Source organism: Camellia sinensis, chromosome 10 (genome assembly GCF_055761805.1).
Source record: "Camellia sinensis isolate YWXY chromosome 10, ASM5576180v1, whole genome shotgun sequence".
NCBI lineage: Eukaryota > Viridiplantae > Streptophyta > Magnoliopsida > Ericales > Theaceae > Camellia > Camellia sinensis.
Window position 1 is genome coordinate 27,518,321 of NC_138970.1, and position 72,089 is coordinate 27,590,409.

At 35.0% G+C, this 72,089-nt stretch overlaps 2 protein-coding genes across 2 annotated transcripts; both read right to left on the minus strand.

Moving 5' to 3' along the window:
- Window positions 1–18,867: 18,867 nt before the first annotated feature.
- LOC114310808 (transcription repressor OFP1) lies at window positions 18,868–20,387 on the minus strand. The gene has a single exon (XM_082891175.1). It carries the CDS (start codon window positions 20,127–20,129, stop codon window positions 19,101–19,103), a length of 1,029 nt encoding a protein of 342 aa, XP_082747301.1. The 5' UTR covers window positions 20,130–20,387; the 3' UTR covers window positions 18,868–19,100.
- Window positions 20,388–36,832: 16,445 nt separating this feature from the next.
- On the minus strand, window positions 36,833–39,464 carry LOC114310956 (U-box domain-containing protein 16). Its single transcript, XM_028257056.2, has one exon. It carries the CDS (start codon window positions 39,061–39,063, stop codon window positions 37,051–37,053), a length of 2,013 nt encoding a protein of 670 aa, XP_028112857.1. The 5' UTR covers window positions 39,064–39,464; the 3' UTR covers window positions 36,833–37,050.
- Between the last annotated feature and the right edge of the window lie 32,625 nt (window positions 39,465–72,089).

The window sequence follows — 72,089 nt, forward strand, 5'->3', positions numbered from 1 at the left end:
ATTCCCTACCAGAGGCATCTTGGCTGTATTCGTAATGAGTTCCTAGGAGACCAACTACGACGGTGGAAACTAGAGTTCGAATGGCTGTTGCCTAGAACACAAAGGTTCGGGATTTCCGAGACTAAAGTCTGGTTTAAATACCCAGGGGTGTATCTCCGACTTGAAATCTGTATGGAAGCCCCATAGGTTGAGATAGCGTGTATGCACCTCAATTCTGGATACTGAACCAACCTAGTCTGTCACCCCGTTGGAGAATAGGGAAAGTTGTGAATATGATCAGGAAGAAAGGCAGCGTCCAAAGTGTTCTACATGAAGAACCCTTATCAGTATTTCAGAGCCTTTGTACTGTAAGTTGAAGGTAAGTGTTCGAAGAGCACAGGGGAAGATCCCCATCGAAGCAAAGCGGTTCACCGCCACTCACGTCATGAGGTTCTTTCTAAAGCGCTGTTTTGTCCATTTATTGTTTTCCTTAAGCATCATGCCTTGTATTGCATTATACCTATCAAGTTTCTTTCTCATTCATGCACGATATTGTATGTACGGTTCATTCAAAGAAGTTCCGTTTGAAATCCTTTATTTAGTGTATCAATCACACTTCATTCAGTTAATGTATCAATCACACTTCATTTCTTTAGTGTATCAATCACACCTCATTCACCCTTAGTGTATCTATCACAATTTCTTCGGTCGCTTAGTGTATCAATCACACTTCATTTATTTAGTGTATCAATCACACTCTCTTCATTTAGTGTATCAATCACATTTCTTTCATTTTGTGTATCTATCACATACATTCTCGTTTTGTGTATCAATCACACTTCACTTCATTCACTTAGTGTATCAATCACACTTCATTCACTTTTGTGTACCTATCACACACATTCTCATTTTGTGTATCTACCATGCACATATTCACTTTAGTGTATCTATCACATACATTCTCGTTTAGTGTATCAATCACACTTCATTCATTCAGTGTATCAATCACACTTCATTCATTTAGTATATCAATCATACTCTGTTCACATAGTGCATCTATCACACTTTTTGTTCATTTTCAGTATATCTATCATACTCTGTTCACTAAGTGCATCTATCACACTTTGTGTTCACCTTTTAGTGTATCAATCACACTCTGTTCACTTAGTGCATCTATCACACTTTGTGTTCGCTTTTAGTGTATCCATCACACCCGTTCACATAGTGCATCTATCACACTTTGTGTTCGCTTTTGGTGTATCTATCATACTTTGTTCACTTAGTGCATCTATCACACTTTGTGTTCAATTTTAGTGTATCAATCATACTCTGTTCACTTAGTGCATCTATCACACTTTGTGTTCACTTTTAGTGTATCAATCACACTCTGTTCACTTAGTGCATCTATCACACTTTGTGTTCACTTTTAGTGTATCAATCGCACTCTGTTCACTTAGTGCATCTATCACACTTTGTGTTCGCTTTTAGTGTATCAATCGCACTCTGTTCACTTAGTGCATCTATCACACTTTGTGTTCGTTTTTAGTGTATCCATCACACCCGTTCACATAGTGCATCTATCACACTTTGTGTTCGCTTTTAGTGTATCTATCATACTCTGTTCACATAGTGCATCTATCACACTTTATGTTCACTTTTAGTGTATCTATCATACTCTGTTCACTTAGTGCATCTATCACACTTTGTGTTCACTTTTAGTGTATCAATCACACTCTGATCACTTAGTGCATCTATCACACTTTGTGTCCACTTTTAGTGTATCAATCACACTTTGTTCACATAGTGCATCTATCACACTTTGTGTTCACCTTCAGTGTATCAATCACACTCTGTTCACTTAGTGCATCTATCACACTTTGCGTTCACTTTTTGTATATCCATCATACTTTGCTTCACATAGTGCATCTATCACACTTTATATTCACTTTTAGTGTCTATCACACTTTGCTTCATATAGTGTATCCATCACACTTACTTCACATTATGCTCATTTTGTGTATCTATCACGCGTTCACTTTGTGTATCCATCACACACGTTCACTTAGTGTATCTATCACGTGTTTGCTTAGTGTATCCATCACACTCGTTTCGCTTTGTGTATCTATCACACTTCGCTTCATTTAGTGTATCAATCACACTTTATTCATATAGTGTATCCATCACACTCTCTTCACTTTTGTGTATCTATCACACATGCTTGCTAAGATTGCATCATAACTGCATGAAATGTAGTTTGATTTTCCTTCCCGCTTAAAACTGTCGCATTTATTGTGAATATGTGCTTCATTACAGCTTACTGCATTTGCATGATCATTGAGATACCTTCGGCTTCTTGCAATGTCGGTTGTATTTTGCCCCTGCCTGCGGGCACGCCTGCGGGCGCATCTCTGTTTATCTCACCTGTTTGTCTAAGTCTTCGGCCTTGTCAAAAATGGGTCGTCTCTGGGCTTTGACATTCACTCCCGTCACTTATGACTTCCGAGTTCTGTCAAAGAGGGGCAACTGTAGACACCCCATTTTTGGCCAACCTTAAGACTCAGACGTCACCAGTTGAGCGCTCGGTGATATTGCATATTGTGCTCGTTCAGAAGTTTCAGAGTCTCGGCTACGAGCCTTGCCTCCGGATTTTCGGACTCTTTCGTGCCTTGCCTCGGTTTACGAATCAGGCTCTGTTTTCTCTACTTTCTCTTTCCGAAGGGAGGGAGAGGTCTCGTAGATCATCTCTCAGTGGCCGTAGGCTACGTTTCGTGGTCGTAGGCCATTTTTCCCATTTGGAGCCCGGTTTCCGATTTTTCGGAGCCGACGGCCTTGTGCCGCGGTTCGGGACCGCCTAACCACCTCCGTTTGCTCCGGTTTTTGGCACACACCTTGTTTCCTCCCTTTTGAGGAACACTGTGGCCCGGGAGACCAACTTCGTGGTCGAATGCCACCTCCGGTGCTTAACAGCCTGTTTTCGGGGCCCCGAGCCGCGCGTTTCAGTCCCCGAACCTCCGTTTTGCATCCGTTTTGGTTCATTTTTGGTGGAGACCTTATTTTCATTGTCAGGAAGGTTGTAGAAGGGTAGGAGGCCAGCAATTGTTCTAAAAGCCAGTTTTATTTCTTCATCGCTCTCCGTCGCCCGTTTTCCTCACTAGAAAGCTAATGTTGACCACTCCTGGCCACTTTCTTTAGCCCTAAACCCCATATTTGTGTTGTACACACCTGGGAGGCCACCAATATGAATAGGTCGGCCAGTAATTGTCCTTGACCCTTTTGAACCCCTCTAAAAAGTTGGCTTTTCTCTCTCCTAGTTCACATTTTCTGGGTTTTGACCACATATTTGTGTTGTGCACACATGGGAAGCCACCTTTTTGGGGTGGCCGGCCAGCAATTTGCATTGACCCTTTTGACCCCTGGCCGGCCGGCCATGGGGGTGGCCGGCCAGCCACCTGAACCTTTTGAACCTGGCCGGCCAGAATCCTCTCTCCAAATGCCTTCCAACTGTACCCTTTGTTTCCCCCCAGATCCTGTATCCAAGGGGCTGCCTTTTAGGGGGGAAATTTGAATTTGTTTTTCCCCCCCTTTCCTTGGCCTCTCTCCCTCTTTATAACCAACACCCTACCTCATTTCTAAGGGTTAGAAAAACCAGCTGGAGCATACACCCTTCCCTCCTCCATTGCTCTCCATTTTCAAGCTCCAAACACTCATTGTTCTTGGCCATTTACACACCAACCCATAGCACAAGGCCTCCATCCTCCATTCCAGAATTTTGGGACTGTTTTGAAGAGGTTGAGAGCTCAGAAATTTGGACCAAAAGCTGCTGGAAAGCTTCTCTTCAATGGTGAGTCCCTATTTCCCCTTTTCTTGCCTTATTTTGCATGCAATCTTAGCCTTTGTTGCTTACATTTTTGGGCTCCGACCTGAACTGTAAATAGTCATATTTTGATCTCCTTTTCATGTTTGATCAAGGGCCTTTATCTGGTTGAGGTTTCCTCCTCCCCCTTTGTGTTTAAACTCTCTTTTAGGCCTATTTTTACATGGTATTTTAGGCTTATTTTTAAGCTGTTTTGGACTTGGTCATAAACCATAAAATATCTTTTTTTGAGCCCCTCTTCAACTTTGTTGAAGGGCTCTCCTCTGTTTGAGGTCAGCTGCTACCACTTGCCTCTTTATCCCTCTTTTAGGCCTTTTTCTTGCATGCTGATTTAGCCTCACTTTTGTTCATTTTTGAGACTTAATGTAAACTGTAAAGTACTTCATTTTGATCCCCTCTTCAACTTTGTTGAAGGGCTCTTCACTGTTTGGGGCCATCTGCTGTCCCTTGTCTCTATTCTCTCTTTTAGGGCCATTTTTGCATGATAAATTAGTCCTATTTACGTTCATTTTTTAGACTTGTTATAAACTGGAAAAAGGCTTTTTTTGACATCATCTTCATTTTTTATTAAGGGTATTATTTTATTTGAGGTCACATGCTTCCTTTTATGCTTGATTGTCCCTTGTTTTGAGCCTTACACCTAAGCTCTTGTTGCATGCTTTGTTTGGCCTTCTAGCCACTGAAATCCAGTGGATTTTTAGTGGCTAGTACACTATTTTGAGCCTCCAAATCAGAGGGGGGTGACCCCCTCTCTCCTTGACTTGTTTGGTGGTCATTTTGGCCTTCCAAAGAGACCCTATCTTGCATGCTTTGAAGTCACTTTCCAAGGTCAATTTGGTGAGTTTTAGGACTACTATATTTGATTTTCATAGTTTTTTATGCCATGCTAAATGTCTACCTTGCATGTGCTTAATAACTCCTTGCATGGCCCTCCAAAGTAACTCATTATTTTTGCACACCATGGTTGCATATCAGTAGTTATTTGGGCCTATTTTCATGTGATTTATTCACTGATTTTTTCTGGTTTGGTGAAATTACATTTTCTTCATATACTTGCCATGTAAACCATGATTGCTAGTCAAGATCGCATGCTATTTTGTCCACCATGCTAGCATCTTTTGGCCATGCTTTGAACTGGAAATGTTCATGTTTTGGGACTGCCTTGGCTCTGTCTTCATGCTTCATGATCAAATAATGCATGCTTTGTGTAGCTATAAGTCATTCCATGTGCCTAGTTTCGAGTTTCGGGTTTCATCTCATGCATCGGCTGCCATTTTTCCATGTTTCGGGGCTGTTTAGCATCATATTTCAGTGCTGGAATTTGTAAGTTTGCATGCCATCTTGCATCCCTTGCCATGCCTTGTTAGAGTTACATGTTATGCCTTAGGTTCGGTCCTCGGTTTGCATGCATGCGTGCACGTATTTCGAGAGTCTCATTTTCACCTAATGGCTACTGATGTGAGTGTGGCTGAGGTCCACTCATGTTAGTGTAAGTCCATTATGCATTGTGTATGCCATTTCATTTCATAGCATTGTGTATGCTAGGTTGTATGTTAGAGCATTGTGTATGCCTCGTTACATTGTGCATTGTGTATGCTAAGTTGCATGTTAGGGTTGCATTCATGCATATCATGCATATTGCATTGCGCTTGGGATAGGAGTTAGCCCAAGCACGGGAAACGAGGGACGTTTCGTACTCCGAGTGACAGAACGTGTCTCGATTCCCGGTCGCCGACACTCCGGATTATCCATGATGGAGTCTAGGCCTTGTTATGTCCATATGTGCATTCATTTCATATTGAGTCATGCAATTCGACTTCTCGATCATCATGCATCGAGATGCATGATTGGTGGCACGAGGATCGAGGACTACATTTCTCCAAGAGTAGTCATGCATACATATGTAAAAATACTTTGCCATACCCCTTTGTTTCTCTCTGTTGCAACAAATCAGAAATCAGTAGCCTTCCGGAGCTTGGCACGCATTCCAAGAAAAATTACAAACAGAGATAAACCGGGGCATCGCAAGGGATTTCCGCGCAAGGCAAATTCAAACTTGCATCATTCATCATCCGGAACAGAGCTGAGGCGGTCCACGAATTTGCGTGCAATTTATTGCTTTCCTGGATTAATGTGTTAATTAATTAAGATTTTATATTTATTCGGGACTGAATTATTTATTCATTTGGGACTGTATTATTCTTTCGGGCCCTCTGCGCGAGGGCACAACTGTAATAAGTGTGCGTATGTGTGATGTATGTCTTCCAACCCCACGTCTTTCTCCCTTTTATTTACCAGCTTATGATGGTTAGATTAGGGCATGTTTCAATTAGCATACAGTATGATAGCATGTTTGCATTCATTCATCTGACTTGCATGCACCGGGCTCGGCGCATCATACTAACTGCATTTGTATTTCAATTTCGAGTTGAATACTTGTTAGTTGTAGCATTTCACATGCCATCTTTAGAATAGCCGAGCCTATCTTAGTTGCATTTTGCGTGTGTTGCATTAGGCATTTCTGTATAGTTAGGATCATGCATGGATTTTTAATTAGCTTCTGTTTTGGCTTGGAGTACTCGGTAAGTTTTATGCTTTAGCATCCTTGCATGCGTGTGAGTGACTGCCATGATAGCATGCTTACTATGAGGCTATATGCTTATGTGATATAACTATCTGAATGCCTGTGGGTGAAGGTTGGATTATTTGAATTGGAATAAATGCATTGACTGTGAGTTTTAAGCCCACTAGATAGTGGCAAAATCATGTTTTTCTAAGCCCACCCGAGGGTGGCAAATCCACGTCTTAGCCTACTTGCAGGTAGCACCATCAAACCACTTTCAAAAATAAACATGAAATATTTTATTCCAATTCAGACAATCCAGTCTATACTTGTATGCTGTGCGCATCACATAGTAAATCTAGGCTAATAACCGGAATAAGAACGCATAAAGTTTTCAAAACTAGATATCATGGTTAGTAGAGGCCGTTCTTTGATCGGGCGAGCGGGGGTGCTCACGAAGTGACCTTCCCCAATTGTACCCAAGTTCCCGAGCCGAGGCAACTTTGGTGATGACGGACGCATGGCCTTAGGCAAACGAGTCAGGGTTTCCTAAATTTCCCCAAAATAAAACATTTAGGTGGCGACTCTGTATCTGGCAAAGCAGTCCATGTTTGGCACTTCTTTCAAAAAATCTGTTTTCTCAAAATGATTTGCCAGATTTGGACTCTTTGGTTCAGATTAAGAAACGTGACAATTTGAGAGTCCGAACTTGTAGTGGGCCCAAATGAACCAAACGGGACTCATTCCTCCCGGGGCGTTCGGGGACGTCTACACCATCTTTTTCCACCATTTCAAGGCTGGTTTTGGCATGTAAAAAGTTCTATTTTTCAGTCCTAAAAGTGGTGGTTTGAGCCTTTGTGAGTTAGGGGGTTGTCCCCCCCTTTTTGCTCTTTATCTTGTTAAGCCTTTTGCACCATTTCTCATCACCTTCAAATCAAAATTTTTGGGCCTTTTTACCACTTAAACTCAGAGGTTTTTCAGTGACAAAAACCATGTTTTAAGGTCCAAAATAGGAGGGGTTGGCCTCCCCTCCTTGTGTCTTGTTTGCATGAGTAGATAACCTAACATGTACGCATGTTTTTCTACCATTTTGTGACTTGATCTCAGCATGTTTTTACTGCTTTTTTGACTTGTCTAAGCTCTATTTTGAGCTGGTTTGGCCACTTGAGGCTTGCTTTGTATGCTTGTAGTGCAATGGTGCTTAATAGTCTAGTTTGTGCTATGTGTTAGCCTTTCATTCTAGCCTTTTTTAGCTTACTTCAAGCATGTTTTAGGACTCCTTTTAAACTGTTTTAGGACTATTTTAAAGTGTTTGTCCCTTGTGAGCCTTGTGTTGTATCGCTATAATGTAATACCCTCACTAGCTTAGTGTTTTAAAGTCTCTAACATGTTGTGCATGTGTTGCTTACATGTTGTAGCATCATTTAGCATGTGATTTCAGTGCATATAGTCTCACATATTTCACTCTTTCATTGCTTTTGAGAGTTGTGCCTTGAGCCTTGTTGGTAGCCTAACATGCGAGCATGTTTTTCTTACCTTTTGTTCTACCATCTCAGCATGTTTTAGCCACTGTTTTGGCATGTTTTAGCTCTGTCTAGAGCTGGTTTGGTCATTTGAGTTTGATATTACATGCCTCTAATGTAGTGCTCTTCACTAGTTTTAATGCTTTTGACTCTTAACATGTTGTGCATGAGTTGTTTGCATGTTTTAGCATTATTTTTCATGTCATTTCAGCACTAAAAAGTCTGCAACCTCCCTCATTCTTCATTTTTTCATTTTTTCATTTGTTCATTTGTTTTGGGGGTTGGTTAATCCTATGATTGTGTCTAAGCTTGATACAGCTTATGCTCAATGGCTTTAACCCTCTTATGAGGGTTCCTCCTAGCCAAAGGCATGATGTCTCTTATGTCTTAAACCATTCTTTGGTTGACCCCTCTCTCATTAGAGGACACTCACCTTAGAAAAATTAACTAAAGAATGGCTTGGTAATACTAAAATGTGTAAACAAGAATTGGATAAGTAAAACATGACTAAAATAAGCATGTTGTGTTTGCATTGCATAGTGTTCAATCGGATGTTATACTGAACACAAGGAAAATTGGTTCATTTCATACTTGAAGTGATGAAATGAGCCAATCTTCCTTTGTCTCCATTGCCTTTGATCATCCATGATAAGGTAGTGGTCAAGAGTCTTGTTTTGTACATTTATTGAAAGTGTACAACTTGGATCTTTGGCCATCATGCATTGAAAATGCTTGATTGGTGGTTTTGGATCCAAGAATGCCACTCCTTTGATGTTTTGAGATGATAAGGAGGGGCATAGTACAAACATATCCTTGGAAAACCCTCTATTTTCCTCTGCCTGTGCTCTATTGCAGTGTGGCAATTCAGTACACCAGTGGCCGGCACTGGCACACTGATGGCCGGCAGTGCCTCATCATTGGCTGACAATGCCTCTCTTTGGCCGACAGATGGCTGGCAGCAATCTCTCATGGCCGGCAGGCCACTGGTGTATTCCTCAACATTGTTTTGGTAAGGTGGAGCATAAAGTTCTTGCAGCAACCCTGCAAACAGAGCCTCTCAAGAGCAAATCGGTGGACTTTCGGGGCGAGAACCGAGTGCATGCAACTTCTACATCCCGGAGCAGAATAGTAGCAGCATAGTTTAATATGTTAATTACTTTGTTAATTTACATTGATTATGTAATAATTAAGTAGCTTTAGCTTAGCTATTTCGTTATGTTGTGTTGTAATAATTAGTAAGTAGTTTACTAGTTATTCAATTTGTTGTGTAATAATCAGTCTAATTAGTTTAATTAGATTAGTTTGATTAGCTTAGCTATTATTCATTCGGACCCTCCTTCGATAGGGCACAATGTTGTAATAAAGGTGCGTGTGCGTGTGTGTGTGCATGTCTTCCAACCTCACTTCTTTCTCCTTTTTACTTAACTGCTTTCGATAGTTAGTTTAGGGTCATGTTTCGATTAGCATACCTTATGCTTGCATGTTTGCATCATTCATTTGTATTGCATGCACCAGGTTCGGCGCATCATTCAAACTACATTGTATTTCAATACTTATTTGAATACGTGTATCAAAATTGTTACATTCATATGCCATCTTAGACAGCCGAGCCTATTTAGTTGCATTATTCCATGTGTTGCATTAGGCATCTTAACATAGCTAGGATCATGCATTGTTTCTAACTAGCTTTTGTTTTGGCTTGGAGTACACTGTAAGTGTTACGCTTTAGCATACTTGCATGAGTGTGAGTGTTGCCATGATGCATGCTTGCCATGAGGCTATTTGCTTAAATGCTAAACTGCATGAATGCCTGTGGGTGAAGGTTTGGTTGCTTGAATTGGGACAATTCGATGATTGTGAGTTTTAAGCCCACTTGAGGGTGGCAAATCCGCGCTTTAGTCCACTTGCGAGTGGCACTTTCAAACCATTTTTGAAAACAAACATGAGTCGATTTGTTCCAAGTCTTGCGACTTAGTCTATACTTGTTTGTGTGCGTCACATAGTAAAGTTAGCTAATAATCAGAACAAGAACACATAAGGTTTATAAAACAACATATCATGGTAGTAGAGGCTGATCCTTTGATCGGGCGAGCAAAGATGCTCATTTCAGGACCATCTCCTCTCGTACCCAAGTTCCCGAGCCAAGGCAACTTCGGTGATGACAGACACGTGGCCTTTGGCACGAGTCAGGGTTTCCTAAATTTTTCAAAAATAAAATATTTAGGTGGCAACTCTATAATCTAGCAAAGTAGTCCAATTTTGGCATTATTTGATTAAAAATCTGATTTTCCAAAATGATTTTTCGGATTAGACTCTTTGGTGTTTATCAGTCTCACATTGCACTTTGTGAGATTAGATTTAGAACCGTGACAGGAGTCTGAACTGTAGGAGACCAATTCGCTCCTCTCCGAAATGGGGGCGCGCAAAGAAGGTTGAGTCTATAGTTTCTAGCTTGAACCAATTCAAACATATGACTATGATTTTTAAGTGCTACAAAACAATGCATAACATGTCATTTTTGCGTGAATCCAACTCGAACGTATTGCATGCATTTAGTTTAATGTAGTTATGTTTTTATCAAAGGTACTACATATTCTGTTGTCCACCTAACCAAATTTTAAACTCTGCCTGTCTAACATTTATATCATTACTATACATAAATATATGTGACGAGTTATAAATATATATACTGGGAATGGCTTCCAATAAGATGATAACCGCAATGTTACATTACACGTGCACATTGTATGCTTAAAATATAGCCAAACCTCGAAAGAATCTGGTGCTGTCAAGTCCAGGCCTTTCATCTTAGCTATGAGTGCCCTAACGTTCCACTTATAAAATCTGGGAATTGCAGTTGTCATTCTGGGTCCAAGGGCCTCATGTGCTTGCAAATCAGAAACTGCCAAAACAAAACAAGGGCCACATATTGTTCATTAAAAAACTAAACCATGTAATCATTCACGTTGACTGTGTGTGAGGTTGTTAGGTGTTTTGTGTGGTTGGAATTCACGTACCAGCAACGCTACAACACATCCGGTCACCTTCTCCGGCTTGTGGTGAAACTTATTTAGTGAATTAATTACATTGTTCCGAATGGTCACTGTCCAATCATATTGGTGTAAAGTATCCAATTTGTCAATCACACGTACGAAAGACCAACCAATTGACTCTCCGATAGTTGCAAAGAACAACTTCGCATAAATGTACAAACACATGAGCTTCGTGACATCCTCCTCATCAGGTTCTGCATTACCTTGCAGCACTTCAACCAATAAATCTTTAATGCGTTTGGATGATATTCGTCCCATATTTGGGCACCTCTGTTGCACAAAATCAGATGGTGCTTTAGGCGCGTACAACACATCCAACTTCTCCATCCCAGATTGAACTCTAAATATAAGCCAGATGTTACTGTTTCATAGTGCCAATCCATGTCCACCAATGTAAAATTTTTCATCCGCTACATTGTATGTCATTACAATTCGGCAAACTGTTTCGTCACACTTCTTAAATGTGTTTGGCTCCAATTTGTGATTGCGTATAGCTTCGATCATTAGCCAAAACAGAGTTTTTTTTAGCTGTTAGATGTGACCACCATTCAAGCTCGCCTCCAATACGATTTTGACAACACCGGCAATATTCGAACGGTACATCAGCTTGGATGTGTCGACTTGGGCCATTTTCTTCATTACAGCTGCTGGTTTATTGCACTTAAATGGTAACTTTGATTGTCTCTTCACTACTAACCGGGTCAATGTCCATTCTTTCGTACCCAACCCTCGCTTTCGTACTACTTGCACTTTGTCAGGGGTCTGCCCCCTTCCATTACCTGCCATAGAAAAACCAATTTGTACATTACAGCTTTTCCATCAAACTTGACCGGCAAATTGGGAAGACATGCAATAACGATCCAATTTATGAACATGTGGTTTTCAAATGTACGCAATAACACCTAATAGTTAAACATTGACATGGGCACAAATTTGTCATTCCAAAAAACTATCATGATGGCAATGTTTTTTCAATGAAAAATTGATAAAACATAATATTGAACCCAGTTTATGTTACTAACTACTAATTAATTACCAACCACCATATGGTACATTTTTCTCCTTAGACCATCCAACTTTTCCAACACACCTCATTTTTTTTGTGAGTACAGGAGTGACGTAAAATTTATCCACTCAACGCTCCTATGTTTATACCACTTCGTAAGCATGGTATTACCTATATGCAATGTTAACGACGCTGCCCTACACCCACAACACCATACCAAACCAATAAACCACACTCACAAACACTTTACCACCAACCAATTGAAACCATTTCAGCAAACCCAGAAAATGGCACACGCCACACCCTTCAATCACATTACATATCTATGTCACATTATGCAATAAGGATGTTCAAATTACACTTTACATTTTGGGTGCAGGTATACAGGAGTAGTAAATACTTTCAAATACACAATCTGATATACAAACATATCCATCGCATTCAAATCAAACCTAACAACATCCATTGTCCTACCATAAAACTACCATTACATTGATTCTAATTTAGAACACAAACAATGCACCACTTGAATTGATTGGGTCACTTTCGACAAACACTTTCCAAGCGTTAAACCACGCTACAAATGTGAACCAACAAACATAACACGCACGCACTAAAACATGCCAAACACTCACGTTACAATTACATTTAGTGACACAACGAAGCACATCATGACGACATCCAACCAACTAGCAGCTGTTATAATTAATCCATTAACATCAACAACACCACAACTGCATTCCAATGTCAAAGGACCACCGACATGTACATTAACAATTGCAACACACACACAAGAACTTCACCATAACTTAATGTTGTGAATTAAATTGGGTGAATGTGTCAATAAAACAACCACTCACAAACCTAACACCCAAAATTGAAAAACACACATCGTATTCCCAAAATACAATAACAATTTTAGTTTGCAGAGATACACACCTTTAGGTTTCATAGTAATCTGCAGTAACTCAGACAACGGCTAAATTGACAGCTATGTTGTAGTGATCGATCACGTCCCTCAATGTTAATGTAATCACCAAAGAATACACAAAATAACCCTTCGCCGTCGCAGTCCACAATGCTCCTAATTAATGTTCGTAATGCAGAACTTCGGCCGTTTAGGGTTCATCAATCACTATGAATGTGGAATTTTAATTCTCTCCCCTCTTAAATGCACAACCCACGTTTAGGGTTTCATTCCACCAACATGGTAATGTTTCAATGTGGAAATGTCGACCACCAATGTTGCTTTACACAAATTCAAAGATTGGATCAAAAAAGAGGAAAAACTATAAAATCCTATAGTGCGCTTTATGTCCAGAAGAGTAATTTCAACAATAGCCAAACCCATATTGCCCTCTAATTAAAACATAAAACACGCACATGGTAGAGGATAGCTATGCCATTTTCATATGTTAGGACTTTTCAGTTTATAAGAAAAGATCCAGGATTAAGTAGTGCACAAGTCCATAATTTGGGTTTTATTGGTACTTCACCCTAAAGTAATAGATAAAAAAAAAATTAGTTAAATCTAGTGTTATAGTTTAAAAAAAAAATTCCTTCACATGTCAAAAATTCCTTCACATGTCAAATTTAACATTAGTAGTCAATACCAAATGTTATGTAAATAAATGAGAACTTAATTGAAGTGTTTAGAGATACCACTTGACAATATGAGCATGCAAAAATTAGTCCTTTACTATTATTTACCTCAATTTCAATTTATATTTAAAATTTTGTGGCAAAACTCAATTAATGTGGTTCTATATAACTATAAAAGAAAAATAGAAAACCAAACGTTCCTTTCTTCACATGTCAAGTTCAATATTGGTAGGGCAAACCCAATTATTACCTAAGAAAATTAGTTGAATTAGAGTTGTCAAATATTGTTATTTAGGCTGCCACTTAAAAAATGACATCTTATATTCTTAGACTTTTTCAGATTATTTTGCTTTTCAATTCAACAAAACAAAACAAAACAAAACAAAAATTCTTTTCCCCTCATCTTAATAAAAAATAAGATAATAAAATTCGTTCATTTTATTTAATTTTCTTTCATAATATAATTTATCTCTTCTGATTGTCTCAATAATTCTATCATATATTTAATCATATATTTTATCTATTTTTGTAAGAGAAATATCTTTTAATTTTTGAAATTTAAATATAGCATAATAGTAACCTATTCTTTGCACGGATTTTTTCAACTAGCAAAGTATATATATCAAAGCTAAGATAACATATTATCTCAATTACTAAAATCCGAAATTCCTATTTCACTTAGCAGCTAGCAAAGTATATATTTCATTGAAACAACTGTCTCATAAAGAGAGGACACTCACCCACTATCAATGCTTGTTTTTCGCAAATTTATTAGGAGGAAATTAGGGTGCCCTATAAGCAGAGGTTTACTATTTTCCCACAGTAAAGTTCTTGTTTTCTACTCAATTTTTTTTTTTTTTAACCCTCTTTTGAGGCTTTCCTAAAAAGATCATATATGCATTATTAGTCCAAATGCTATTCTACCAAATAGCACAGTACTTTAAAGGTTTGAAAATGTAAGCAACTTTTTGCTTTTAGAATCAAGCAAACAACTTTAGACAATCTATGAACATTTTGAAAGCTTCTTTTGGCCCATGACTAACTTTTGCTATAATTTGCGACAGTATGCATAATTGTTACAAAAAGGGAATGATTTCTCTCCGGATCACACTGGATTGGATAGGAATTTATTAGTCTCATTTTAACGATTTAAACTATTATTTTTTTTATATAATAATTTTGTGTAATTATTTATATAAAAAAATTGATTGATTTGATATTTATATGCATACAATTTTATTATATTTTGTCATTCATTTTTTAAAAGACAAATATAATGAAATTATATAGTTACGAATATTTGAAGAATCCAAATTTTTTTGATGCATAATTTACATATAAAAATCTACAAAATGAAATGAGCATTCAGATCATCGGAGTTGGATCTGTGGTAGATCCCAATAGCAACCCTTTTGCTCACTTTTGGATTCAAGATAACCTAAACTCTTGTGAGAAAACACTAATATCCTACTTATATATGTTTTGGTTTATACATTTTGAAACCTGGTACATTTCAGTTTTAAAATAGTGAATTTAGCAATTTCAAAAATATTTTTTAATATAAATCTTAATAATTATCTTACAAACTATAACAAATCAAATATAATTATTTAAAATTTAAATGGGTAGAGTTTCGGTATGACGAAACATAAAATAAAAAATGGGGTTGTCATGATACTTACAAAAATGTGTTGTACTATGATTAATTTGAAGAGAAAAAAAAAACATTTTATTAGATATCTAATTATTGAAAGAAAATTGTTCTAAAAATTCTTTAAATTCTAATTGTGTAATCTTAAAAAAACCTACTCTTATCATACAGAATTTTATAAAATGTGACATTCCATTTTCTCCATCCCGTTGCACGCCATGTTTCAATTACCATAAATGCTCACATTACATTAAAATTTTGAAGGATGACTTAGCCCACAAAGTTTCTAATAAAGCAAGATTTGGGTCGGAAAAGGCAAGATATATATAACTTTAATGTTTTTTTTTTTTTTTTTTTTTTTTTACTTGAACTCATGCCACCAAGAATGATAATAAAAAAAAGTCTTATTGTTGGACTACACTGTCGGTGGACAACACATAAAAAAAAATTTGAAACCATATTTCCTAAAATTTTCACATGTAGGGTTTTTTTTATTTATTTTTATTTTTTAACCATGTACAACTTTTCCTTTGATCTCCTTCTCAAGTATTGCTTTCAATGCTTTTCTTATAGTCCTCAGTTCTGGTTTCATCAGTATGACAGTTGGGAGTGAGTACTTAAAGTTGAAAGTAGTGTTGTGGGATAGAGACCCCCAAATTTGAAACTTGTCCGTAGAGTTTCTTCTTATTTGTGGTCGAAACTGAGTTGTCTCAGTAGGACTAGGTCACAGCTTTTCACTTTTAAATAATGGGTTATGAACTCAAATTTTAAGTATTGAATTAATGGTTAATTGCTTTATCTTCCACTCTTTCTTGAAACTATTATCGAGGCTTTGATTGGATAATTATCAAATATACGTGGATTTAGAGACTAAATATATTTGGCTAATTAGTTAGGGCAAAGTCTTGAACATAGTATTAATCACAAAAAGATAAAAACTGAAAACTGGTCTAGCAAAATAATAATCAAAATGCTGAGCACAAATATTATGATAAAACAAACAGAAAATAAATTATTGAAATAAACATAATCTAATGTGCAAATTAAAAATTAGAGCAATTGTTTGTGAGGAGAGTTGTATTGTTACTATTCTAAAATTATTTTTCCTTCTCTCATAAATGTGTTAATAGAGTAAAGCAGTTTCAAGATAAAATTCAATTTTCTCATAACATTCAAAACAATATATAATAGAATAGCAAAATAATAGTGAAAAGGGGAATAGTTGGACAAAAATGAAATACTATTGTGATATTTTCTAGTGGATTAAAACCTAGATGAATGGATTGTATGTAGTGTAATATGTAAAAGCATTATTAATATCTCCTTTTTAATTAAATAACGGGTAACAATTATATGTTTCGTACACAAGACTTGTTTCATACTTGACTTATGAGCTCGAGTAGTACTCATTCCTCACCAATTTATCCCAAGGGCATAGTATTATTTTGTTCTTGACATTACGTAATAGATGAGTGTCACTTTTTTCCGTTTGAGAATCTTTATCTGTTTTACGTACACAAGGAAAAATTCTTATAATTTTTATTTTTATTAACATATTCTAATTAATTACGACACAATACATTTCACAATTACCTTAATAATGATTAATTATGATGAAAACTCAATCATAATTAATTATAACTAAATTTAAATATGATTAATAGTATTGAACATCCATTTGCACCACATTGACAATATATTTGACAATAGTAGTTGTGTTTTGTGATTTGTGAGTACACAAAATTTTCAGAGAAAAAAAGGGAGAAATTTCAAAAAAGCAAAAAGTTAAAAACATAATTACAAATTCCAAGTAATTTATATGAATAAAATTGTTTGAGGGCTCGAAATCGTTTAGCTCGTAATTGGCTCGAAACTTAAAGCGACGTCGTTTTGGGTTCTCTTACCGGTAACGTGTAATAAAATTCTCTTACCAGTAAGATATATTAAAATTCTTTTACCGGTAAGATAATCCAAAACGACATCATTTTAGATTCGGAACATATTCGAGCTTGGAAATTTTAGGCTCTATAACAGCTCTGTTTACATGAATTTATAAGTATTTTTTTACCTTGCATTCTTATGTCATTTTCCAAAAAAAAAAAGCGGTGTCCTTTTTTGTTTGTGTTTAGGTGAAAGAAGACAGAAGGAGAGAGGTAGATCTTTTGTTTTTGTAAGCAACATGAAGCATCCATTTTCCAAAGCACAAACTACTATTATTTTACTTTTTTATTTTGTGCTTTTCAAAAAAAAAAAAAAAAAAAACAAATATGAGTAATGCAGTTAAAAACTTTTTTTTAAAACGGACAAATATTAAGGGGTACCGGAACACATTTTATATGGTGTTGAGCAGAGGATGGAGGGACGGACAACCCATACATTTTTTAACTTATCAAAATATCATTCAATAAATAAGAAATATAGTATACTTGAAGAACATTAAGTCATATTCATAAATATTAAAATAAAATAATATAACTTTTTCTAAAAACAATGAAATTTTGTTAGAGAAAAAAATTGTAACTTCTTATAGGAGCCATTATAATTTTTAAATTGACCAATTATAAAATTTTATAGACTTAAAAGAGCACTTTGAGTAATATTCAAATAATTGTATGTAAGATTATAACAAGTGAATGACATGCCTAAATTAAGACATCTCCAATAACTTTTATTGGGTTAATTTGCCTAAAATAAGCAATATTTTAATAATTATTCATTGCTCAAATTTTGGATCCGTTTCGTAGTGTTGCCCTCATAAATGAGATTAGTTGAATTGAATTTCTTTTGTCTCCCACTAATGCTACCGGCACAAGAATTGCAACAAAATTACATCAATTTAATATTAAATTCTCAATCATTTTGCCACGCATTTATATATAGAATAAGGTGATGTTTATTAAAATAATATTTAATTATAATTATATCACCACCTATTAGTCGGCTATAAAATTTTGTAAAATAGTAAAATATTTTTCAAAAATTCTTCATTGTTTTGTTATATTTGATTATGGGTATGGACCTGCATTAGACCTTTCCAATCCAAACTTAAATTTTTCATCAAATTTAATTTGATGAAAATTTAATGAAAATAATGTTTTAACTGTTTTATCAAATTAGTATCAAATGAACCAAGTCTTACTTTTTTCATTAAATCAAAAGAGCGTTTAACCTTTCATTAAATATCGTAAGTGACCATTAGTAGATAACCGGATGAATGACCGGCTAGTCAATCGAGTGGGCGACCGCTCAGGCACCCAGATTAAAAAAAAAAATTGAAGAAAACTTATACTAGGCCAGACGACCACTTAAACATCCTCCCGGTTATCTTCCAGATTATTCCATGAAAATTGGAAATTTAATGTTGAAACGTTTCATATTATATGAAACTTTTAATCCAAATATTTACTCAAAATTGATTGTAAAAAAAAAAAATATATATATATATATATATATATAAGGAGATTAAAGGCTTGTTTGGTGTAACTTATTGCACATTAAAAATTGATAATCAAAAATCAAAACCTAAAAGAACCTCTCTCCACCTTTTAAATAATCAATTTTTTTTTAACTTATTTAAATTATTTTACCTAATAAACTATAATCCGAAACAGTTGTATAGCACAAACTTTCAGATTAAAATAAATTATAATCAATTCCTTTAAACTGCAACAAACAGCCTCTAAAAACAAAATTATACCTAAAATCACATGTTGAACAATTTTATACAAAGAGAAACTTGAAGCTTTCATTAGGAAGACACTAGGAACAAAAGTATGCTCAAAAAACCCACCCAAAAAAAAAAAAAAAAAAAAGGTGATATATATAGAGAGAGTTCAATTCTTGAATTGATTATTTCAATCTGATATCAGCAAGATCAAACCAGATTTGCTTGAACACCTTGATAATCACCTCATGATACTCATCAGAATTCAATTGAAGATAACACGCAAGAAGATCTTCCAAGTCCTTGGACCCCCTGATATTGTTTTCCTTAATCATCTCCACCATTGATTCCCTAAAATCTCTCTGTGGATCCGCCGACTTTTTCACCACCGCGAAGCTCTCCGACAAGCTCTTCCGACCACCGCCCTGAATCTTCCTGCTCGCAATTCTTGGAGTATTCGTTCGGAGTCTCAGTCCCGGCGAGCTCGCACTGACTCTCCGACTCTGTTTCATGGCGATTGATGTTTTGGTTTTGATTGGTGTTTTGGTTTCTGGGTTTTTTGTTTTGATTGGAGGGAGTTGGAGATTTGGAATCGAATCGAATTGATTGAATTTTGTGTTCAATGAATCGATATCGTTTTCGAATTTGCATCGGCAAGAGCTCGACAATGAGACCATGGCGTCGAATGAATCAGCGACCAATTCGGGTAACAAAGAATCCGGGTCGGAAGAGCTATCGGGTGGTGAATTCGGGTATTCCTCAGATGTCGAATCGGGTTTGGTGCCGGACTCGACTGTGGCGCGACAGCTGCAACTGGCGGAGACAGAGCCGGTGACGAGGTTGAGCTTGGGTGAGGATGCTCTGTTTCTGTTTCTAGTTCTGGTTCGACTCTGTTTGGATGATTTTCTGGGAAAGTCTGAGAAATGAGTGTTGTTGGGATGGTGAGGAGTGAGGTCTCTGGTGAAGTAATGAGACTTTCTTTGAAGAGAAAGGAGGTGAGATTGGCTTGATTTGGATTGGTGTAATGATGGAATTACAGGAGTTGTTGATAATGGTGATGAAGATGAAGAGGAGGAGGATATGGATGGTGGTTTTTTGTTTTTGGAGAGATGGAGGTTTTTTGAGTTTCTGGTTCTGCTGCTACCAATGTCTTTGAACTTGTAAAACCAGCCATTTGGTATCATGTGTGATAATCTGAACTTGTGATTCCCCATCTCAAACACCCCCTGCCTCTCTCTCTCTCTCTCTCTCTCTCTCTCTCTCTCTGTTTTGTACGAGGGACACAGAACACTCTGCTTGGTTTTTGCTTTAAGGCTTGAGGAGTAGTGATTCTGGAAGATAAATATACAGGGCTCCTGTACTTGTAATTTGAGAGCAAGTGATTTGGGTGCGTTTGTTTTCGTGGCTCAGGGCGTGGGATTGTAATATTAGTCTCAGTCTCATCAATCTAATAGTTTATTATTTGTTTTAAAATTTTTATTCCGGATTATGTTTCATATTTGGGAACTATCTTATGCCATGGGGTTGGGATAGAAATTATGGGATAACTCATCTCATGTGATTAGATAATGAAATTATATTTTTGCGTTCTAGTATTTAATTATGTATTATATATAGTAAAATTCAAAAAAAAAATTAAATGTCTCAATTTAAAAATAAAATAATTTTATTTATTTTTTTTTGTTTTATTTATTTAATTTTTTAAAAAATAACATATATTTTTATTTGGGAAAATCGGTCTAAGGTCCCTATCCAACTTTTAGTAATAGATTAGGTCCACAATCTGTTCTTTTGTAGTCTAAGGTCCCTCACCCCATTCCCACTCCTAAACTCACCCATCTCACACCACTCTCACCACCACCACCACCACCACCGTCGGAATCTCGCTACTCTCTTCTACCCCTCCCGAAACTCAACCTTCTTTCTTTCTCCCCCATTATTATAAACACTCTGCTTCTAAAATTTTCCAAAACCTGCTTCATCTCTCTCTCTCTGTGGTGGCCATCGAGTCTCCCCTGCTTTTTCATAATCTCAAGTTCATTTTGAGGTTGTTGTTGGACAATGTGATGGCTACACTGAGGACCCAACAATTTCAGACAACTCAAATACTGCCACTTTTGCAACTATGATTCTGCGAATTCACAATGAAATATGGGAATGTGTGATATAAGATATCTACACAAAGTGAAGCATTCTATCACAGATCTGGCGCACTCTCGAGTTCGTTTCTGGGTTCTATTGCTGGGGTTAGGAGTTCCTCACTGCTCTCTTGTTCTTTAGTGGTTCCTTCTAAACAATAAATAGTTGAACATCCCCAAAAACAAAACTAGGAAAATTCGAGTTTTTCCCGGATTTCTTCTTGTTTCACTAGATTATTATGTTGTTTTTTCAGATTTGTTCTGATTTCATAGATTATTTTTTGTGGGTTTGGTGAGAGATTGATCGATTGATTGATTTGATAAAATGTTTCTTAGAAAAATAATCATAGAGAAAAACAATTAAAATTTTCTCTAGTTTGTTCAAAACACAGAGAAAATTATGAGTGTTTTTTTGTTTCTAGGTAGCCCAAATTTCTCTGGTTTGGTTTGATTTTGAATGACTAATAATAAAGAAGTTTAGATAACCAAGAAATATTTCCTAGTAGGTAACTAGAGAAATTCTTTGATTTTGAATGACCAATAATGGCTATGAGAAATTTGGAGAATCAGAAGCTTCTTCTGCAACCATATATCCAAAGAAAAAATATTAGAGAGTGAGAGAGAGTTTAGGCTAAGATGAGACTTGAACTTACTTTGTCCAAAGAAATTAGAGTGGGAAATCCAGAGAAATTTGGCGAGAATTTCTCTGGACAGTGGGAAGTCCAGAGAAATTTGGAGAGAAGTCCAGAGAAATTTGGCGAGAATTTCTCTGGACAGTGGGAAGTCCAGATAAATTTGAAAAGAAGTCCAGAGAAATTTGGAATTAGGCAAGGATAGATATACCCTGAAAAATTTGTAGATAAGTACAACAAAAATTTATTGAATTCATTCAAAGAAAATGATAGGAATTTCCCAAACAATTGTAGAAATTCTGAATCAATATCAACAATATAGCATATTCAAACAAGATGAAGCACATTACAATTTCTCTGGAGAGAAGAGAAATTTCTCTGGAGAGAATAGAAGGCCAGAGAAATTTACAGTGGGAATTCTAGGGAATGTTAGAGAAATTAGAAAGTCCAGAGAAATTCTTCCCAGAATTTCTTTGGACTAATTTTTATCTTTGAAGTTGAATTTTCTCTGGAAGTCTAGGGAATGACTTCTTCTCTTTCTTGTCTATGCTAAGGTATGGCAAGATCTTACTGACAACCACATCATCTTGTTGGACTTGATATACAAAGAGCACTAGGATTAGCAAACAGAATTTTGATAGCAACCCTTCAAAATTCTAATGTTGCTTACATATTCCATAATGTCTAGGGTAGAGAAATGGACAATGGAATATGGGATTCAAAATTCTAATGTTGCTTACATATTACAATGTGGAATTTTTCCAGTTGAATTCAGTTGAACAATGTTGCTTACCCAATGAATCACAATGATTTGGATGTGAATGAGAAGAAAAGTAGAGAAACTCATCCAGAGAAATTTGGTCCAGAGAAATTTCTCTGGGCCAGAATTTCTCTGACCAATTTTCTCTGCACTGAAATTTCTCTGGACCAAATTTCTCTGGACCAATTTTCTCTGGACTGAAATTTCTCTGGATCAAGGTTGAGGGACCTTAGACATTATGAAAATATTGTTGAGGGACCTTAGACATTATAAAAATATTTGATGTCCTTTATGCTATAAAATCATAATACCAGGGACCTTAAAAAAAAAACCCCTTTTTATTTATATTTAATTTATTTAATTTTTTAAAAATAAATTTATTTAATTGTGCAAAAAATAAAATAAAATAAATTTTTATTTAATCTAACTAAAAATAATTAAAATAGTAAAGCTATATTTAATATTGCTATTACTTAGTAAATAATTGAAAAGAATAAAATAGTCATTTGAACATTTATCTTTTTCCATAATATCATAAACAAACATTGGTTTCACTAAAAATAGTCCAATTTAGACATCTAATCCCATGACTAAACAAACATAAGATACAAATCCAATCCAACCAAATAGTTCGGGGACAATATATCACAGGACTAATAGTCCGATGGATTACAATCACCCCTTATCCAAACAAACACACCGTTTATGGATTCATTTGGAAAGGATTTTTTAGTTTTTTTTTTTTTTGTTTTTTGTTAATTTAGTCTGGTTAGTTTTGTTTAGAAAATTTTTTTGACCTTTTAAAACTTTTTTTTTTGAGAGAAAAAGTAAAATGAATATGATTTTAACGTGACATTTTATCTTATTAATTTATTTAATTTCTTTTGTCTTGTTTTTACTTTTTTAATCATAACTCAAACCCAATTCACTTGCCAAACAGTAACTATATATACATATATTTTTAAAATATTCGATACACTTTCAACTCCTCAATGTGTTTGCCTATTGTTAATCACCACTTATATTAAATTCTAATTTTAGCATAAAAATGTAGCATATATATTATTTTCCTTGAGAAAATATAGAAGTGCAAGTGAAGTTTATAGTCCAAAGTATGCCACAATTTTCACTTTTATTATTAAACAATACCAATTGCATCTCTATATTTAAAAAATTATTTTTACTTTTTTTTTCCATATTTTTTATGTCGTAATTCAACTGTTTAAATTTGAAATAAAAATAAAATGACATCATTTTTAGTGTATAATTTAAAATAAAAAAGGTAAATTATGTTGATCTCCTTGAGATTTGGAGAAAATAAAATAAATTACATTGAATTTCCTTAAGATTTTAATTTACCAACACTTAGTCCTATTTTTATCAAAATTTAATAATTATATAGATTGAAAAATATTATTATTTTAACATGACATCATATATATTTTATCTTGTTTATCTTTCTATTTTTACACCATCTGCATTAATTCTTATCAATTTTAATTTTATCATAAAGGAAATTAGTGTAATTATGTCAAAATTGTAACTCTTACTGTATTTTCTCCAAATATTAGGAATGGTCAATATAATTTACACAAAAAATAATATTTTGTTTTAATTTTATGAAATATTCTTTATTGGCGTAACTTGATAAAAAAAATAACAAAAATAACAAAATAAAAAAACTATAACAAGATTGTTATTCATCCGGTTTGATTTTGAGTTTTCAAAAATAGTTTTTTGAATTTTCAATTCATATTTTTGTATTTGTAATCATTTGTACAAATTTTTTTTAAAAATTCATTGAATATAGCAAAACACAAAAATTTATTGAATTTTTTATTATTTTTATATTTTTTTGTATTTGGTGAATTGTTTTTAAAAAAATATTTAAAAATATTATATTTTTAAGTGTATTTAAATTAAATTTATCTAAAAAATATCTAAAAAAAATCACTAAAAACAAAATATATATATGAAAAACAAACAAAAAAAATCTGAAATAAAAAATGGTGATTATTATTATTATTTAGGATAAATTATGCAAATAGTCCATGTAGTTTACACGATGTGTCAATTTGGTCCTTGTAGTTTCAATTTGCTCGATTTTGCTCCTTAATTTAACGGATTGTGTCAATATAATCCAATAAATAACGGTTGTTAAGTTAATTTAACGGAATGTCAAATAATGTGTCAATTTGGTCCCTGTACTTTACACGATGTGTCAATTTGGTCCCTGTAATTTCAATTTTCTCTATTTTAATAGGGACTAAATTGACACATTGTGAAAAATACAGAAACACACATTGTTTGACTTTCCATTAAATTCATTTAACAACTGTTATTTATTAGACTAAAATAACACAATTCGTTAAATTATGAGACAAAATCGAAAAAATTAAAATTATAATGACCAAATTAAAACATCATATAAATTACATGGACTACTTACATAATTTTCCCTATTATTTAAATGCAAAGAATCCAAGTCCTAATTTGCAATTCCCTCTAAATAGAACGGGTCCACAGAGGAAGAAATTTAGCACAAAAGGAAATGGAAACCGGGCCCGCGGGGGGGTGGCTTTTCCAGGTTATGGTACCTAATCACCCCGTAATTAAGGGTTCAAACAAAAAAAAGTTGTTTCCATGTAATCATCATATCTGTGTTTAGTTCCAAAAAAACACTTCTAAAACAATAGGGTGGTTTGGTTTTTGGATTGGGTTAAAAAATCACAAAAGAACAAAAAAAAAATTATAAAATTATAAAAAGACAAAAATCATAAAAAGATCAAAAAAATTTGCCATTCTAAAATTCAAAAAGTCAAAAAAGTCAAACAAGAATTCCAAACGACCAAAAAAATCACAGGTTAAAAAAGTTTAAAAAATCAAAAAGTCAACTAAAAAAAGTCATTGTCAAACGAGCACTCAGTGTATTTGATTTTAATTTTTTAAATTAAATTTTTTATTTTTTGTATTTTTATGTTTAATGAATATTTTTAAAATTCTAAGTAATTTTTTAATGTTGTAGATGCACCTTACTTAGAAGTATCTAAATAATAAAATATTTGTAAAAAAATATTTTAAAAAAAATTAACAAATACACAAAAATACAAAAAAAAAAATGTACTAAATTTTTAGAATTTTTTTATATTTTTGATATTTAGTGAACTTTGTAAAGATTTTTTTCACAAATATTATATTTTTTAAGTGTGTTTATATTAGATGCATCTAAAAATTTAAAAATTACTTAAAATATTAAAAAAATTAAATAAAAATAAAAATAATATGAAAAATGAAAAAATAAAATTTTTGAAAAGTACATTTTAAAAACTAAAATCAAACAAATTTGTACTTTTATTTTGATTACTGTGCATTTTATTTTATTTGATACCCACTTTTATCTCCAAAGATTCTCTTAACTCTTGCTTTGCTACGCCACAACTGTTTCTGTCCCTAATGATTCTCCTACTCGGCCACTGTTTGGTCACGAGACACACCACATCAGTAGATAAATCAATCGATAACTTTAAAGTTATAAGCATCTGTATCAAAGGTTTTCGACTAAAAACACAACTCCAACTACTAGTAATATGTGGAAAAAGTATAATACGATGCTGTTTTTTTTCAATTGTTCCTATCTTTTTTCTTCTTTTTTATACCATCGTGTATTATCAGTGTTATTTTTTATTAAAAAAAATTAATTTTCTAACCGCTATTTCGGCATTTGTTTGCCTTCAAGGGACTCTACTTGCTAGCCACTATTAGTCACCATTTTTCAAAATGGCTAGCCCTTTTGCCAATCTCATCTTATCCGCCATATCCTTGTGTTGGGGTTTTTGTTTTTCTTATTAGGACGAATGTTTGTTTGGAATGATCTAAATAAATATATTTTTTGACTTTTTATGAAATATGGATTGGATTTGGATTGGGTTTGAAATTATGGGTTAGAGAGGTTATGTGACTTAAATAAGATGATATGACTTAAATAAGATAGTAACTTTTTTAATTTTTTACTTTTTTCAAATATGCCAAACCGGGTTGTAGTTGGCATGTCCTTCTTATATTATGTTGAATTTCACATTTTATGATTTTATCGTTATTGTTTTTTTTTTTCCTAATCACAAAAATTAAATTTGAACAATTTATTACCTAACTAGATTATATACATTGTAAAAAAAATTAAATTATTTAAACTCAACTTATGATTAACTTAAAAAATAAATAAAACAAATTTAAATACATTTTAAAATTCGTTATTGAACTAATTATTAGTCAGGAGGGACTTGGGTCAGCCCCACGCAACCATTTTTTTTTTTTTTTGGGTTGTTTTTCCAGGTGGGTTGCATGTCAGAGGGACCACCTTTATCCTGGACCTTTATTCTGAGGACAACCCCAAAGGAGAGCTCTGCATGTCCTTTGCCTTTTTTTCTATTACGGGCTCACCTTGGATGCCTTCAGTGCACCCAGATTTCAGCTTCTAACAGCATCTAACTCTTCGTTAAATTTTGAGTAAATTATAAGGAGCTGCTCTCTCTGGTTCAAATCGAATTAGAGGGTATTGTTGGACCTCCGTGAGTTTATTATAAAATTTGTATCGATAATTTAAACCGTTCAATATATACAACTCGTCGAGTATTTTATTTTTGTAAAAAATAATGGTGATTGGATATCGATATCCACTTGATCAGATCACATTTGTGTTAATAGTTAATATGATTTTTAAAATAAATTGTTGGCAAAAATGTGATCTAATCAAGTATCTATTGATATTCGATCAGCGTGATTTTTTATAGGGATGAAATACTCGACAAGTTCTATATAATAAAAAGTTTCAATTATCGATGCAGATTCCGTGATGGACCCACGAAGACCCAAGACCCAACAGTACCCTCTAGTTAAAAAACCCAACGGAAGAGAAGTGTACTCCAAATTATAAATCCTTTGAGATTCATCTAAAATACAAATTATTTTCTATCGATTAGAAAATTAAAAAAATTCCTTTTGTTAAATTTTATTTAACAGAGTTAATTGAAAAAATAAAATTTCTAACTATTTTTTTTATAAAATAATAAAATTAGTTAAATTATTAATTAAAATAAATTTTGACGTCATTAAAAATTATTAATTAACTTGATAATTTATTAATAAAATTGGTCATTTGTTATGAAATTACAAATTTCATTGGGCATGATGAAATTGTCAAAATCACAAAGACAATTCATATTTTAAGCAAATCTCAGAAGGTGTATTTATAATTTATCCTTCAATTTTTTATTAAATTTGAATTTGATAAAAAAAAATAATAGAAGAATTCAATTCATTTATTAAACTTGTATCAAATCAAGTTTGTCAAAAAATTTATCAAATGAAAGATGAATCAAATTTTTCATCAAATTTTAAACGGTTCTTTTTCATTTAGATTTTGGTGAAATTATTAAAAGATGAAAGGCGGAAGATAATTTTTTTTCCACCTAAATTGATTAAAGGAGATTTTCTTTAAGGTCCCTAATATTAAAATTTTATAAGATAAATGACATATAATATTTTTATAATAGTTAAGGTCCTTCAACATTTTCACAGAGAAATTTAGCCCAATTCAGCGAAATTTTGACCCCGACACAGAAAAATTTTAATTTTTATAGAGAAATTTCAAAATTTCTTTGATATGATCACAGGAAAATGTTATCGAGAGACTTTAGCTAATAAAAAAAGGAAAATTTGGCTATAAACCTCCTTTACCTTTCTTTCATTGTTAGAAGGACTAAGAAAAAAATTATACTTTCTAAACCCCCTCATAATTATAAAGTCTTGCATAAAGGACAAAATTTATTATTCAAATATTTTATCAGATTATTATACCCTCACATATACACAATCCAGATACAAAATTTACCTTCTCTCTCGTCTCTCACTTCTAATCCTAGCTTCCTCCATGGTTGGAGCTATGTCATTCCTAAGTTCCGACGACCTCTCTATTCCGATCTGTAATCTATATATATATATATATATATATATATGTGTGTATGTGTTTTGAGTCTTTAAGATCGGAGATTTGAATGATTGCATAGATCAGTCTCGGCGATCATTTGATTCGAACTCAAAAGCTCAAAGATTTAAAGTAAAATCTGAAAAATCAGTGTGTATGAAAAATCTCAAGATTTTTGAAAGTTCAAAGTTTCAAAAATCTGAAAAATTTGTAGAACCGGGGTATGAAAAATTGAGATTTCTTTAAAATCTTCAGATTATAGGCCTGATTCAAGGATTATAGGCATGATTCAATGTTTTCCAAAGTAAACATCGATTGATTCAAGGATTATAGGCCTGATTCAAAGCTTAAAGCTCAAAGTTCCATCGATTTTTCAGAGTAAACATCAAATTTCATTTGATTACTCTGTTTTTTTCATTTGACAGAACCAAAGTAAAATTTTACTTTTAGTTTCAGAATCTCACAGTTTACTTATTTTTCAGAGTAAAATTTTACTTTTATATAGAGTAAATTTTACTTTCAGTTTCAGAGTGTAAAATTTTACTTTCATACAGAGTAAAATTTTACTGTGAAATACATAGTGAAAATGTCTTAATAGGAGAGCTGATAGATATGAGGGTAATATAGTAAAAGAAACAAGTTTTAAAATATCAGGGGGTTTTGAAAGTACTTATATAATTCTTATCCTTTTGAAAGAGAAATTAGATAGTGAAGGGGCTATGACCAAATCCCCCATAAAAAAATAATATTTTGAACCTCTCCTATTATACAAAGTTGAAAAGAAATATTTTACTAATTTTCTCTTGATTAAATGAAATTTTTGACATAGATAAAGTACTTAAAAAAACCAAATCAAAAAAGTTGGACCGATTTTTTTGACAAATGCTAAACTCAAAAACTAAATCAAAGATGTGGGCTCTTAAAAATTTGAGATGAGCACCCAACTATAACCTACAAACCCGAACCAAATTACACCAACCCATAATCATAAGTTTGATTTTAGTTTTCGGTTCTTCTAGGTCAATGTGCATCCCTAATTTACATGTACTATTTTAGCCTTTGTTGTATATGTGTAACAATACTAATTTTTTTGATCATAAGAGCATCTTCAATGATCTAAGTTAAAATGGCTTTGCCAAAACTATTTTTTAATTTTCTACCGTGCACAAATTTAGTTGTTATTCTTTTTACATTACGTTGAATTTCACATTTTCTGGGTTTATCTGTATTGTATTTTTTTCTTTACCACAAAAGTTAAATTTAAACAATTTATTACTCAACTAGATTATATGCATTATAAAAAAATTAAAATATTTAAACTCAACTTATGATCAACTTAAAAAATAAACAAATCAAATTTAAATACATTTTAAAATTTATTATTGAACTAATTATTATTCAGGAGGGACTTGGGTCAGCCGTAATTTAAGGTCTTCCATGACTTCCCAACCAATTTTTTTTTTTTTTTTTTTTTTTTTTTTTCAGGTGGGTTGCATGTCAGGGGACCACCTTGTCCTTTGCCTTTTTTTCTATTAAGGGCTCACCTTCGATGAACCCCCCCCCCCCCGCCCGCATTTCAGCTTCTTCGATGCCCTCCGTGCCCCCACATTTCAGCTTCTGACAGCATCTAACTCTTTATTAAATTTTGAGTAAATTATACGTAGCACCTCTCCCGTCCAAATCGAATGGAAAGTTATTGTTAGATTTCTGTATATCTATTATAGATTTTGTATCAATAATTTGAATTGTTCAATATATAAGATTTGTCAAGTATTTTATTTTTATAAAAAAATCACATTGATCGAATATCGATATTCACTTAATCAAATTACATTTGTGTTAACAATTTATTTTAAAAATTATATTTCATCACTAGTGGTTGACAATTAACAACTAAAAATCATATTTACTGTTGACATAAATATGATTTGATTAGATATTTATCGATATCCGATCAACGTGATTTTTTTTTATAAAGATGAAGTACTCAACGAGTTTTACATAGTGAACGGTTCAGATTATCGGTGCGAATTCTGTGGTAGGTGCATGGAAGCCCAACAATACCCTCCAATTGAAAAACCCAACTAAAAAGGAGCCTGCTCCAAATTATAAACCCTCTTGAGATTTATTTAAAATATAAATTATTTTCTATAGTTTAGAATTACAAAAACCTTTTTGTTAAATTTTATTATAAAATTAATTGAAAAATAAAGTTTCTAACTTTTTTTATATAAAAGAATAAAATTACTTGAATTATTAATTAAAATAAATTTTGACATCATTAAAAATTATTAATTGACTTAATAATTTATTGATAAAATTGATCATTTGTTATGAAATTACAAACTTCATTGGGTATTATGTAATTTTTAAAATCACAATGGCAATTCATATTTTAAGCAAATCTTAGGAGGTGTGTTTATAATTTATCCTTCAATTTTTTATTAAATTTGAATTTGATATAAACAAAAATTAGTAAAAGTATTCAATTCATTCATTAAAGTTGTATCAGATCAAATTTTTGTCAAGAATTTTATTAAATGAGAGATGAATCAAATCTTTCATCAAATTTTAAACAGTTGTTTTTCACTTAAATTTTGGTGAAATTATTAGAAGAAGAACGACTGAAGATTTTTTTTCTCACCTAAATTGATTAAATGAAGTTTTTGAGATAGATGAAGTAATTTAAAAACCAAATCAAAGAAGTTGGATAGATTTTTTTTGACAAATGCTCAACTCAAAACTAAATCAAAGATGTGGGTTCTTAAAATTTGAAATCTGCACCAAACTGTAAGCCTACAAATCCGAACTAAATTAAACCAAACCATAATCATAAGTTCGATTTAGTTTTCTATTCTTCTGGGCCAATTGTATAGGTGCAACAACACAAATATTTTGATCATAAGAGCATCTCTAATGATCCGAGTTAAAATGGCCTTGTCAAATTTATTTTTTGGCTTACAATGCACAAAAGTTAATTTTTATCTATATCACTCCAATTGAGACATGTCATTTTAGCACAATTATTTACCAAATTCAACTATTCTGTGTTAAAGTCGTGGAAATTTGAATGATTTCAACCCAACCCAATCAGATCATACCTTTGGCAGCAAGAGAGCTTTGCCAATTTTTTATCAGAGCAATAACAAATCAGTTGTGAAGCCAAGCTGTTTTTTTGGCTTTAGCATGACTAATGGTACAACCGTTAAAGACGTTGTAATGAGTGTTGCTATATTTTATTGAAATATATATATATATTTTTTATCTATATGATTTCTTTTGTAGGATGATAAGTTTCATTATTTTTAAACAATTGGTTCTACTTATACATACAAATTTTATTATAGGAACATACATAAATATATAATAAGTAACAAAAAATTTAAAAAAAAATTAGTGAAATAAGTCTGTTGATAATAAGTAAAATTTCTCTTGAGAAATATAATTAATTCCCACCAAAGCTTTCAATTCAATTGCGGCATGTTGCAGTATGCTTCATGTGGATGCCTTAAAATCAAAAATGATTGAGACCTCATATTTAGGATTTTCATGACCTTTAAAATAATCTAAATCATTCATATATTTATTTTTATTTTTTTTAATTTCTCTCTGACGAGTGATTTAAATCATTTTAAGATCATAAAAATCTCTAAAATTGAGGTGTCAATCATTATTGCCTGAAAATAGAGAGAAGCCATAAAAGTCTAAGCCTCCATTTGGGAAGTGGGTTGGTTTTTTGGCTTTTTGACTTTTTTGACTATTTGAGCCTGGGTTCAAAAGTTTGGTTTAGGAAGGGCTTTTTGGCTTTTTAACTTTTTGACTTTTTTGGCTATTTGAGCCTGGGCTCAAAAGCTTGGTTTAGGAAGGATTTTTTGGCTTTTTGACTTTTTGGCTTTTTTTGTGAGAGCAGAGTGTAATGATTATGGGTTGGATGTGATGTTTTGTCTGTTGTGGCTCAAATAACCTATTCTGTCTTTTGTAACTCAAAGAGCCAAAAGAACCTAAATGAACTCTTCCCAAACAACACCTTAAGTGAATAAAAAGAGCCCAAATAAACTCTTCCCAAATGAGCTCTTCTCTCTATTTTAAGTCTATCTCCTACATGCAAGTCCATGGTCTCCATTAATGCTTAAACAATAAAGTCCACAAAACAGTCACAAAGTAATGAATAAAATATTAAAGAAATGATTTGTGAATATAAAATTTATAAAATAATATACACTGTTGTGAATTGCTTTTGTGAAATTAGGGCCTTGTTTGTTTTATGTAAGCTTTAAGGATCTTCGAGTTTATCTTGCTTTCATGAATGTGAGGTAAATCTGCCCACCAAAAAATAAAAAATAAAAAATTGTAGGAATAATAAAGTATTACATTCAACAATCTTTATCAATAAATTGACAATGGCAGTATATATGTGACAAGCCTGGAAAAGTAACAGAGTTACAGCCATGTGACATGGACATATGCTTGCTTATATGATAGCACACAAGTTCATACACATTCATTAATATATAACGCCCAGGACACATAGCACACAGCCTCATAAATGAACCAACTTTTAATCAATTCTCTTATTTTTTTTTCATGACAATAAGACTACAGACACATAATTAATCATTTAAATTATTTGACTTATATTTTATATGATTAATTCTGTGTCGATAGACTTATTGTGTTGCTTAAACCTACCAAATATTACGGCTATGGAGATGGCCAATATATTGGTCCCCTCAACAATAGGTTGCTTGACAGTAACAGAACAAAGGATGGTGTAGTTGGTGCACATGACTTCTTCAATCTCAGCTAGAAGATCAGTCATGGGGACCAAATTAATTCTCATATATATGTATACATGCTTTGTCTTGTTCAATTCACACATGGTTGTCGAGAAGTATTTTGTCATGTGGTGCAGGGCCATTGGAAATTGAACTCGGAACATGTTTTGTTTGGCTATCCATTTCGAATTGATATATAAGTTCACTTTCACTTTCTAAATTTAATAATGTATATAAAAGATGATTGGCAAATGATTAGAAAAAGATATAAAAGAGATAATTGTCTTAGATATTCCGATTGATTACTACATTATTATATTAGAAAAGTTGATCTACCTTTTAAGCTATAATAGCTATGCCCAATGTATAGATATGGATCAGGATTCTATTCAATAATCCTTGCAATGGTAGTTTAACAAATTTTTAAGGGTGGCTTGAAGATGGTTTATCATTAGTTGGATAGTCATATCATTGTAAGAGAATCATATAATTGTATTACAAGGATTATTATGGAGAGATTATTGCAGAGAATTCCAATCCCATTCATGTATTGTATATGTTTCAAAGGTTTAAAGTAGAATATAATGGATTTATTTGATGCAATTTCTAATAAGCTGAAAATTGATAATTAAAAAGTAAAAACTAAAAGCATTTTTTTACGTGATAAATTGTGAGCAAAGGTGCATTAACACAAAATTTTCAAAACTTAAAAAATAAATAAATAATTAAAATTTTAAAATAAATATAAGGGTTAAAAAAATGATAGGAGAGCACAATCAATGCATGTCACCCCTCTCTAAAATGTTTTTCCATTCTCCACATGGGCCATAATATTTAGGCCCAAACAAAAAGTCCACAGTAGTCATTATCATGGAAACCCAAGGTGGCCCATGAACAACATATAGCCCTGCTCTGATGATGAGGAATTGTGGACTAATACAAATCACAAAATGATCTATGTCATCTTCTTTTGAAATAAATTGTTCAAATCGATAATCCCTAGTTGGATTCACAACATCTATCTGACACGCGGTTGGGCCTTAACCCATTTGAGGTAGAGGGTTTTGGATCAAACAAAGAAAAGTTTGTGGGTTCAACCATCCTTTAGCTCAGTTGTTTCTCATTCAGAAGTGGGTTAATTATTAGATTATTTAAAATGTCGGTTATGACTCGCAAAAAATAATTTAAATTTTTTATTATTATTGAAACTTTTTATTTTTTTTAAATTTTATTAAATAAAATTTTATTTTAATTTTTAATTTGAAATTTCTAAAAACTTGAGCGGCTAATTCAAAGCTTATCACCTCCAACTCATCTAGAAATATTCCTTCTTGTGGAATGATGTTAGAAGGGATGTGTCATCACAAGTTATATGTAGTCAGTGGGAATGTTTGGTGTTAATTTTCTAAGTTAAAAGGATAATCATAAATCAGAAATTATAAGCACCTATTAGTCAATTTTAAAAAAAAATTTAAATTATTTTAAACTCAAATTATAAGTAAAAATTATATGAAACACGCTTCATATACTTCTAAAATAAATAATAATAATAAAAGTTAAAAGCAACTCTTATAAGGGGCAACCAATTGGATCATTATAAATTTAGGGGTGTTTATTTTTCTGACTATAAATTGAGATGAGTTCTTCATTCTCACATTTTGATTAAAATGAGAAAAAAAATATAAAAATATATTATTGAAATTGTTACTTTATATTGGTCCTAAAAAATTAACTTCTTCATATCTTGTGTTTTGAATTTGTTATTTTATTTTATTGCAATAATTTGATAACATATGCCTCAATTGCATGCATGTGTAAAGAGACAATTATATCCTACTACTAAAAGTCAAAAATGGAATTATAGCCACGTATCTGAAGCGGACCGGCTGACAAAACATTAAATTGTTGAAAAATATTTGAGCGCCACAAATTTTGTAGTTTAAATAGTTTGAAACTGTCAAAATGACGTTGTTTTGTGTCGTTTTACATCTAAAATGGCGTCGTTTTGAATGTTTCAAGTCATTCGAACCACAGAATTTGTGTCCACATAGCATTGCCGTAAATTGTTATACTTTTCTCAATTAGAAAAAATTGTGCAATTATTTTGAACGAGTGTCTTTAAGATCATCTCCAACGGTTCATTAAACTTGACATTAAATTTAAATTTTGGTAAAAAAGTTACTGTTTGATGTTCCAACGGTTGCACCAAATCGGTATCAAATTGAGAATTCACCAAAAAATTCATCAAAGTGAGAACAGCGTACAGATTTCATCAAATTACTGTGCGCGACCGTTCGAGGAGAGGAACCGGTCAACTAGCCGGTTGCCCGGCCGGTTGACCAACCGGTCGACCACGAAAAAGTTCAAACAGTTCAAATTTATAGGTTCAAAAAAAAAAAAATTGCCTTACCAGTCCACCACTAAAAGGTTCAAACAATTCAACTTTATTGGATCAAACAATTTTAAAAAAAAAAAAAAAAAATTCCTCTTACCGGTCGACCAACCGGTTGTCCCGAAGCAGATTTGATAAAAAGTGAACCGTTGGAGCCGTCTGTATCAAATTGAGAAAATAGTGATTTTTTTACTCAAATTTGGTAAAAAATTTGGTGAACCGTTGGAGATGCTCTAAGGAAGGCAAAATTTATAGAGCGAGTGGCCTACAGGTTTTTGAGTGAAACATGTTATGTTACTTTTTCTTGAGAAGAAAAATTAGCAGAGTAATTAAGGTTGTGTTTAGTAGAATTTTAGAATTATGATTTGAAAATAGAGTTGTATTTTAGATTTATGAGTTTTGAAATTATGATTTGAGTGTGAAAAATTTGTTTGATTATGAATTTTGAAAAGAATTTGAATTGAGTGATGTGACATATGATATTGAAAAGTAGGTGTTTTAAAAAGTAGGTGTGGAATTAATTTTCTAAAGATGTAACCAAACAACACACTCAAACTAAATGGTAGAATTAAACTTTAAAAACTTTACCAAACAATACTCTCCTTCATCTATCCTCAAAATTTTTTTGGTCATATATTAGGGTTGAGTATAGAATTATTTGATTTATAAAAATTACTTAATCCGAACAGCTTGCACTTATTTGGGCGATTTCGAAGAATCGCTAGAATTGGCAATGGTTTAGGAAGATCGCAATTTTGATCCGCACTCGCACTCACCCACCCAAATCTTTATACATTTTTAAAAAAAAATTGGACTATCAATTTTCTTGTAAGGTTTTAAATTTGGCTGAAATTTGGCAATAATTTATTTTGGTTCTCAACTAATTATTATTATTACATTTTAATTTTTAGATGGATGTAAAAGTTAATGAATAATTACTTTATGTAAGTTTAGGATTTTAATTGATTTTATTTTAATTGTGTTGTTAAGTACTAGATAATGAATGAGTTTTTAAAGAAAAAAGTCTAATATGTAAACTGTCCACACATCCGTAAATTCTATTTACACAAATCACAATTCACACTGCGAGTTCAATTTTTTCTAAACCGCAAACATACAAACAAATCCAAACCGAAAATCAAACCACCAAAAAATCAATCCGCGAGCCTATCAAATACACATGTTGGTAATAGAGTGGATCAGAGTCGGAACAGGACACGCCATACAGCTTTTCACATTTGTACAACTAAACAAGCTTCAATTACTTAGAATACAATTCATCACAAGTTTTTTTTTTCTTTTTCTTTTCCCTTTTCTGGGATTGAAAAGAAACAAATGAATCAATCAATATTTGAAAACAAAATACAGTAATTAATTACAAATAAAAAAAAAAAAAAACAGAACTAACCTATAACATTTTCAAATTTTTGGAACTGTATTTTTATTTTTATTTTTTTACAATACTATCCCTGTTGAATTGATCATATTTGCAGTTGAGTACATAGCAGCCCCATTCAACCCAGCTGCCCATCTCCGAAGAATCCTCAACAACGACGCCGCCTTCCTCCTCCCTCTCTCCGTCCCCGTTCCCATCATTTCCCACACCACTCTCTCAATTCCTGACACCGCCGCCAACTCCGCCACCGTCTCCGACCCCGCTTTCCGACACATATTAACCAATGTCGCCGCCGCACTCTCCCGAGCCCTATCCGTACCGTCCCTCAACACCGCCACCAATTTCTCGATCACGCGATTCGCCGCCGCGATCGCCGCCAATCCACCTCTCCTCACCACCACCTCGAGAACCATAACCGCTTCTTCCGGGAATCCATGCATGAGATCACACGTCATCTCCACCACCCCTCCTTCAACTAACTTTCCAACCGCCTCTCTCTCCGCCGCCAAACTCAAAATCGCTAACAATGCATCTCTCTTGGAAGTCCCTTGGCCCACTTTCGCCAATTCCACCAATCCCTTCACGACACGTGTACTCCTCCCGAGCTTTTTCCTGTGACAGTGTACACTTGTCAGGCTGAAAATCGTTGCCGCCGCATTCCCTTTTGCTTCCCACGTCGCACCTGATCTCAACACCTCGATAACACCGTTTAAAACGCCGTCAGTCTCCATTATTCTAACCTTATTTTCTTCGAGGATTGAAAGGTTGAGGATTGTTGTAACGGCATTAACTTGCAGGCTTTGGTCCTCCGAGACTAGGTATTTCGTGAGGAGAGGTAAGGCTCCGGCTTCGGCGATGCAGGCTCGGCTGTCTGACTCTGCTTTGGCTAGGACCCGAAGCTCGTGAACCAAACGGTTTGCTGTTTCGTTTGACTCCGACGCCGTTAACTTGTTTATCAAAAACGACACCGTCATCTTCGTAGCCTCTAACGCGGTCTTATTGTGAGTAACGGCTTTGACTTTCTCGTTTGGTTCCGTAGCTTCGAAGGGGATTCCCTGCTCTCGGCACCACATAGCTATTAAATTCTTCAACGCACGATTTGGAATCAGGTTCGTGTGGACCATAGTCTGACCTGTTTTGGGACACGTGTTGTGTCCAGATTCAATCCAGAGATTGATGGAAGAACGATCATACGTCTGTCCCGTTGCCACGACGACTGGGTCCTGCATAAGTTCGAGAGAGATAGGGCACCGGAAGTCCGCCGGGACATCCACATCCGCCGCTGATCTCCGCCGCCTCACGGTGGTTCTAGGCGTCGACGCTCCATACAACACGCATTTCGCGTAACGAACGAGTCCGATCAATGCGATGATATCAGGCTTCGATTTCTCGTTGGTTTGATTCTGAACTTCGTCTTCGAGACTCTCGAGTTCTTCTCTGAAACTCGATGAATCGCGTAATTGTAATCGATAGAAGATCTCGGTGAGCTTGGAATGATCTGGAACGATCTCTCTCTTGATTCTATCGAGCATTTCGAGCAAGTCGCTCCTGAGATTATCATCAATCGGATCCACAATAGCCTTCTTTTGTGAACACTGTTTTCTGATCAGAACAACAAGTTCTTCCACATCTTCGTTAAAATTCATATCCTTCGCCGGAAAAACATCCATCAGAGTAGACAAATCGACGGTGATCTGGTGGAAACTGTTGGCGATCGATTTGGTTTGAATCAGAAGCCAAGTCTTGCTTCCACTAGAGCAATCTTCGATCAACGTCTTGATTCTCTGCAAAACTATATACAATTCATCAAAACACAGCAAAGCAGTAGGCGAAAAGCAATCGATTTGTGCGCGAAGCAGCTCTTCGAACAAGACCGAAAGCAGCTTCGTTTTGCGGACGATCGAAGCCGAATTTCGCCTGAGGAGATATCGGAGAGGTTTGAGAGACGAAATTTCATGCGAAATCAGAACCAGAGATTGGAGAAGCCGGTGGTCGGATAATTTGAGCGACACGAAAGCTCCGGCCGACGGTCGACACTTTCTCGGCAGAAAACCATGGGGGGAAACCGCCATGAACAAATGAACAAATCAAATCAGAAATTCACAATATAAAATCGATCTGAATATGCGAAATTAGGGTTTGGGTTGAAGATGAAGAGAAAAGTTGATGCAACAAGTTGTTGTTTGGGTTTGCGTGCATATGTAGATATATATATGTGTATGATGATATCAGCTGTTAATTTGCTGGTATTTGACAGGGTTTGGAATGAGATGGCCAGAGTTGAATAAGGTTGATTTGATTCGGCTAGGGGGTTTACTTGGTAAGGTTTGGGTTTGGGTTTGAAGTAGCCGACATGAGAGAGAGAGAGAGAGAGTTAAGGAAATCGAAATTCATAGCCATGGAAGCTTCCATGTAACAAAACCCAAATTACGAAAGATGATGCGTGAGTCTCAACAGCCGCCATCTTAAGTTTGGTGCCGACTTTAAATATTTGAATAATTTACTTTTATATTTATTAAGCAGAATATTTATTTAAAAAATTAAGATAATTAAATATTTATAGTTATATATTTTAATTATATTTATATTAAAAAATTGATGATTAAAATTATAATTGTTGTTCATTTTTTTAAAACTAATATGATTCAAGTATGTACTTATCAATATCTAATCATTTTAATTTTTTACATTAATATTTTATTCACTAAATTTTAAAAAATAAACGGTTTAAGTTATTAAAATTGACCTCAAAATAAACCCACGAGACCGAAACTCTGTCTCAAGTTATATGAACAATTTGAAAGGATCCACTCCCATATCTAATATTATGATTTACGTTATACTTAGGGATGAATGTGTCACACTAGTTTTTTATTTTTGGCAAAATAGATTTAAAATTTGATGTATTAGTCAACATATAATCTTCTATTTCAACAACATTCGAGGGCTCGAATTTGGCTCGAATTTTTTTTTGGGGGGTGCTGTGTTAATTAGTTTTTTTTTTTTTGTGGTTTTTTTTTTTTTGTGGTTTTTTTTTTTTAAGGGGATTATGTATTGTGTCAAAAAATTAGACATCTTACACCAACTCATCGTACAAAATTATATAAAATTAACAAAATTTAACCAACAGTTTAACTGATTAATCAATTTTATTACTCGACCAGTCCAACCTAATTGACTGACCAGTTAGGTTGCTAGTTAAAATTTGTTAATTCAATATAATTTTGTACAATGAGTTAGTGTGGAATGTCTAATTTTTTAGCACCCCCTACACATAATCACCTTTAAAAAAAAAAACCTAAATCAACACAGTCCAACAAATAAAATAAAATAAAAACAACAAACCAACACAGCCCAACAAATAAAAGGAAAAAAAAAAAAAAAACTCAGCCTATGTGGTTTGATAAGGTGAGTGAGTTGGATTACTCACTCACCTTATCAAACCATACAGGCTAAGTTTGTACGTGATGTCTAATTTTTTAACATAATTCTACACATAACCACTTTTGCAAAAAGAAAAGAAAATCAAATCACTCAACCAGTCCAACCCAACTTATTCACCTTATCAAATCATACAGGCTGAGTTAATGCGTGATGTCTAGTTTTTTAGCATACTTCTACACATGACCACTTTTGTAAAAAGAAAAGAAAAGAGGGGGGGGGAAGCAAAACTAACACAACCAAAAAAAAAAATCGAGGCAAATTCGAGGCCTCAAGCATTATTGTTTCAAAAAATACCTCATTGTTTTTTTTTTTTTCCGAAACTTCAAACTTTCATCCTAACATTAGTCACCTCTTCCACCTCCTCCCTATACCACAACTTTCTTTTTTCATTTCTCTATCTTTTAAGTAACATGTTTAAGCCATCAAATATGTTCAATGATAATTGTTTGAGAAAAAATTATTTATTTGATGATTGTTATCTAGATAAATAATATTGACCCAGTGGTGGTTGATATTTGAATGGTAACAATTGATTTGGCGCTAGTATTTTGCACAATGAGAGAGAGTGTAGTTAGGATTTGGGAGAAGTTGACTACATTTGGGGTGTTTGTTTGGACTTTTTTGAGTCAACTTATGGCTTCTGACTTTTGAAAAGTTATTTTAGACTATTTTGTTAAATTTATTTCAAACAACTTCTAATTCAAACAGCTTATTTTAAGTCAAAAAATTGATTCTGAGAAGTTGCTCGCCCCTTGTTTCTGATTATCAATTTCTGCTGTGAACATGTTAATTTATGGTTATACTCTTAGATTTTTTTATTTTTTATTTTTTTAAAAAATAGAAAAAGACCCAAATGGACTATAGAATATTATTATTATTTTTTATGAGAAATGTAAACATGTAGTAAATAACAAAAAATAAAAGTTAATTGAAAAAGTTACTTCACAGCTTATTTAACAAACACTATTCAGGAACTTAAATCTATAATCCAACAGTTACACCAAACAGATTAACAGCTTCTGATTAAAGCTATAATCTATAATCTGTTAAGTTATAATCTATAATATGTTTTAACAGTTACACCAAACGGGACCATTGGGTGAGGAATAGCAATAGAAGGAGAAAATGATGGACAGTTGTCAGTGGCTATCGGTGTAGCTTGCTTTTGGTGGTTTTAAGATATCATTTTAGGATTAATATGTTGTATAAATTGTGTAATTAACTAAAATAAATAGATTCATGACAAATCAAATTAAATTAGAAAATATGTTGGAATTTATAATCATATTGCATAGAAATACACAATACAATAAAATGGTAAAGAAAGCAAACCGAAACTTATGTGATATCACAGTCTCCTTAAAATAGATTAGTCGCGTCACTGTGTGTACTTGAGGTACGTCGGCTTCTGTCTCTCAGTATACGACAGTTTAGACCGACTAACGCAGAAGCATCTACTGTTAGTTTTGGCGAACTGACAATGGCAGTACTTTCTCACACAGGAAGAAAATTATAGGAGCAAACTGACTATATAATCTGGAAGCCAAAAAATTCTATATTGACAACTAAAGAAGTTGGTCTCTATTTATACACCACTTGACAGATTTGCCCTGAAAAGATTAGGTTGGTGGACTGCTAAGCCGGCCCAGCCCATTCTAACAAATAGGAATGGCAACGGGCCGAACCGGGGCCGGGGATCACACTCCCCGTCCCCGATCCCCAATGGTAGGAATTTTCCCGTCCCCGGCCCCATTCCCCAACAGGGAGCCTACCACCGCCCCCGCCCCCGCCCCTAACGAGGATCGGGTTTCCCCGAAACCAAAAATTCTCCGGCCAAAATTAAAAAAAAAAAAACAACAACAACAACATATATTCTCAACAAAAAAACAAATCTGAGCAATGAGCATACATATTCATCATCAACAACATCATCACCAAATAAAAAAATAAATATTAAACAACAACATAAAAAATCAAAAATAAAAAATCTAAGCAATATTTCCCAAAAAATTCAACAATAAAACTCTGAAAACATATATATTCAACAGATTTGAGGAGATCGGCGGTGATGGAGAGGAGAGGAGCGACAAAACTCCGACGACAGCGAAGAGCGACAGAAGATCGGCGGTGATGGAGATCGGCGATGATGGAGAGGAGATCGGTGGTGATGAGAGGAGAGAGATCGACCGAAGACAGCAGAGGAGGGTGATCGGCCGAAGATAATGAAGGAGGAGGGAGATCGGCCGGAGGAGAAGGGAGATCAGACGAAGCCGTGAGTAGCAGCAGCTGCGCGTGGAGAGAGAGGTTGAGAGAATATGAATGTTTGTGAGTAAGAGAGCAGACTCAAACATATATATCTATGAGGAATATTCAGGGCAATCTTCGGGGATAATTCGGGCCGAGGTCGGGCCGGGGCCGGGGCCGGGGTCGAGAAACTTATCCCCGTCCCTGGTGCGAAAATTGTCGGGGATTTAATTTTCAATACCATCCCGGGCCCTATAGGAATAATTTTTGGGAAAAACCCGTTCAAATCGGGGTCGGAGGATCGGGTCCCCGTCGGGCCTGGTTCAAATTGCCATCCCTATTAACAAGCCTCAAGCCCCAACATCCACGGATTGGGTGCACCCTAAACCCAAGATTCACAAATCATGGACTTGGACTCAGTTCGGGCGAGCGATCGGCGCGCACGTGACAATTTTTGCATAACCAACTTGGACTATAGTTTTGGCCCAAGCTCATCCTTGAAACATCTATAACTCTCTTCCTTCGGAAAATTTGAATGCTCCAAAGGGCTCATGCCCTTATCAAAATCTTAAGGTTTAAATACCCATTAAAGTTTTCCTCTACAATCAATCTGGGATTAGTAATTATACACAATTTCTAATACCTCATTCATGAGACCAACTTTATGAGTCAATTTCTCATTCAATTCTTAATTGTTTTTTGTTATTCTTTTTGTGGTATAAAGACATTTTTACAAATAATCTAAACTCGTTTAATCTCACCTCAACCAATAGTTAGGACCTACTTTAATTTCTAATTAAAGTCACCGTAAAATTATTTTCAACCGTGCTACGTCACTCGAAACTGAGCCACCCCTAATCCCCCGAACCAAAAACGACGTCGTTTCGTCGTTTTTGAATTTTTTTTTTTTTTTTTTGCAGAAGAAGAATGAAGCTCGGAGAAGAAGAAGGAAGAAAGGAGTGAGGGAGGGAGGAGGAGGAGGGACTGGAGGGGGCATAATATTCGGGGGAGGAGGAGGCGGAGGTGGGGCGACGGCGGGGAGGAGGAGCTGCTGCTGCTGCTGCGACGAGAGGCAGAGGCGGGGCGACGGCGGGGAGGAGAAGCTGGCGGTGAGGCGACGACGGCGGGCGGCGAGACGATCGGAGCTCTCCTCTCCTCTCTCTTTCTCCCTCTCTCCTCCTCTCATCTTTCTCTCTTCTCTTTCTCTCCCTCTCCTCTTCCTCTCTGTAGACTGAAAATCGAAGGAAAAAAAAGAAAAGAAAAAATAAAATAAAAAAAACCTAATGCCCAAAACGACGTCATTTTAGGCATTAGGGGGATTAGGGGGCAGGAATTTTCGAGCTCTCAAACATTATTCAATTATTTTTTCTAACAAAAAAGATGCGAATATTTTAATAATTTTATTTTGAAATACAATTATAGTTAATTTTCTTTTAACTAAATGAATAGGGGGGAAAATATGATGTGTGAGTGAATAGAAAACTTTTCTCACAAAAAAAATGCAAAGAGCAGTTCTACACTACACCTGATGTATTGTTGGAGTAGATAACTTCAAGAACTATAATCCCTTGCACAGTTATAATCTTTTATAATTTTTTTTATTTTTTATTTTTTTGTAAAAAATTATTAGGTGGTACTCAGGTGGTATTATTTATGTAGTTTTTTTTTTTAACAAATAAATGAAATATACAAAACACATTGTTTAATTATTTATGGCTTGATAACTTCACTGTAATTATACCAAACTTGCGAGGGCTTATTTTATTTTTTATAAACTTTTGGGGGTAATCAATGTGATTTACATAAATATTTGTTATTGTTCTCATAATTTTAAAAATATCTTTAATACATAATTCTGAATGTGTTTCTGTATGAATTTTCTATTTACAAATTATTTTTCATAAGGTTAAGTACTCATTGAAGTTGAAGTTTAAATACTCATTTCCACGTGTACAAAATCAAATTGACTAGTATCAAGGCATGCGTTACAAAAGACTGAAAATATAAAAGGTAATGTTAGGGACATTAAATTTTTTATCAAATAAATGATCAAATATCTCACATGAATGTGGGGTCCGTAATTTTGTGAGTTCCACACACATATGAGACATTTGATCATTTATTTAGTAAAAAATTTGAGAACTCAAACATTTTCCAAATATAAAACTCTACCCGTGGACTTGTGCCATAATCCAATGCAACACACTCATTCAAATTGGATAGGTAAAAGCAGTTGACATTTTCCATGAGAAGCCCATGACAATTTCTAAAAAGCTCACGGACCCAAATGTGCTAAAATGAATAAATAAATAAAAACCATTCTCATGGATAAGATCAAAGCTTGAAAAAGTTAAAGCCTCTGTTCAATTTGGATAAGATCTACTAAGTTATTTGAACTGTCCAGTTTGCCTTTCAAAAAAATAATAAAATAATAAAAAAGGATAATTACCAACAACAACCAAAAAAAAAAAAGCACTTAGAATTTGAATTTTTTAATAAAATAAATCTTAAATTTTAAATTTTTTCAATTTAAATTAAAATTTTTAAAATTATTTTAGTTATTAAACTCGATATAGATACACATAAAATGTATCCTTTTTATTGAGTTTAACGATTGAAATACACATTTTTCGATTAATTTTACTGAAGGCAAATAAGCAAGTGGTTTAAAGATAAATAAAAAGTTTAATATTTAAATTGATAAAATTAAAAAATTAAGATTTATTTTATTATAAGAATCAAATATTGAGATTTTTTTAAATTTTTCCAAAAAAATAATAAATAAATAAATTGGCTAAATAAGCTAGCCAAACCCAAGTTTTGGGTTTAGTTTGACTAAAATAGAAACATTTGATAAAAGAATAAATAAATAAATAAAAACCATTTTTTAAAAGAATTTCACCAAATAGGGCAAAGACTAGTTTGGTATTAGAGAGGCTTACGTGTAGGTTTTAATAAATAAATTTATTATTTAATAGGTCTTATGATAATTAATAGTATTTTTCATGAAACACTATTAAAAAAAAGTCACTAATTGTTAACTTTCAACGATAATTTTAAAATTTTATCACAAAAAATATCACTAATTACAAATTTTAGTAACAATTTAAAAAAGTCGTCACAAAAAAATGTTAGTATTTTTTAACTTTCAGCGACAATTTAAAAAATTCATCACAGAAAAATGTCACTAATTGTAAGTTTTAATGATAATTTATAAAATCCGTGACAAAACAAATTCACTAATTATTCATTTTTAGCGACACATGCAAAAAATTATTACAAAAAATTATTTTTAGCGATAATTTTATTAAGACTTATTTTTAATAGAATTTGATGGAAATTAAATTTAAATATTAGAACTTATTGATAGTTTAAGGCTCCACATTTGGTAAGGAAAATATGATAATTTATCTCTTAAAATAAAAAATTTAAAATGGCCCATTAAATATGTCCGTAACAAAAAGTAATTTTTTTTTTATCAATTATCAAATGCATCAACTTCTTTACTATTTACATTTAAAAAAAATAAAAATAAAACTAAGAAAATAATTGTCAAATATAACCGAACTCGTGCTTTATTTATTGAAATATACCGTTCTTGATCCTCTCATTATTCAAATAAAAGATAAATTTAAACATATTTTTGAGGTGATAAATCTTCTAAACGCATCTCGATAAATTTATACGCACTTCAGAATTGTATTGGAAAGCAAAAATCTTTAGAACTACGTTGAAAAGGACTAAAATGGAATATCATAGTTACCAAAACAAAACAAAACAAAATAAATAATAAAAAACTTGGAATATCCTAAAATATCCATGCCTAAATCGTATGGACTTTGATTTTTACTTGGAAAAATATAAACCTTCTGAAAAAATTACTTGAAAATCTCATTTTAAAAATCCATGATTTTTTTTTTAAGACCTGTAAGTCTTGTTCATTTAGAAATATTTTCCATAAAATTCTATTTAATATATTATTGTGTCACTCCCATATCTAATATTATAATTTAGGTTATACTTAGGGATGAATGTGTCACACTAAGTTTTTTTTTTTTATATGCAAAATAATTTTAAAATGTGATATATTAGTCAACACATAATCTTCTATATCAAAAATACCTTCTTCTTTTTTTCTCGAAACTTCAAACTTTCATCCTAAACTTTCAACCACTATTCTCTCCGTCTGCCGCAACTTTCATTTTTCATCCCTCTATCTTTTAAGCAACATGTTTAAGCCACCAAATATGTTCAATGATAGTTGTTCAAGTAAAAATTATTTATTTAATGATTGATATCTAGAATAAATAATATTGATTCAGTGATTGATGCTTGAATGATAACAATTGATTTGGCGCTAGTATTTTGAACAATGATAAAGAGTGTAGTTAGGAGGATTTTGAAAAAATTAACTATAATTTTATTTCAAAATAAAATTATTAAAATATTCACATCGTTTTATCTTAAAATGTTATCTCTAAATCACCACAATCAAGCCACACCGATAGCCATTGATAACTATCCATCATTTTCTCCTTCTGTTGCTATTCCTCACCTAATGTAGCCAGCTTCTCCCAAATCCTAGCTACACTCTCTCTCATCAACCACTGAATCAATATTATCTATTTAGATATCAATCATCAAATAAATAATTTTTGCTCAAACGACTATCATTGAACATGTTTGGTGACTTAAACATGTTACTTAAAAGATAGAGATGAAAAAGGAAAGTTGTGGCAGAGGGAGGAGGTGGAAAAGGTGGAAGAGAGAATGGTGGTTGATGTTATAGAAGATTATATGTTGACTAATACATCAAATTTTTAAAATTATTTTTCCTATAAAAAATAAAATAAAAAGTAGTGTGACACATTCATCCCTAAGTATAACCTAAATTATAATATTAGATATGGGAGTGACACAATAATATATTAAATAGAATTTTGTAGAAAATATTTCTAAATGAATAAGACTTACCGGTCTATAAAAAAAAATTAAAAATTCATGGATTTTTGAAATGAGATTTTCAAATAATTTTTCCATAAGGTTTATGGCTATATGTTTGGAGCCGCTCTGGAAACATGATTTCAGAGTAGCTCTGGAAACATGATTCTAGAGCTTTTTTCAATACTTTATTTGGTTAAAACTTTTAAAAATTAATTCCAATATATCATTCCAAAACTCATTTCAACTTCTATTGGGAGAACTGGGTTTTTTTTTTTAAATTTTGAAAAGTGTGGCTTGGGTTATCCGGTCGTCCGACCGAACAGTATTTTTTTTTTTTTTTGTGTACAATTGGCATCTGTTACTTGGGGGGGGGGGGGAATGGGAATTTTGTTTTTGAGTTTTTAACAAAAATAATATATATTTTTATATTTTAAATCAAAAATATTTAAAAATAATAATTCCAACCAAATAGACAATCAAAAATTATATTAAAGCAGCAATTGATTATTTAAAGTTAAAAAAAATATTTTGTTTGTAATATTTTTAATTAAAAAATTTTATGTTATTTTTTCAAATTGAATTTTAAAAATAGTTTGTTTATGAGTTTTGAATATAATTTTCAATAGAATTTTGAGTTGTGTGTGCGGTTATGAGTTATTAACTTTTTGAATTAAGTTTTGAAAATTCTTTTTAAAATTCATAACCAAACAAATTTTCTTGTTTCATATGTCACATCAAACATTCAAAACTCAATTCAATACTCAACTCAAAATTCAATTCAAAACTTATAACCAAACAAATTTTTAACACTCAAATCATAATTCTAAAACTCACAAACTCAAAATACAACTCTATTTGCAAATCATATTTCTAAAATTCTACCAAACGCTACCTATATTTTTCTTAGTAAAAAACAAAGTTCAGATGTTTTAGGAATGGATATTTTAGGACATTCCACCTTCTTCTTTTTCTTTTTTTTTTGGCAAAACACCAATAAATCCCAAATCTTAATTTGTTAAACCATTTAGTCTTGTCTTTTATTTTATAGACTAATAAGTCCTATTTGAATATTAATTACATATATACTTGTACGGGAAAGAAATAAACCTTCTCGTATAATCCTGTTGATCAAGTTCGCGTTCCTCCAAACATCGTTGCTTTACTCCCTGAAAACACAAACGTGAGCTAGCCGGCGGGTGTGTGGCGGAAACCCCTCAGATGCCCAAGTCAGCAAAATAGACAAGTAGACAAAAACCCTGTGTATTCAGGAATCAAAGTTGTGTTACCTCTCCATAGGTGATATTTGTGAGCTTTTATAGGTTCCGTGTGGCATCGTCCTAATAGGACTTCTACTCCTCCATGCAGAGTCCTCCTAAGATTCATACTCTTAAAAGATAATGCTTATCCTTCAACACCCTCCTCACTGCTTAAACCAAGTGAGATGGTTTTACCATGGTCAGACTTCTATGGGATCGAAATACCATTGCCTTACTAGATATGCAGGTATGACAGATCTAACTTTCAGTCTGGCTCTTCTTTTCCTTGCTTCTACCTCGGCTTCGCATGCCCAGACCGAGCTATCCATAGAAGTGTCGAACCGAACTAACACAGAAGTATCTTGAAGAAGGCTTATCATACTTCGGTTTAGAAGACACGACCAGGCTAACCGTAATATGCTGCTACCGGACTAACTCTGTGGGTGGTGACCCAGCGACCGAACTGCCGCGCTCTCCCGGACCGAGATAACAATGCACTTCTGGGACCGGTCTTAACTTTAAGTCCTGCTTGGACCGAACTGGATTTGAGGCCTTTTTAGTCAGCCCTTCGTACTGTGGCCCATAACGGCCCATTGTCCAGCTCGGCCCAATATTCATATAAATTACCCTCTCAATTGCCCCTTAATTCCATCTGCGTAGCATGATAGGGATTACTTGTTTTACCAGCCAAGCTAAGGTTTTTAAGCCTTTCAACCGAACTAAAAACCCTTTAGCTTTTCCAGCCGAACTAAAACCTTTTAGCCTACCCAACCAAGCTAATTCCACACCGGGCTCTCCTTGTCCGGTCAAGACGTCTTTTCAATTACAGCAACTGAATCGCTTCTCATTTCCATGACACGTGGCATACGCTGATTAGCCCAAGGCAACTGTCACGCCGTCTTCGTACTTCGTGAATTTTGAACAGTTCCCGCCTCTGGTTTTTGCAACAAAACAAAACAAACCTATTCATTTTGAATCTCACCACACTATTCATCTTCTCTCCTCTTGTTCTCTCTCTTGCCTGCGTCTCCATTGTTTTGCATTTTGCGAAGCTTGCGTTTGTGGCTGTTTTCTACTTCCCTTTCCTTCCTCTTACTTTGGTGAGTAATACAAATCTGTTCTATTTTTCTGGCTTTCGTACTTTTTTAGCCCATAACATTTGTTTTATGTGTTTTTGCAAAACATTTTTTACTTCCATTTTCTGCCTTATCTTGCATCTTCTGCAAAAACTTAGTAATAGAGCCCATCTGATTCAAGAAATAACATGAAAAACACTAGTTTTGATCCAAAATCACAATATAACCGAACTAGGAAGTTGTTTGTAGTGGATGTCAATCTAGCCGGACCAACCAACCGAGCTAACTTGCTATATTTATAGTTCTGACAAGTCAAGCCTTGAAAACCTTAACTATGCCCGAGCTGAATCTAGGGGCTAAACCATCCTTCCAAGTTCAGACCGAACTAAGAAAGTTGCCCCTTGAGGCTCAACCGGGCTATCAAATGCCTTGCTCAAACCGAGCTAACAAACCCTTGGCTGAAACCGAGCTAACACCCGTAGTTCACATAACCGAGATAGGACTTCATTTATTTTACCTTGATTTCTTTTTAGCACGGTCCATCGATCTGTGCATAACCCCTTTCTTTTTTCACTTTGCAGACTTAGGTTGCCAGGCACTCCTTCGCACGCTCAACCGAGCTACTAAGCGTCATTTTTTAACCAAGCTATCACAGTTAAATTATACATAACTTAAGAGTAAATGGGTAAATATAGGTTTTTAGTAGAAACACCTGGTGGCTTGGCCGAATTCCGAAGGGAGTATAACATCCCTGATGACGTCCATCTCACCTTAGCCGAACAAGATATCATACCTTGGGGGAACCCTGGTTTTGTTCCCTTTACCTTCCTTTCCATTGTAGAGACCGGCCTAAGATTCCCTGTACAGCCCTTGCTTTGTGAATTCCTTGGGCAAACTAGGATATGCCCAACTCAGTTTTCCACAAACTCATACCGCATAACACATGGTATAGCCGAGCTAAACCGTTGTGCTGGTATTAACCTCGGTTTGGCCGAACTATTTCACCAATATTCTATAGGCTCAAAAGAAGACGGGTGGGTTTATTATTTAAGAATACGCCGTCGGCGTGAGAAAATAATAAAGAACACACCGGACAAAGATTTAAACGATGACGATTTTTTCTGGGTATCTGGCAATTTCGAAGACCACCAAGCCCAGATCCCAGCCCGCAGTATAAACTGGAATAAAGGAACACCCGGTATAATTACTTTGGTTCCTTTACATACTCCTGTTTTATTTTGGTTTCCTATTCCTGAACTGAACTAATAGTTGTCTTCTTTATGCAGATTCAGCCCATCTTCAATCACTATACAGTTACCCCAATCTGAACGCTCTCCGCGCCGCATTACGATATCCAGAAAGAAGTTGGGCCAAGCTGCTGAATTTTGAGCCGACGTACAGATACAGCAGCCGACGTAAAGCCAGAATAACAGACTTCTTACTGGAAGCCTCTCCCGAACTGGACCCCAACTTGCCACAAATTAACCTTGTTCGTACTACCGAAGAAAAAGAAATGGCAAAGAGGAACAAAGTAAGGGCCCTCTTAACCGAAACCCATCGAGCCGAAGTACCGCCACAAGTTCAGACTCAGGAAACAGTGGTGGCCCTTCCATCTCAACAACCCTCTTCATCACGCCCAAGCAAGCGCGCCTAGACTACCCAAACCGAGCAACGCCTTGCTGATGAAAATGAAACCATCCTTCCACCGAGCCCTCAGTCGGAGCGTTCTGACCGGGCTAGTTCCTCCAAGTGGGCTCCAAAAATGACTTTTCAAAACCGCGCTATCCGTGATACTGACTCAGTGGTGGCTGACATAGACCATATGCTAGCCTTCAATCTGGCTAAGAGTGTATGTCTGCTCCCTGATATGGATCACAACCAGTTGACCGAGCTTAAAGCTATCCGGTCAGCAACGAAATCAATGATCCTCGTAAGTAGCCCCTCTGGTCTCCCTAATTTTTCCACCTTTTTTGCTCGGTCTGGTCAATAGTTTCTTTCCATTCTTTTTTAGGCCATGCAAAAGAGTCAAATTGCACACAAGCGTGTGCTGGAGCTTCGTAAAACAGCAAGGCAAGCCATGGCCGAAGTTGAAGCAAAAACCACCGAGCTAAAAGACTCCCAACGGAGGACAGCCGAGCTAGAGGCCGAGGTAACCCGTCTAACCGGACTAGTTACCTCAGCTAATGCTGACAAACAAAAGGCCCTGACCGTGATGAAGGACAAGTACCTGCGTGAGCTGGCCAAGCTCGAAGGAAAGAAAAATGCAGAGATCGCCGAGCTAAAAAAGAAGGCGGATGATGCGAATGCTGCAGGTTTCAAGGAGGGAGAGGCCCTTTACATGCAACAATGTGAGGCAGCTAAGGATTTGTTCTTCAAATGCAGTTAGAGGGGGACCGTGGTGCAGCTCGGTCATGGACCTGAAGCCGAGGTATTCAATCATCCTTCATACTTTATACCGAGCTCACTAGCGGAGTACGCTGTTACCCTTCAGCAACAATTCCTTGAGGGTTCAGATGATGATGAAACCGAGCCTAACGACAACCCAGTCGTCAATGATCCTGCCGATCAGTTAGCTCGGGCGGAGCCCCCAGTGGAAGACTTGACTACTGAGCAACCAACTGATACTGTGCTTCCAACAAAGACCATACTTCCGATCGAAGCCGAGCTCCCGTCTGAAACCGGTCTTCGGGTTGATGTTGATGCTGATCTTGATCCCGAAATAGATGATCTTTTTAACTGATTTTGTATTTTCTTTTCTTTTCTGCTTTTGGACAATTGTAACCCGGCTGAAGTAACATTTTTCTGAACTGGTTTTGAATGAACTCTTTTCTTTGTATTTTTGAATTTTAAATGAAGAGCCTTTCAACTTTCAGTTTGGTCTGCGGCCATGCTTGCATTTATTTTGTATTCAGACTAATATTTTCTTGCCGAGATACTTTATATTGGTCTTTAACATTTGCAAACATTTGCAACTACACCTGCCAACCACTCTTTAGCCGATGTCCTTACTTCGGCTGAAGAGTACCAAGAGTTGGTTTAGTCCAGCCAACCACTCTTTAGCCGATGTCCTTACTTCGACTAAAGAGTACTAAGAGTTGGTTTAGTCCAGCCAACCACTCTTTAGCCGATATACTTACTTCGGCTAAAGAGTATCAAGAGTTGGTTTAATCCAGCCAACCACTCTTTAACAGATGTCCTTACTTCGGCTAAAGAGTATCAAGAGTTGGTTTAGTCCAGCCAACCACTCTTTAGCCGATGTCCGTACTTCGGCTAAAGAGTATCAAGAGTTGGTTTAGTCCAGCCAACCACTCTTTAGTCGATGTCCTTACTTCAGCTAAAGAGTACAAGAGTTGGTTTAGTCCAGCCAACCACTCTTTAGCCGATGTCCTTACTTCGGCTAAAGAGTACTAAGAGTTGGTTTAGTCCAGCCAACCACTCTTTAGCCGATGTCCTTACTTCGGCTAAAGAGTACTAAGAGTTGGTTTAATCTAGCCAACCACTCTTTAGCCGATGTCCTTACTTAGGCTAAAGAGTACAAGAGTTGGTTTAGTCCAGCCAACCTCTAAAATGGTTATTCCTGTTAAGTTAGAATAAAATGTTTGGTTATTCTGACCAAACGTCCTGCAGCCTGGATCCTTATCCTGGGCTTAGGAGCGGTGTTGGTTTTTCCAGCCAACCTCTAGATTGGTTTTTCCAGCCAACCTAGAGTAAAGTGTTTGGTTGTTCTGACCAAACGTCCTGCAGCTTGGATCCTTATCCTGGGCTTAGGAGGGGTGTTGGTTTTTCCAGCCAACCTCTAGATTGGTTTTTCCAGCCAACCTAGAGTAAAGTGTTTAGTTGTTCCAACCAAACGTCTTGCAGCCTGGATCCTTATCCTGGGCTTAGGAGGGGTGTTGGTTATTCCGGCCAACCTTGCTTTTGATGTCCCTAACTCACTAATACAATCTCTTACAAAAAACAACTATGCTGAAAAGAATCGACTTTGTTTTATTGAGAAAAAGGAAAATTACACATACTTGTAAAAAAAAAGCTAAAAATAAAATAGTTTGAGATTGGCAGAATTCCATGGCCTAGGAATGGCTTTGCCGTCCTTATTTTCCAGGTGGTATGTCCCTTTGCTAGCTAATCCAACCACTTTGTAAGTCCTTCCCAATTAGGCCCTAACTTGCCATCTCCTGGTACCAAGGTGTTTCCCATCACTTTGCGCAGCACCCAATCTCCGATCTTGAATTGCCTTGGATGCACTGTTTTGTTGTGTTTCCAGGATAACTCTTGTTGGTATGAGGCAATGTGAACTAGTGCTCTTTCTCTTCTTTCTTCGGCGAGGTCGAGCTCCAATGTTATGGCTTCTCCATTCAAGTTTGGATCAAAATTTTCGCTTCTAATTGTAGGGAGGCCAACTTCTAGTGGGATTACTGCTTCCATGCCGTAGGCTAAGGAGAATGGTGTTTCTCCTGTTGATCGTCGAGGTGTGGTACGGTAAGCCCATAAAACATGAGGAAGTTCCTCCGCCCACTTGCCTTTTGCCTTCTCTAGCCTTTTCTTTAGTCTATCCAAGATGACCTTGTTTGACGCTTCTGCCTGGCCGTTGGCTTGGGGATATGCCGGTATAGAATTATAGAACTCTATTTTGTATTCTTCACAAAAGCCTCTAAAGATTCTGCCATCAAACTGGGTGTCGTTGTCTGATATTAGGGCTTTAGGTATGCCGAATCGAGTAATGATATTCTGCCAGACGAACTTGTTCACATCTTTTTCCTTGATTGATGCCAATGCTTCTACTTCCACCCACTTTGTGAAGTAGTCTGTTGCTGCGAGAAAGAACTTCCTGTTTCCGGGCGCTGTTGGAAGTGGTCCTGCTATGTCTAAGCCCCATATTGCAAAGGGCCATAGGTTGGACAATGGTAGGAGTTCTCTGGCCGGCTGATGTATTTGGTGTGCGAACTTCTGACATTTCTCGCACTTCTTCACATACTTCTCCGAGTCTGCCTGCATGTATGGCCACCAGTATCCTTGTGAAATGGCTCTGTAAGCTAACGATATTCCTCCTTGGTGGCTTCCGCACACCCCTTCGTGTATTTCGAACAAGAATGCTTCTACTTTGCTAGGGTCGACACACTTTAGATAAGGTCCTGAGAATGACTTTTTGTACAATGCCATAGATGGGGAGAGCCAAAATCGCTGCGACTTTGCTCGAATTTTGTTGGCTTCTTTCTTGTCTTTTGGTAAGACGCCGTCTTTTAAGAACAGTATGATGGGATCCATCCATGAGGGGCCTAATTCGGCGCAACACACCTCTTCTACTTTGGGGTTCTCAATGCTTGGTCTTGGTAGGTAGTCAATTAGTAGTGGATGAGGGATTGATGTATCTGCCATTGACACAAAGCCTGCTAGTTCGTCTGCTCTGCTGTTTTCCTCCCTACCAATCTATTCTATCCTTACTACTTCAAATTTCTTGATCTCTGTTCTGACCAATTCTTGGTACTTGGCCATCCTGTCATCCTTTACTTCATAGTCGCCAGAAATTTGGTTTACCACCAGCTGTGAGTCGCTGTAGACCATTACTTCGGTGGCCTTCATGTAGAATGCTGATTTGAGTCCTGCAAAAAGTGCTCCATACTCCGCTTCGTTGTTTGATGCTGGGAAGCCAAGGTTGATTGCTTGCTCCACAACCAGGCCGTCTGGTGAGATGAGGACTATGCCAAGTCCTACACCATGTCGGTTGGACGCTCCGTCCACGAAGAGCTTCCACATCTCTCTAACGAACAACTTCCAGCAAGTAGAGGGGTCAGATGATGTCGTGGGGTCAAGAATGTTGCTGATGTTTTCTTCAAGGTCCATGCTTACTGTCTGCCCCTCGCTATCTAACTGTACCAAGTCTTTATTTATTGGTGAGTCTTGGCTGGGTGTAGCATGGTTCGCTTTTTCCTTGCTTTCATTATTCTGGTCTGCCTTGGGGTCCGACTGAGTATCCTGTACCAGGGGTTGCACTATTCCGGCGTCAACTTCAACCCCTAGTTTGGTTGTGTTAGTCAAGTCGATTGGACAGATATGATGACTTCCCGGGGTAAATTCTGCGACAAAGTCTACCAAAGCTTGGGCCTTTATCGCGGTTCTGGTTGGAACTTGATGTCGAATTGTCCCAACTCTACTGCCCACTTCAAGATTCGCCCAGAAAAGTTCGCCCTCTCAAACAAAGCTTTTAATGGGAAAGCTGTGAGGACGACTATGGTGTGGGCGTGAAAGTAATGCGACAACATCCTTGAGGCCATCATTAAGGCCAAGGCCAGTTTTTCCAGTGGCAAGTACCTCGTTTCGGCACCCAGCAATGTCTTGCTGACATAATAGATGGGCAGATGTTGGATTCCTTCCGCACGGACCAATACTGCGCTAATTGCGTGCTGAAAGACTGCCAGGTACAAGAAGAGTTCTTCTCCAGGTATTGGGGTGACAAGCAGTGGTGGAGAAGACATGTATTCTTTTAAGTTTTCCAGAGCGCGGTCGCATTCTTTATCCCACTCAAACTTGTTTTTTAATACTTGAAAAAATGGTCGTAGTCTGTCTGACGACCGGCTAATGAATCGGTTGAGTGCAGCTGCCATGCCGGTGAGATACTGCACTTCTTTTACTGAGTTAGGCCTCTCCAGATCCTGAATTGCTTTGATCTGGGAAGGGTCTGCCTCAATACCCCGGTTGGTCACTAGGAAGCCCAGGAATTTGCCAGATCCTACACCGAACACGCACTTGGATGCATTAAGGCGCAACTTGTGCTTCTTCAGAATCTGGAACATCTCACCTAAGTCCCTTAGATGGTCATTCTCATCCTTACTCTTGACCACCATGACATCGATGTAAGCCTCCATTGTTCTGCCTAACAACGGCTCAAACATCTTGGTGACCATTCTCTAGAATGTTGCCCCCGTGTTCTTTAGGCCAAAGGGCATGACCTTATAGCAATACAGTCCTCTTGGAGTGGTAAAGGACGTGGCCTCCTGGTCTAGTTCGTACATGGCAATCTGATGGTAGCCTCTGTACGCATCCAGAAAGCTAAGTCGGTTGTGTTCCACCGTCAGGTCTACCAGTTGATCTATCCGTGGTAGGGGGAAGCTGTCCTTTGGGCATGCTTTGTTGACTGTCTTATAATCGACGCAGACACGCCATTTGCCATTCTTTTTTGGCACCACGACCGTGTTGGATATCCATCTGGGGTAGTGCACCTCTCTGATAGCTCTTGCCTCTAGTAGATTTCCCACTTCTTCTGCCACTATTTCGGCGTGGTGGAGTGCCGATCTGCGAGTGCGCTAAATGATTGGTCTGGCGGATGGGTGGACATTGAGTTGGTTACAGATGAAGTTTGGATCGATGTCTAGCATGTCGTATGGTGTCCAGACGAACACTTCGATGTTAGAGGTCAAGAATTCCAAGACCTCTAATCTCTCAGTGCTGGACAATGACGAATCGAGCAAAAAGAACTTATCCGGGTTCTTATCATCTATTCCTACCTTTACCAAGTCTTCCACCGCTTTTTGGTCAGCTGCTTTGCCGACATCTGCGAAAAATTCATTGCTCTCAGGTTCTTCCACCGAATAAACATATCCCTTGGCAGCGCGGCTACCATTAACCGTGACAAAGCATTGCTTGGACATAATCTGGTCTTCAAAGACCTCTTCAATTACTCCGGCTTCGTTGGGGAACCGCATTACTTGATGATAGGATGACGCTACTGATTTCATGGCATGGAGCCATGTTCTTCCCAAGATTATGTTGTAAGTGAAAGGGACCTTCAACACCCAAAATTCCACTTGTTTTGTCACGCTTCCTGCCCTGACTGGCAGGATAATTTTGCCGACTGGCCATTCTGGCATTGAGTTGAATCCAATCAGGGGTGATACAGCCGGTGCCAGGTCTTTGTCCTCAAATTTTAGTTGTTTGAAGGTGTCGTAGTACATTATCTCACATGAGCTACCTTGGTCTATCAAAATTCGCTTGACGTTGTAATCCTTGACGCGGAGGGTGACGACCAGTGCATCGTTGTGAGGGCAATATATTCTTTCCAAGTCCTTGTCTGAAAAAGACATGATGTTCGTAGGGTCTGTTCTCCCCTTTTTGATGGTAGGTTGAGCGCTTAGTACTTCTCTTAAGTGCTCAACCTTTTTGATCGATCCTCTGAGCTCGCATACACGCTCAGGTTCGAATACTCCATGTACCACATTGATCACACCTTGAGGCGGGCGTCAATTGGCATTCCATTGGGGTTATTGTAGTCCTAGGGGGCTGGTTGCGTCCTTCTTTCAATGTATTTATCCAGGTGACCGGCAGCCATCAACTCCTCCAGATGTTGTCTCAATGGTATGCAATTTTCAGTGCGGTGCCCCTTTTCTTTGTGGAAGGTGCATCGCGATCTTTCGTCGTAGTCTTTCTGTGCTTCTCCTAGCTTAGCTGGCCATCTGACGAAAGGTTCATCGCGTATTTCGCTCAGAATCTGGTAAATCGGTTTCTTGAATACCGTGGTTATGGCAGTGCGGACTCTCAACTATTTTATCCTGGTCCTCTTCGTTGTCTTGCCTGCCTCGTCCGTTTCTGTTCGAACGTTCTACCGCGTTGATCTTTGCTGTGGTCTTTTTATCTGGTACTGCGGTCGTGCCAGATTTTGTTTTGGCACGGGCGCCATCCTTTTCCACTCTGATGTGCTGATGCACTCTTTCCATCAAGGCCTCCATGGTGAGGGGCGGTGTCATGGTGATTGAGTCCCTTAGTCTGTTTCCGACCGGAAGGCCTCTTTTGTACCGTGCAATGGCGAGATTGGAGGGGCAGTCCCCAATCTGATTGAATGTCTCCCAGTAACGACTATTGTAAGATCTTAGTGTCTCGTTTTTGCCCGTGTCGATGGAGAGTAACTAGTCAATCTCCACCGGGGTTTTGGTGTTCATTCTGAACCTCGTGACGAACGCCTCCGCCAATTGTGTCCAGGAGGCTATGCTGCCTTCTGGAAGTTTTTCGAACCAAGTCAAGCCTAGGTCACCAAGGCTTGATGGGAAGAGGATGCACATCAAAGCCTCGTTTCGCCGATATACTGCCATAACCTGGCGGAAGTGGCTTAGGTGTATGTAGGGGTCCGTCTTCCCCTCGTACGTGGTGAATTTGGGTTGAAGGAAACCTGAAGGAAGGGGCGCGTTTTCAATTGCCGGAACGAATGGCGAGGTTTGCAGCCTTGCGAACGCTTTGTCCGTTGGTTCGTAGGCAGGGCATGGTAACGGCATTTTGACCTCGACGCTTCCATGCGTCCGAGGAGCCAACCACTGAAGGGCAGATACCCTGTGAGGGTTGCGCACCCTAGTATCCTCCTTCTATCGTGCCTTTTTTTCCAGCATGATCCGCAAATTGGATGATCTTGGCAACTCCGTCTGCTTGGATGATGTTTGGTGCGAGTGCGAGGGTCGATAGGTACTTCCTTCAGTGTAAGACCTCAATGATCTCGTTCTCTCAGACCTGGAGTAACGAGTTCTGGAGGTTCTGGACTGAGTATCGCCTGTCCTGAGGCTTCTACTCTCTGCTTGTGATGGTGTGGAATGCCTTCCACGGTCTTCTGATCGGCGAGGAGGCGTCTTGTTTTTGCGCCCCTCTCCTGTCGCCACTTCTTTTCCCTTCATCTGGTGTTTCATAATCTCCATGTCCGCTGTCATCCGTCGTATTAATTCATCCTGCTCCTTTACACGGTCCTCCAAAACTTGAGGATCAATCCTTCGCCTTTGTCTATCAGGACTTTGTGAATGAAAGTGACAGGGGCTGTTAGTCCGCCTCCTCCCCCTTGCATCCCTCCTGGGATTTTGTTGTTGTAGCTCCAAGTCTGCCATGGGAGGGATAGAAGGTAGGCCTTCGCACCTTGCACCCCCCTCTGGTGTTTGTCCGTCGATGGCGGACTGCGGCAAAATCTTCGTTGTGCGCCATTGCTTTTAAAGAGGAAAAGCTTGATCAAGAGGTCTTGTTCTAGTTTGCAATTCCCATAGACAACGCCAATTGTACGGGAAAGAAATAAACCTTCTCGTATAATCCTGTTGATCAAGTCCGTGTTCCTCCAAACGTCATCGCTTTACTCCCTGAAAACACAAACGTGAGCTAGTCGGCGGGTGTGTGCCGGAAACCCCTCCGATGCCTAAGTCAGCAAAATAGACAAGTAGACAAAAGCTCTGTGTATTCAGGAATCAAAGTTGTGTTACCTCTCCATAGGTGATATTTGTGAGCTTTTATAGGTTCCGTGTGGTATAGTCCTAATAGGACTTCTACTCCTCCATGCAGAGTCCTCCTAGGATTCATACTCCTGAAAGATAATGCTTATTCTTCAACACCCTCCTCACTACTTAAACCAAGTGAGATGGTTTTACCATGGTGAGACCTCTATGGGACCGAAATACCATTGCCTTACTAGATATGCAGGTATGACAGATCTAACTTTCAGTCTGGCTCTTCTTTTCCTTGCTTCTACCTCGACTTCGCATGCCCAGATCGAGCTATCCATAGAAGTGTCGAACTGAACTAACACAGAAGTATCTTGAAGAAGGCTTATCATACTTCGGTTTAGAAGACACGACCAGGCTAACCGTAATATACTGCGACCAGACTAACTCTGTGGGTGGTGACCCAGCGACCGAACTGCCACGCTCTTCCGGACCGAGATAACAATGCACTTCTGGGACCGGTCTTAACTTTAAGTCCTGCTTGGACCAGACTGGATTTGAGGCCTTTTTACTCAGCCCTTCGTACTGTGGCCCATAACGGCCCATTGTCCAGCTCGGCCCAATATTCATATAAATTACCCTCTCAATACACATTTATTTAACACGTAATATTTTTTTGATGGATGGCAAATGTAAATTTTTACTAATGTTGTAATGACAAAAATAACCAAAATGCTTACTATAGACTTTTTTATGATTTCCCTCCTTTCTAAACATCCACAACATTAACTACATCAGTAACATCAACTACATCATCAACATCATCAAACATCAGCAGCATCATCAACAACATTATCAAACATCATCAAAACATCAACTACACCATCAAACATTGTGAACATCATCAACATCACCAAACATCAACTACATCATCAAACATTGTGAACATCATCAAATATCAACAACATCAATATCAACTACATCATCATCATCATCATCAATCATCATCAAAACAACAACAAAGCATCATCAACATCATCAAGCTTACTATATCACCAACATTGTGAACATCAAACATCATCAACATTATTCATCAAACATTGTGAACATCGAACATCATCAACATTGATGATCAAACATCATCAATATCATCAACATTGATCATCAAACATCATCAACATCAATATCAACTACATCTTCAACATTATTCATCAAACATTGTGAACATCAAACATCATCAAACATTAATCATCAACATTGTGAACATCAAACATCATCACCATCACCGCACGGAGGGCTTCGTCGGGGCGGCCCAAGCGGGAGAGGTGAGAAACGAGTGCGTCGAAGGCGCTCTTTCTGGTGAAGCCTTTGTCGAGAGAGGCTAGGGTTTGGGAGAGGTCGTCGAGGACGGAGAGGTCGGCCTAAGCGGGAGAGGCGAGATACGAGTGCGTCGAAGGCGCTCTTTCTGGTGAAGCCTCTGTCGAGAGAGGCTAGGGTTTAGGAGAGGTCGGTGGAGATGAAATTGAAGGTGTTGGTGGTGTTGAAGAAACCGTCTCGTGAACGCTTGTTGAGGAGGCTGAGGACGTTGGCGAAGTCCTTTTGGCGGCCAGCGTCATTGATGAGGTGGTCGTAGAAGGCGGAGCTGGGTTCATCGGGGAAGGAATTTGGAATTTGGGTGGTGGAGAGATTGGGAGACCTGCAAAATAAAATCAATATGGTTAAAAATATAAATTTCATATACAATATATCAAAAATATATATCATACCAAAAATAAAAATGACTAAATGGTTTAAGAAAAAACACTTAGTACTAACTAGAGCAAGCTTTACCAAAATGAGATTTATGAGTAATTTTTTATTTTTATTTTTTTTGGTAACTAGGATATTTTAGGTTATTTATGGGTTGATAGTTTTATTGTAATTATACTAAATTTGCAATGGCTTATTTTATTTTTTATAAACTTTTGGGATAATCAATGTGATTTACACCAACATCTATTATTGATCTTATAATTTTAAAAATGTTATTAATATGTAATTCTGAATGTATTTTCTGTATAGATTTTCTATTTACAAATCATTTTTCATAAGTTTAATTACTCATTGAAGTTGAAGTTTAAATTCTCATTTTCCACGTGTACAAAATCAAATTGACTAGTATCAAGCCATGCGTTACGAAAGGCTCAAAACATAAAATTCTATTCGTGGACTTGTGCAATAATCCAATGCAACAGTCATTCAAATTGGATAGGCAAAAGAAGTTGACATTTTCCACGGGAAGCACGTCAATCAATTTCTAAAAAGCTCACAGACCCAAATGTGCTAAAATGAATATGAGTAAGGTTGGGGATACCAATCTTTCATTAAATATATTACTAAATATCTCACGTTGGCGTGAGGTTACAAAGTGAGGCATTACGTCATTTATTTGTAAAAAAATTTAGTATCTTTAATATTACCCTATTTATTAAAAAATGTTATATGTTTCAAATTTTCTATCAAATAAATGATCAAATGTCTTATATGAGTATCCCATACCTATGGACACTTATATAAGATATTTAATCATTTATTTGATAGAAAATAAAAACCATTCTTTTGGATAAGATCAAAGCTTGAAAAAAATTAAAGCTTCTATTCAATTTGGATAAGATTTAAGTTATTTGAACCAAGGTTTTAAAAATCGAATCGGACCGGATCGGTCGGTTCAACCGGTTGAACCGTTAATTAGTCAGGGTTTCAGTTCGTGTACACTCTCTAAATCGTTCCAATCCAAAAACTGGCCTATTTAGAGAGAACTAGAAAAATCGACAGTTGGAATGCTGAACCGATCTACCCTGGGTCAGGTGAATCGATCGGGTTCATGAAATTAAAAATTTTGATTTTTTTTTTTGTTGATATTTTGCAACCATTTTTTTTATTCTTAATATTATATATATATATATATATATATATATATATATATTTTAATTAGAAACTCTCTTTCAAAGATCTCCACTTGTGAGGAATTTCATTGAAAGTTTGAAATTATTGTAAGAGTCTTTGCCTATTTATAACAAAAAAAAAAATTCATTCAAAAAAGCTTAAAAAATCCATGTAGGATTCAATTCAATAAAATTTATTGAAAGGAGACTTGAAATTTTGACATTCCTCTAAAATTTTTGCACTTCTTTCAATCAAATTATTTTAGTTAAAATCATATAGAGGGAATATTGAATATTCGGTTTCCTATTCCAAAATTAAAATTAATAATATTTAAAAATATATTATTAGGAGAAATATTTAAGATAATTTAATATTTTCAATTTTTTAATTTATAATTTTATTACTTATATTTTTATTTAAATATAATTTTAATATATTTATGATATCACAGTTCGATTCCGATTCAACCTGACAGTTGAATCGATAACCCGTCCACCCAATATTTTTTTCGATTTGCTCACCAGTCTGGTTTTTAAAACATTGATTTGAACGGTTTAGTTTGCCTTAAAAAAAAAGGATAATTAAGAAAAAAACAAAAACAAAAAAAAAACCTCAGAATTTGATTTTTTTAATAAAATAAATTTTTAATTTTTTCAATTTAAATTATAATTTTTAAAATTGTTTTCAATCTAAATCATTGACCTATTTTTGTTAAGTAAAATCGATAAAAAAAAATAAAATTTTAATTATTAAACTTGATATAGATACACATAAAATACACACTTTTTATTGAGTTTAATGATTGTAATACACATTTTTCAATCAATTTTACAGAACGCAAATAAGTAAATAGTTTAGATTAAAAATAAATAAATAAAAAGTTTAGTGTTTAAATTGACAAAATTAAAAAATTAAGATTTATTTTATTATAAAAATCAAATACTGAGATTTTTGTTTTTAATTTCCCCAAAATAATAATAAATAAATTGGCTAAATAAGCCAGCCATACCCAAGTTTTGGGTTTAGTTTGACCAAAATAGAAACATTTGAGAAAAGAAAAAAATAAATAAAAATAAAAACCATTTTTTAAAAGAATTTCACCAAATAGTACAAAGACTAGTTTACTAATAGAGGATTCACATGTAGCTCTTAATAAATAAATTTATTATTTAATAAATTCTATAATAATTAATGATATCTTTTATTAAATATTATTAAAAAAATCACTAATTGTTAATTTTTAACGATAATTTGAAAATTTTATTACAAAAAAGTCACTAATTAAAAGTTTTAGTAATAATTTAAAAAAAAAACGTCACTAATTTTTAACTTTCAGCAACAGTTTTAAAAAATTGTCACAAAAAGTCACTAATTATAAGTTTTAACTACAATTTATAAAATCTGTGACAAAATAAAGTTACTAATTATTAATTTTTAGCGACATATATAAAAAATCGTTATAACAAATTATTTTTAACAATAATTTTATTAATATTTATTTTTTATAGAATTTGATGAGAATTAAATCTAACTATTATGACTTATTGATAATTTATAGCTCCACATTTGGTATAAAAATGTGATAAAAAATTTAAAAATTTTCTTTTATCACTTATCAAATGCATCAACTTCTTTAGTATTTACATTCCAAAATAAATAAAAATAAAAACTAAGAAAATAATTGTCAAATCTAGCTATACTCATGTTTTATTTATTGAAATATAACGTTCTTGATTAGGAATGGCAACAGGGCGGGGCGGGGCCGGGGATCGCACTCCCCGTCCCTGATCCCCGAAGCTACAAAACTCCCCGTCCCCGTCCCCGATCCCCGACGGGGAACCCATCACCCCCCCACCCCCGCCCCCAACGGGGATCGGGTTTCCCCGACCCCGGAAAATCCCCGTAGCTCCCTCAACATCATTTTCATCAACATCATTTTCCTCAACAACATCATCAACGGCAACATCATCAACCACAAAAAAAAAAAATAATAATAACAATAATAATATGGAGGCAAACATATTACAAACACAGTGACAAATACACATACATGTATATACATAAATGGTGGGATCTGATCTTCTCAGATCTGAGATGTGAGATGTAAAATCTGCGGTGGTGTAGTGGAGATGGGATCTACTCAGATCTGCCCAGATCTATCGTGGTAGAAACCGAAGCCGGAGTACGAAGGTTTGGCAGTGGTGCGGAGGAGGAGGAGGAGGAGGAGGAGGTGGCGACGGAGGAGGGTGTGCGCACTGCTGCGGAGGAGGAGATGACGCCATCGCCACTGGGGAGAGGAGATCGCACCGTCGCCACGCCACTGCAAACTCGCCACTGGAAAGAAGAGAGTGAGAGAAGATAAGTGAGAATGTAATATGTAAGTAAGAGAGAGTGTTGACCCAAACATATATCATATATAATATATAATATTTAATATTTAAATAGAGTGCTCCTGTGTTGTTCAACCAAACCAAGCCGTAAACATATATATATATATATAATATAATATAAATCGGGGCTAATGGTGCGGGATGCGGGGCCGGGGCCGGGGAAGAAATGTGTATCACCGTCCCCGGCCCGAATGTCACCGGGGATTGAATTTCGAATACCATCCCCGTCCCCACGGGGATATTTTTCGGGGAAAAACCATTCTTATCGGAGACGGGGGGTCGGGTCCCCGTCGGGCCGGGTTCAAATTGCCATCCCTATTCTTGATCCTCTCATTATTCAAATAAAATAAATTTAAATATATTTTTAAGGTGATAAATCTTCTAAACGCATCTCGATAAATTTGTAATCATTTTAGAATTGTATCCGAAAGCAAAAATCTGTTGAAAGGACTAAAATGGAACAACCGTGCTGGGGACCCCCAGTGGGGGGTGACCCCCAACACCCCCACTCCACGTGGGGCTCTGTGATTGGCAGAGAGAAGGAAAAAAAAAAAAAATTCCAGCCAATAAGAAAACACTGGGGGTCATTGGGGGTCTGAAAAACTGGGGGTACAAAGCATTTTTGAAAATGGAATATCCTATTTACCAAAAAGAAAAAGAAAAAGAAAAAAAAAAGTGGAATATCCTAAAATATCCTTGCCTAAAGCGTATGGTAGGGGTGGGCGCGAGTCGATTGCGGCCACGGAACCTCCAATTCGCTATCCGTTCGCCAGATTGGCGGATTGAAGAAAATCAATCCGCATCCGTCCGCCAATCCGGCGGATGTGGATTGAGCGGATTGGCGGTTTGGCAGATGGATGCGAATCGGTTTGGCGGTTTAAAATTTTATAAATTTTCAACATAATTCAACTTGTGCACTTCCTTAAAAAAAAAAAAAAGAAAGAGAGAGTATTACAGTCAATGACTTAAAAAAGTATTACAATCATTGTATGCCTTATCCAAAGAAAAAAAATTTGAAACTTTAGAATATCACAATCACTGCATGCCTCATCCATATATTACAATCACAGCATGATTCATCTCCATAAAGTATTACAATCTGTGATTGTTAAAATATAATAACAATTCAAACCACCAAAACCATGAACAGAGCAGTAGTAGAGATTGAATGTCTCTGTATTGTTATATCTACATTTGTTTTTGAAAACAAAACCAACCAGCATATATCATATTTTCTATTTATTATTTTTAGAGTTACGTTTAAAAACTAAAAAATATATATGAATAATACGTTTATTTTTTTCAATTCAAAAAATATATTCTAGTTGAAAACTTTTTTTCAACAGAATATTTAAACTCTTTTTCAATTGAAATCACAAACATAATATTTAAAACAAATTAAAAATACAAAGTCTTATAAATTACTAGGGGTGCTCGCGATTTGGCGGTTTGGCGGTTCGGTTGCGGCCAAAAAATCTCAAATCCGCCATCCGTCCGCCAAATTAGCGGATTTGAGAAAATCAATCTGCAACCGTCCGCTCGTCATCACGCATCCGTCCAAAATGCGGTGGATCGGTTCGGTTCGATCGGTTTTGATGGATCGGTATATCCGCTGCTCACCCCTAGCGTATGGACTTTTTTACTTCTCCTGGATAAATTACTTGAAAATCTCATTTTAAAAATTCATGAATTTTTTATTTTTATTTATAGACCGGTAAATTTTGTTCATTTAGAAATATTTTCTATAAAATTCTATTTAATATATTATTGTGTCACGTTAAGACATTTTTATCCTTATTAATTGTTAAGTTCATTTTTTTTGGGTAAATTACACTTACACTTCATGAGGTTTGGATTTAATACATATCACCCCCTGATTTTTAGAAAATTACACTAACCCCCTTGTCATTGTAATTATTTAGACGGAATGAAGATATTGAACTCATACACTCTCTCTTTTTTTACTTTGCTTTACTTTCTCTATTTTTTCCCCTTTCCTTTACTCTTTTTTTTTTTAATGTAATTTCATATGTTTTTTTATTAGAAGTTGTTACCTTTTATATAAGCAGGAGAGTTTATGAAATAAGACTATTAACCACAGGGGTGAAAATGTAATTTTCAAAACGTCAGAGAGTGGGTAGTAATTGGATCAAACCTCAAGGGGTGTCAATGTAATTTACCCTTTCTTTTTTTATGGGCAAATTACATATACCCCTCTCGAGATTTAGCTAAATTACAAATACCCCTGAGGTTTGAGAAATTACAGATTTCCCCTTGAGATTTATATTTTCATAACAAATTGCCCCATGAGGTTTATATTTTCATAATAAATTGTCCCCTGAGGTTTATACTTTCCTAACAAATTGTCGCCTAATTTGTTATGCAAATATAACCTTCAGGGGAAAATCTGTAATTTTTCAAACTTCAAGGGGCATCTGTAATTTAGATAAATCTCGAAGGGGTATATGTAATTTGCCTTTTTTTTTGTTGAATGTGTTACATTTTTCAAACGTGGTTAATAAAGTCATTAGTGTATCTTCTAAATGTGACTATATTTTTCAAACATGACTAGTACAGAACAATTAAAAAAGTTAATATATTTTTTTCAAACATAACTAGTGTATTTTCTAAAAATGACTAATTCAAAATAAATAAATAAATTCTTAATATACTCTCTTTTTCTTTTTTTCAAATGTGATTAGTGTTTTTTCAAAGCGTTTATATTGTACACAGTTGACTCGTAAAAGAGTGGTTTTACAGAGTGCCACTGGTTGCCTGACACATCACCAATTTATTTTTTTAGAACCTTTTGTAACTAAAACACAAGGAACACAAATCTAACGATTCAACTGCCTAAAAGGTTCTTTTTTTCCCCTCTTCACTAGAAAAATCTGTTAGAAAGCAATGAACCCAATGAAATTATCTCTCCATATCCCTTTGATTTGATTTTTTTTTCTTGTTTTTGTTGATTTTCTTAGCGTCTCTTACTCGTACTTGAGACGAGTAAGGCTTATTTTGATAACTAAAAAAAAAAATCAACTTATTGATTTGAATCATTTTATCTCTATACTTTTTTACATATTTTTAAAAAATACATATATAAATAAATAAATAAACAAAATTAACCAAAAAATTAACTTCTGTGAAAAATAGATCTAAACAGTGAAGGGTTTGGTGAGAGATTTAAGATAGGAGTCACGGTGGAAGCCGATGGTAAGTCTGCTAAGCGCCGATGACCACTTAAAGGGTAAAGAATAGAAAAAATATTTGTATAAATTCCAAAACTAATCTTCACAATTGGGTCTGAAGTTTATCTCATGATTGTAAGTTAACAATTGGTTACATTTTGTGAAGTTTATCTCATAATGAGAATATTGGACCAAAATGATAACGTGGCAAAATTGGATTGGGTGCCGTAAGGCTTTACGGCTCAGTCTCGAAGAACTTAATCCCATTTTCTAAAATGGTCGTAGTGTATTTTTCAAACGCAATATAGTACAAATAAAAAAAGAAATTTAATATATATATTTTTTTAAGCGTGGCTAGTACTTTTTTTCAAACATGATTAAAGTAAATCACATGATCACATGTTTTAATTTTCATTTAATGGGACTTTCGTGTTCATTAAGATAAAGTTAGGACTGATTGATCTATAAATTTATTTTTTGAAATTTATAGATCAATCACTCATAAAATTTTCCTTTTAAATTACCATTAATTCTTATAATATGCCTTAGATGAGTTAAAAAATTTATAACAAAGAAAAGAATATCACAAACACCTTTAGACAAAAATATACGGGCACTCCCTAACATTAGTAGTGATGATGTAAATTGAACATCAGACTTTGTAGTGTTTTGAAACAATGTTAGAATACCAATTATTCCAAAAGCTTAACCAAGGATTGGTTTGGCATAAATTAAATAATATAAAAAGTCACTATCCTATTTAAGTCACATCATCTTATTTAAATCAAATCACCTCTCTAACACATCACATCAAACTCAATCCAAACCCAACTCATATAAGCCAATAAATCAAAAAGTACACTTTTTTAGAATATTCCAAACCAACCTCAAATAAAGAAGGATAATTCTTAAGTGCGTAAGTGCATATCATATGCACTTATGTAAGTTCTCACAAATATAAATTACATCACCTCTCTAACACATCACATCAAACCCAACCCAAACTCAACCCATATAAGCCAATAAATAAAAAAATACATTTTTTTAGAATATTCCAAACCAACCTCAAATAAAAAAGGATAATTCTTAAGTGCGTAAGTGCATATCATATGCACTTATGTAAGTTCTCACAAATATACATAAGTTATCTTACAAAAATGTATTAATTTTCACAAATATATGTAAGTTAATTCATAAAAATTTGAACAATCATAATTTATGTATCAACAATGATTCATCCCCCCTTTTCCGCCCACCCCCTTTGACCCCCTCTCTCTCTCATTGGTTACATTTTCTTTTTCTTTTTCTTTTTTTTCCTGCTCCTCCAATCACCACCCGCCACGTGGCAAAAGGGGTGAGGGGGTGACCCCCAAAAGGGGGTTCCAAGCATTATTCTTTATGTATATTTATGAAAACTTACACGATTTTGTGAGATAACTTTTATATATATATATATATATATATATATATATATATTTGTAAAAATTTATATAAATACATATAGTATGCACCTTGCACACTCAATCACTTCCCAAAAAATTAGCCTTATATCAAACTAACAAATTTGTTATCCCTATATATAATGACTAGTGAGATAACCACACCAAATAAGTGTTGTTATTGGTATAAATAAACAAAACAATGAACTGATTTTTGAAGTTAGAACAACTCAAAACATGACTTTTTTTTGGTGAACTTGTATAAGCCAATGTTTTAACTTTTAATAATCTACATCCAAAAGAATATCAGGGGTACCAAAGCACCACCCCTCTTATATTTATAAAAATATTTTTTTGTCATTCTTATCTTTTGTAAGAATAATTACACTTTAATAATAATCGCTTGCATCAGCTTGAAGAACCATTTTCATGCTTGATGGAATTATTAAAGAGAGAGAGTTGTAGAAAGTTTCTACAGGATTCTGATTATTTTCAATATAAATCATTGACCTGTTTTTATTAAGTAAAATTGATAAAAAAATAATATTTTAATTATTTAATTCGATATAAATACACATAAAATGCACCATTTTTATTGAGTTTAACGATTGAAAAACACATTTTTCGATTAATTTTACTGAACGTAAATAATCAAATGGTTTAGATTAAAAAAAAATTAAAAATTTTAATATTTGAATTGACAAAATTAAAAAAATTAAGATTTATTTTATTATAAGAATCAAATACTAAAATTTTTTCAAAAAAAATAATAAATAAACAAATTGGGTAAATAAGCTAGCCAAACCCAAGTTTTGGGTTTAGTTTACATTTGATAAAAGAAAAAAAATATATAAACCATTTTTTAAAAGAATTTCACCAAATAGAGCAAAGACTAGTTTACTATCAAAGATACTTACGTGTAGGTCTTAATAAGTAAACTTATTATTCAAAAAGTTTTATGATAATTAATGGTATTTTTCAACAAACACTACTAAAAAAAAAGTTACTAATTGTTAATTTAAATGATAATTTTAAAATTTATCACAAAAATTGTCATTAATTATAAATTTTAGTAACAATTTAAAAAAATTGCCACAAAAAAATGTTACTAATTTTTAACTTTTAGCGACAGTTTAAAAATTTTGTCACAGAAAAACGTCACTAATTATTGGTTTTAACGATAATTTATAAAATCTGTGACAAAACAAAGTCACTAATTATTAATTTTTAGCGACATATGCAAAAAATCGTTACAAAAAATTATTTTTATCAACAATTTCATTAAGACTTACTTTTAATAAGATTTGATGAGAATTAAGTCCAACTATTAAAACTTATTGATCGTTTAAGGCTCCACGTTTGGCGTTAGGATCCTCTAGAGTTAAAATCCTAGAGTGATCTCCTAAAGTACTCTATCCAACGGTTGAAATCAAACCTCACCAAAACGACGTCGTTTTGGTGAGTAATTTGAAAAAAAAAAAAAAAAAAAAAAAAACAGCTTTAATTCAAAACATCTCTTGCAAATATGAAGCATGAGAGACAGAGAGGGCTGAGAGGAGGAGCAGGACATCGCCGCCCCACCTCGCTCCGCCCCTTCCCACCCTCCCGTCGCCGCCGCTGCCATGCCTTTGACAGAAGAAAAAACCCTCAAGAGTCCAAGACTGACTCCATGGAAGAGAAAGCAAAAATTATCAGGTGGGTTTGGAAATTCCACCATGACCATGTACAGAGATTAGTTTATTTATGATTTTTTTTTTCCTCCCTTATTTTCTGTACATCTAATCTGAAAATGATTTTATTTTATTTAAAAATTTTACTTATTTTCTGTAGATCTCATGTTCTTACATCTAATGTTTTCACTCATATTATATAATACAGTGATCTTTACTTTCTTTGATTTAATGAGTGAAGCAATCACAATTTTTGTTTTTTTTTTTTTTTTTTCTTTCATATCTGCTTTCCATTCCATGTGAAACAATCCCAGATTTTTTTTTCTTCAGAGCTTCACTTGCCAAAA

Coding starts and splice junctions, on each gene's coding strand:
- LOC114310808 (XM_082891175.1), bottom strand. CDS start 20,129: ATGGGGAATCACAAGTTCAGATTATCACACATGATACCAAATGGCTGG.
- LOC114310956 (XM_028257056.2), bottom strand. CDS start 39,063: ATGGCGGTTTCCCCCCATGGTTTTCTGCCGAGAAAGTGTCGACCGTCG.